The sequence below is a fragment of the Aegilops tauschii genome, chromosome 5, assembly GCF_002575655.3.
Source record: "Aegilops tauschii subsp. strangulata cultivar AL8/78 chromosome 5, Aet v6.0, whole genome shotgun sequence".
Taxonomy (NCBI): Eukaryota; Viridiplantae; Streptophyta; class Magnoliopsida; order Poales; family Poaceae; genus Aegilops; species Aegilops tauschii.
In genome coordinates, this window is record NC_053039.3 from 434,333,214 (window position 1) to 434,405,302 (window position 72,089).

General features: G+C 45.6%; 2 protein-coding genes across 2 annotated transcripts; one reads left to right on the forward strand and one right to left on the reverse strand.

Moving 5' to 3' along the window:
- Nucleotides 1–36,762: 36,762 nt before the first annotated feature.
- LOC141022950 (uncharacterized) lies at nt 36,763–37,525 on the reverse strand. The gene is made up of 2 exons (XM_073499242.1): nt 36,959–37,525; nt 36,763–36,864 (listed from the first exon to the last, which is right to left on the reverse strand). Exons 1-2 carry the CDS (start codon nt 37,523–37,525, stop codon nt 36,763–36,765), a joined length of 669 nt encoding a protein of 222 aa, XP_073355343.1.
- Nucleotides 37,526–45,054: 7,529 nt separating this feature from the next.
- Nucleotides 45,055–45,576, forward strand: LOC141022951 (uncharacterized). The gene has a single exon (XM_073499243.1). The coding sequence runs from the start codon at nt 45,055–45,057 to the stop codon at nt 45,574–45,576; it is 522 nt and encodes a 173-aa protein (XP_073355344.1).
- The last annotated feature ends 26,513 nt before the right edge of the window (nt 45,577–72,089 follow it).

Below are 72,089 nucleotides of genomic sequence, written 5' to 3' on the forward strand. Positions count from 1 at the left end.
ATGCAGTGTGCAGTATAGTTGTGAGATTCTGTGGTCCCTTGAGAACGAATGTTCTTCTGCTAACAGTTTTCATACAAGTGAGACATTAAGGCAAATGCAGAAATGTAGTTCAAATTGTGATGTGATATCATAGACAGTACCTTACGCTGCAGCCGAGACCAATGTGTAACAAGATTATTCCAGTCACCGTCGGATAAATGTAGCACCGGAGACTTTACAGAAATTTCGTTCAGAGGCTTGCCATCGAAGTGCGCTTGCCTCAGGTAGGAACGATACTTCATCAACGAGTGCTTGAAAAGCGCAACCAACTCTTGCCCGTCATCACAATCCAGTTTGCTCCTCACCTATTTAAAAGAATGAAATCTTGTGTCTTCTGTCAGCAGAAACATATGCAGTAATGACCATGAATAAAATTAGTACATTACTTACGCGTAAGTTGCGGAGGAAGACTGGAAATTGTTCTGTGTCTGCGGTATAATCTTTCCATGAAGGAAAGATGCGCACAAAGTTCCTGACAACAACATAAGCTTCATCTTCTAAACTGGGAAGAAATGGAACAGGGGTCCTATTTGCTGCAATTGGGGCTCTCTCTGGTTCGAAAAGGGATTTCGCAACTGGATTTGGTGTACTCTTTGCTGGAATGGGGGTTTTGCGTCGTACAGCTGGTGCTATGTCAACTGGCATAATCATACTGTTTGCTGCAGTTGGGGTCTGCTGAGTTGGGGCATCAGAAATGACCAGTGTAGTAGGGCTAGAGTCTGCTAGAGTTGGGGTATTTTGTGGGTCAGGTGATATTGCAACTACACCTAATGGGCTATTTGATTTATCAGGTGCCACTACCTTTTCCAAATACTTTGCTTGTGCTCCTCCATGATCAGCAATCGCCCTCTTCCTTTTGAACGTCTGATACACAAGAACAACATTTGAATGGATAAATATGGTATGATGACGGATGGAATATGTACTGAAAATGGATAGGCAGGGCGTATTCACATACACTATGTGTAAACTAAGCTAATGGCAGTTCAACAAAGTAGAAGCAATGCAAAGCATCAGTTGCACGATATGTGCGAGCAATGTAACCTTGGAAAGTTAGAGCAAGTACCTTGATGGGTGAATAAGATAGGGCATCTTCCTCTGACTCCTCCACTAGGGAGCTACATTGACTTAGGTCTCCCTCTAGCTCAGAATCACTGTTAGGATCATATTCTGAGCATGAATCTGTAGGTGGAGAGCGTTTGCATTGCATTGCATCCAGACTTGATTTCAGTCCCTTAATGCCCAGTTTGACAGCCATGGCATTGTTCTGCTTTATTCTTTTCATGCGCGCAAGCTCATAATCATTATGATGCTGTTCAGAATCTGAGATTCATGAAAACATAAAAAGTAGTCAGATTATCTATGGAATGCATTGCGGATTCAACTCGGAGAGTGTCTGCCCATAAACCCCTGCATATGCAAAGTTCACCTCCCCAACCGTGCTGACCAGACCACACATAGAAATACAAACCCCTTATGTCTCTATAACAGGCAGGCGCACATTTCAAAACTGAAGTAGGAACATTAGAATCATATGAAATTCGTGTTTGAACAAATAAACTAAGCAATTATGAGTGGCATAATGTTTAGCTTCAAGGGTGGAGTGTTGGTAGTGCCTAATACATCTGAACCATTAAGTGTAGGTAGCACTGAGCACACAACAAACCCTAATGACAGTCCTGCCTAATGAGTAATGAATCAATTAGAAAATGGGTGATGAGGAGTGGCTGCTGAGTGTTGAGGACGTATCTCAGGATAAATCGGGTTGGCTTGGTGGGTGCTGCATGCCTGAGCCCTGAACGGACTGGGAAGGTAGGCACGGCGGCGCGCCCGGGCAGCGGTGACGCTGTTGGGCGAGCGGCTCCTGGCCTCCTGTTAGTCCGGCGTCTCCTCCTATAGTCATGCCGTCCGGGGACGGCAAGTCGCCGGCGAGGTAGGCGGCTGGGGGCGAGTAGAGATCGGAAGCGCGCAGCAGAACAGAGGGGAATCGGGGCTGGGACGACCCAAAATCCCAGGGTGGGCCGGCCCACCGTGGGCACCCTGTCGAGATACACACCCGAGCGGCGAACATGCATTTTTGAAACTAATTTAGGAACATTTAGCTGACCAATTAAACAACTCTATTTTAATAATATCAGATTCGTATTTGAACATCTAGGCTTGTTTAGCTTGATGCGTGGAGCAGTGTTATTATGACACGAAGCACGTATTCTGATCGTATAGTGATCATAAAAGGGGGAAACTCTAAGCATATTTTTTTAGCAAAAGAGGGTTTCCCCTCCCCTCCGATTTCTATTAAAGAAACCACCACGGAACCAACATGATCAATTAAACCCTAAGCATGATCAATTAAACCGTATTATGGCTCTGCCATGGCAGATTTGAAGCTGCAAACCGGAGAAATGATATTTAGCATCCATTGTTTGCTTCGAACTAAGAACTAAATTCTAAGAGCTGAAAAGAAAGTAGAGTAACCAAGTTAAGATCTATTTTCTAGTTGAGATCAAAACGTTGAGGAGATATGAAGTACCACCTCTCTTGCGGCGCCGTGTAGGCATCGGGGGTGCGATGGCTGTCGGTGGCGTTGAAGCAGATCTGCGACAGTATACGGGTGCATCGGGGGATAAGTCCCGTTGCGGTGGAAGAGAAGGTCGTGTGAGCGGCCCCGGCAAAGAGGACGACGGCGCCGATGAAGCGAGAGGACGCGATGCAAGGCTATCGGTCCATCGCCGTGGATGAGAAACGTCCATCTCTAGCAGTGGACGACGCGGTCTTGGTAGGCGCTCCGGCATGGTGGAGGACGGTGGCGATGGATGTGGTGGAGGACGGCGGCGATGGATGGGTGGCGGACGGAGGCTGGTGTGGGGATGGGGTGTTCTAGCGCGGACGGTGTATGAATGGGAAAATGGAAGGAGAGGTACGGGGAACCATGTTTTTTGGACGCGCCTGTCTGAAATATGGGAAAGTTACGAACTTAGCCCCCGTTTAAAATTTGGACGTCTCGTCGGTTGGGGATAGGACGGTAATCTCGCATCTCGCCAATATTTGCCCAGAGCGATTTCGGGCGAGGAGAGGGTGTTTGGCGCCCATGGTTGGCGCCCACGGTGTATGAACGGGGCTGACAGGTAGGGCGGTTGTGTCACGTCTGAGTGAAGTTACAAACCTGCCCCTATTGAAAATATTTGCCTACATCGATTTCGGCCGAGTCGAGTTTGTTTTGCCGCCCATCGTGTATGAATGGGGAATGGAGGGAGAAACAGAGGTCTTTCGGACGAGCTTGAATCAAATGTGTTTTGCCGCCCATGTTTGACGCCCACCGTGTCGGAATGGGCTCAGAGGCGGTCGTGTCACGTCTAATTGAAGTTACTAACCTACCCCTATTTAGAGCAGTGGAAATCGGGCCGATGGATTGTCCGTGTAATGGGTAGACAGTAATTTCCATCTCCCAAATACTTGGCTTCGGGCAGCCGACGTGGGAGTGGACATTTTGCTGCTTCTTTCGAATTTTGGGACAATAAGCATCCACATTTACCCTGGCAACTAAATTCGAATCCATTTTGTATTCCTATATGAATCTTTATAAATCATTCTATGTGTTTTTATATATCTTCAAAAGGACGACAAAGATGTATTCCACTGTCATATATGAATATGGGTTACAAATGCCGATACTCAAATTCAGAAACTAGTATCCAGTTTAAGGTGAATTCGAATATTTGGAACACTTCATGTCCAACTCAAATGTCACACGCAGCATAATGTGTACTCCCATTTAGATATGTACACAAGCGATGTATCAAGATTCAAATACCGAGTCAATCAACCAAGAATGTACAGAACTAACAGACATATAAACACTTATAGAGTATATGGATCAATAATATCAACTAACATACATAAGCCAGGCCGCTGTACTTTTTTTGGGCTACAACAGCATCCTTTTTTAGCCAGCATCTTGGCCCTTTCCGATGCGTGCCACTTATGGTCCATCTATACTACTACTATTGCTGAATGCACATTCAGCCCGATTGTGTAGGTCTGGCACAACAATCCAAATGAAATGTCTCCGAGTCTTATCAATTAATACAGACTTGTGCTCAAATAAAATTACAAAGCAAAAAACAAAAAAAACAATTATTACATGAGCTCTAAAACAAATGGTTTGATTGATTACATGAACAGACAACACAAAGGTTATTCAACCATGGAAAGAACATTTCACCTATGATTTACCAAGTAGGAATTTAATTTCCTTTTTTCCTTCAGGACCTTAACAATCTGATCAGTCTCAGCTTGCTTCGTTTTGAAATCCACCAAATATTTAATGGTTGTCTTGAGTACTGCTTGTGATTGTGCTGTTTGCTTCCTCGACATGTCAACTTCATCTCTAAGTGCAGAAGCAGAATCTCTTTCTACCACTAGTTTAGCCTCTAGAGCATCAGCAGTTGGCAATTCATAATGCACGATTGGGCTGGTGCCACTGCTGTGGGATGATGCAACGTCCATGGGGACCTCGCTCTTTGATCTTGGGCTAACCTGTTTTGCCATTAAAGTTCCGATTGGATTCAGAAAAGTTGAAGTTACCAAAACATCTCAACTCGGAGTTATAACAGCAAACCAGCTAAACAAACAAGGAATTAAAGAGTTTCAATTGGATGCTGAAAAGTACTAGTTATTAACATCATTGTAACCCGTTGTTGCAGCAGCAAAGCAGTTAAACAAACAAGTAGATATTTAAGTTAAGGCAAACAGGTAATTCTTAACAGTAAGTATCAAACACATAGATAGGCGCTGTCTACAATATGATTAACAGGCTGTGCCATTATGCAATCAGTAGCAAACTAAATTAAGCCAAGCAACGTAATTGAACAATTTTGCAATAAGTGGCTAACTAAAATTCTGAGAAGCAAGTAACTGAACTTACGCTAGTTCTTTGTACAGGCACACTACAACTTCTTTTTCGCTTACAAGGTTGTACAAAGGAGGCCATGGCATCAACTGCTTGGATACGCAGTCCCAATACTTCTTTCTTCCCACACTGCATGGGTAAGTCGAATGGTTAATCTGGTAAGATGGTGCGTCCTTGATATGTTATATGAGGACGTGTAGTCAGACTAGTTGTAGCCAAACACATCACACTGGCTTTTACTGTATATTTCATGCGATTACTTTTGGCATATCGAGATCTAAGCAATCTACAATAGGATGAAAAGACTGGCATCCTTCACATTATTGGCGAACTCAGTTCATAGAAACAAGCAATTCAACCATTCTGTGGGTAAATCAAAAGCGCCCCTGGAATATTTTTCACTATCCAATCATACACGCAAAAAGGGGCGACGCCACCATAGGGGCTGGTATGGGCGGCCGCCTCAGGTGGCTGGAAAGTGTGCACCTAGTTTGAGTCATCCAGGTTGGCCCACGCTAGTTTTGTTCGTCCCAACGCACGAGCAGGCAATGTAAAAAATGAAGAAAAATGTTTCAATTTGGATGGGCCAATAACATAAGTGCAAGGCAGGCCCTATAGTAGGCTCGCGGCCCAAAAGAGCGCCTCCCATATCGATCGACGGCAGGAAAAATCCCAATTCATTCGCTCCAGCCTCCAGTCTGGTTCGCTCTTAACCTAGCCGCCGCTGGACAGACCGACACAGCACTTCCTCGCGCCCTCGTTGGAGAGCGGTCGCCGGGCTTCAAGCGAACGGAAGGACAAGAAGATGAAGATCCAACCCTGGGTGTAGCCTGCGTGGGAGGCAGCGGTGGCAGCACGGGCATGGCATCGAGCTTGCGCAAACGGACAGTCGCAGCTTGCAAGAGTAGCATGCGCAACGAGAAGGTACATCACATCCCTGATTATATCTAATTCAACTCTTCAATTTCTGGCCAATAGTTAAACCTGACGGTGTTGTAAAACTGCTTGTATGTAGGGACTCTATGAGAAAATGAAACCAATTTCTACTTATTTTATAACTCCCCCAATCAATACTGAACTGACTGAATCTGATGTATCTAATCAAGTTTCCGGTGCAAACATACAAGCTCATGTTGTTCTTGAGCCTGAAGTGTCTAATGAACAGACTGCTAATGAAGGATTTGATGCAAACATTTTACATGCTCCTGGTGATGAACATATAGTGTCTAATGAGGGATCTAATGCAAGCATTTTGCAAGCTCATTGAAGGATTTAGTGTCTAATGATGATCTACTATGTTGAGAGAGAGAGAGAGAGATTTGCAGGCATTGATGACAAGCAAATTATAGTGCATTTTCATAGCTTGAGGAAACGTCGAGGCCATCTACCAGAAAGTCCCGATATCATGACAACATAGAATAAATACTTTTCTAATCTGTTGTTTGAAACTATTGGCATACTTGTGCAGGATAGATATATTGATATGCAGTTTGCGCACTGGTTATACGTGCAATTACACTTCGATATTTTCAGCCAGAGAACGAATAATTCAAGCAGGTACAGACCATGTTTGTAGTCCTTGTACACCATGTTGCATTTTGTGTTTTTTGGTGCTTGCATCATTTAGTGTTTATAATCTGAACTACTTTGGATCATTAGCTGGTTTTCAAAGTGCATGTAGCTTCACATTTCTCAAGTTATGTTGATTTCCGGAGTGCAAGTCCCTTCGTATTTTTTAAGTTAAATGTTCGCCCCTGGTAACTTGAATTCGTGGATCAGCCACTGCACACAAATCATACACGAATGCCAGTGCGAATTAAATGAAATGCAGGGACTTACGCTAGCTCGTTGTACAGGCTCACTGCAGCTCTGCTTGCGCTTGGGATGTTCCATGTACAAGTCCATGTTACCACTTGCTTGGATGTGCAGGCCTTGTGCTCCTTGCATCCCCCTCTGCATTTTTGACACGGCGAATGGTTGATCAAATAAGAGGAATCGACCTTGATGTTGTACCGGAGGACATATACTTACAAGGTTATACGGGTATGCAGGATGTGTACCAGATCCCATAGCCCCATCATGCTTCGCTAAAAAATGGATTTGCTTGTTTCAGATGATATCTCCAGAAGAAATAAGAGTTAAAGTCAGAGTTGCATAGGCGTGTAAGCTAAGAGAGCAGTGAAAGGATATCCAAACATCGTCGGAACAGTGCACAAGGGAGTGATGTGTGGATACCTAGTTCGGGCCGGCGTTTGGGCATGCTCGCCTAGCTAGAGTGTGGGTCACTTCAGAGCCGTTGAGGGTGATGCGCTGGCGTTGGCTGGCCGCGCACGGATGCAGATCTTGAGTGGCAGCGGAGCGCTACGATGCGGTGGACAAGACCATTGGTGAAGCCCCAACGGCCTCGGGGGGCGGAGGTGCGACGATGTGCTCGGTGAAGAAGCCCCGGTGAGCTGGGAGACGACGTCGGTGAAGCGCACCTGATGCGGTGGAACTCAGTGTCTGTGAGGCACGTCGGTTGCGGCGGCCGACGTTGTCGGTGGACCACCCGGTGCGGTGGACGAGGGCGTAGATGAGGTAGCTCCGGTGTGGTGGTGAAGCGCGACCGTCGTCTTCGTCATCGTCGTCCGGCACAGAGGTGGGGAACGGTGGGGAAAGAGACGAGACGAGGGGCGATTCGAGGGATGGCGGCGAATTAGGGATTTGAGCAATCTGGGCGCGGAAGGGGACGGTGGAGAAGAGAGATTTTGCAGGGCTGGAATTGGGGCCGCCAGATATTTCAATTCGAAACGTGGAAGTGCAAACTTATATTGTCGTCGTCCTTTTTTGGGGGGAGGGGGGGTGGGTGGCTGGGTGCTACGCGTCCGTCCGACACACGCGACCACCCCGACAGGACTATGCTTCGGTGCCTTAAGGCACCTGCCTTTGTGTCCATGACATGTGGGCCCAACAGGTGGCTGGCCCACATGTTAGTCACCCAGGGGCAGTTGCCTTTAAGGCACCGAAGCAGCGTCCACCCCGACACGACCCTGGTCTGCCTGGTGCGCCTACATTTGAGAATGCAAACGAATCTTCTTTCATTTGTAAACCGATCTGTATGTGTTACCATGCCCGTGTTTTCCTTGCAATAATTAGTCATTCGAAACGAGATAATCCATCCGTTCACTTTTGTAAGTCGTTTTAGACAACTTAAAATGAACTGTTTTGCACATTGTCTGAAATGTCTTCAAGGTCTTATAAAAGTGAACAGAGGGAGTACTATAAATTAATTAATGAGGAGTTATTTGAAAAAAAATCGAAACGGTACCCACGCTAACGTGGATTAGAGTGTGTCACATAATTAGTTATTTGAATTAGAGTGTGTGTCACGTAGTTAGTTATTTGAATTAGAGTGTGTGTCACGTAGCGATCTCCAATTCTAACGTGGATTTTGCATTTCACTGTATCCACGCTACTTTTTTAATACAAATTCATATGTATATGATGAACACCATGGTAGTGAGAAAACTTTTTGATGGATTCAAACATATGACCTACAAAATAGCACAACAAATTGAGCCAATGTCAACTTTTCGAAACTTAGTATGGCACGAATTCGAAATAATTACCCGTATGCCTGGTCCTCGGTTCAAATCTTACAATGTACACCGAATTGAAACATCGATATTAAGTCTCGTACTATGTACATTCAAATGTTGTTTTTAGCCCCCCCCCCCCCCCCCGCGCACAAACGCTACATACTTCCTGTATCGGTCAATCTTCCTCTCCTAACCACCTTAGCAGGCTATCGGTTTCCAACACACATTCATTCTTTCTCTTCATGTTTTGATCTCTAAGTCTCTCAACTACACAACCCCTTTTTCCACTCCTATTACCAAATGTATTTACCTCACACACCCGCCACTGCACCCCATGCCGAGCTCTCTCTCTCTCCCCCCTCTCCCTCTCACCCTCTCACGCTAAATACATGCATTGCCTATCTAGCCCCCCCAACCTCTCGTGCGCACGAACGCACGTTGTATATCTAGGTGTTGGGGAACGTTGCAGAAAATAAAAAAATTCTACACTTCACCAAGATCAATCTATGGAGTCATCTAGCAACGAGAGAGAGGAGTGCATCTACATACCCTTGTAGATCGCGAGCGGAAGCGTTCAAGAGAACGGGGTTGAGGGAGTCGTACTCGTCGTGATCCAAATCACCGAAGATCCTAGCGCCGAACGGAGGGCACCTCCGCGTTCAACACACGTATGGTTGGGGAAGACGTCTCCTCCTTCTTGATCCAGCAAGGGGGAGGGAGAGATTGATGGAGATCCAGCAGCACAACGGCGTGGTGGTGGAAGTAGCGGTGATCTCGACAGGGCTTCGCCAAGCTCAGCGAGAGGGAGAGGTGGTACGGAGGGAGAGGGAGGCGCCAGGAGCAGGGGTGCGCAGCCCTCCCTCCCCCCCCTCTTTATATAGGGGCCCTGGGGGGCGCCGGCCCCCTAGAATCCCATCTCAAGGGGGGCGGCGGCCAAGGGGGGGGGACTTGCCCCCCAAGTCAAGTGGGGCGCCCCCCACCCCTAGGGTTTCCAACCCTAGGCGCAGGGGAGGCCCAAGGGGGGCGCACCAGCCCACCAGGGGCTGGTTTCGTTCCCCACTTCAGCCCATGGGGCCCTCCGGGATAGGTGGCCCCACCCGGTGGACCCCTGGGACCCTTCCGGTGGTCCCGGTACAATACCGGTGACCCCCGAAACTTTCTCGGTGGCCGAAACTGGACTTCCTATATACAATTCTTTACCTCCGGACCATTCTGGAACTCCTCATGACGTCCGGGATCTCATTCGGGACTCCGAACAACTTTTGGGTAACCGCATACTAATATCTCTATAACCCTAGCGTCACCGAACCTTAAGTGTGTAGACCCTACGGGTTCGGGAGACACGCAGACATGACCGAGACGACTCTCCGGTCAATAACCAAAAGCGGGATCTGGATACCTATGTTGGCTCCCACATGCTCCTCGATGATCTCATCGGATGAAGCACGATGTCGAGGATTCAAGTAATCCCGTATACAATTCCCTTTGTCAAATCGGTACATTACTTGCCCGAGATTCGATCATCGGTATCCCAATACCTCGTTCAACCTCGTTACCGGCAAGTCACTTTACTCGTACCGTAATGCATGATCCCGAGACCAAACACTTGGTCACATTGAGCTCATTATGATGATGCATTACCGAGTGGGCCCAGAGATACCTCTCCGTCATACGGAGTGACAAATCCCAGTCTCGATCCGTGTCAACCCAACAGACACTTTCGGAGATACCTGTAGTATACCTTTATAGACACCCAGTTACGTTGTGATGTTTGGTACACCCAAAGCACTCCTACGGCATCCGGAAGTTACACGATCTCATGGTCTAAGGAAATGATACTTGACATTGGAAAAGCTCTAGCAAACGAACTACACGATCTTGTGCTATGCTTAGGATTGGGTCTTGTCCATCACATCATTCTCCCAATGATGTGATCCCGTTATCAATGATACCCAATGTCCATGGCCAGGAAACCGTAACCATCTATTGATAAACAAGCTAGTCAACTAGAGCCTCACTAGGGACATGTTGTGGTCTATGTATTCACACATGCATTACGATTTCCGGACAACACAATTATAGCATGAATAATAGACAATTATCATGAACGAGGAAATATAATAAGAACTATTTTATTATTGCCTCTAGGGCATACTTCCAACAGTCTCCCACTTGCACTAGAGTCAATAATCTAGTTACATTGTGATGAATCGAACACCCATAGAGTTCTGGTGTTGATCATGTTTTGCTCGCGGAAGAGGTTTAGTCAACGGATCTGCGACATTCAGATCTGTGTGCACTTTACAAATATCTATGTCTCCATCTTGAACATTTTCACGAATGGAGTTGAAGCGACGCTTGATGTGCCTGGTCTTCTTGTGAAACCTGGGCTCCTTGGCAAGGCCAATGGCTCCAGTGTTGTCACAGAAGAGAGTCATCAGCCCTGGCGCATTGGGAATAACTCCTAGGTCGGTAATGAACTCCTTCACCCAGATTGCTTCATGTGCTGCCTTCGAGGCTGCCATGTACTCCGCTTCACATGTAGATCCCGCCACGACGCTTTGCTTGCAACTGCACCAGCTTACTGCCCCACCATTCAAAATATACACGTATCCGGTTTGTGACTTAGAGTCATCCAGATCTGTGTCGAAGCTAGCGTGGACGTAACCTTTTACGACGAGCTCTTTGTCACCTCCATATATGAGAAACATATCCTTAGTCCTTTTCAGGTACTTCAGGATATTCTTGCCCGCTGTCCAGTGTTCCATGCCGGGATTACTTTGGTACCTTCCTACCAAACTTACGGCAAGGTTTACATCAGGTCTGGTACATAGCATGGCATACATGATAGACCCTATGGCCGAGGCATAGGGGACGACACTCATCTTTTCTCTATCTTCTGCCGTGGTCGGACATTGAGCCGAGCTCAATTTCACACCTTGGAACACAGGCAAGAACCCCTTCTTGGACTGATCCATATTGAACTTCTTCAATATCTTATCAAGGTATGTGCTTTGTGAAAGACCTATGAGGCGTCTCGATCTATCTCTATAGATCTTGATGCCTAATATGTAAGCAGCTTCTCCAAGGTCCTTCATTGAAAAACACTTATTCAAGTAGGCCTTAATGCTATCCAAAAGTTCTATATCATTTCCCATCAAAAGTATGTCATCCACATATAATATGAGAAATGCTACAGAGCTCCTACTCACTTTCTTGTAAACGCAGGCTTCTCTATAAGTCTGCATAAACCCAAACGCTTTGATCATTTCATTAAAGCGAATGTTCCAACTCCGAGATGCTTGCACCAGCCCATAGATGGAGCGCTGGAGCTTGCATACCTTGTTAGCATTTTTAGGATCGACAAAACCTTCCGGCTGCATCATATACAATTCTTCCTTAAGAAAGCCGTTAAGGAATGCCGTTTTGACGTCCATTTGACATATCTCATAATCATAGTATGCGGCAATTGCTAACATGATTCGGACGGACTTCAGCTTCGCTACGGGAGAGAAAGTCTCATCGTAGTCAACCCCTTGAACTTGTCGATAACCCTTAGCAACAAGTCTAGCTTTATAGATGGTAACATTACCATCCGCGTCCATCTTCTTCTTAAAGATCCATTTGTTTTCTATCGCTCGCCGATCATCGGGCAAGTCTGTCAAAGTCCATACTTTGTTTTCATACATGGATCCTATCTCGGATTGCATGGCTTCAAGCCATTTGTTGGAATCTGGGCCCGCCATTGCTTCTTCATAGTTCGAAGGTTCACCGTTGTCTAACAACATGATTTCCAGGACAGGGTTGTCATACCACTCTGGTGTGGAACGTGTCCTCGTGGACCTACGAAGTTCAGTAGTAACTTGATCCGAAGTACCTTGATCATCATCATTAATTTCCTCTCTAGTCGGTGCAGGCACCACAGGAACATCTTCCTGAGCTGCGCTACTTTCCGGTTCAAGAGGTAGTACTTCATCAAGTTCCACTTTCCTCCCACTTACTTCTTTTGAGAGAAACTCTTTCTCCAGAAAGCACCCGTTCCTGGCAACAAAGATCTTGCCTTCGGATCTGATGTAGAAGGTATACCCAATGGTTTCCTTAGGGTATCCTATGAAGACGCATTTTTCCGACTTGGGTTCGAGCTTTTCAGGTTGAAGTTTCTTGACATAAGCATCGCATCCCCAAACTTTTAGAAACGACAGCTTAGGTTTCTTCCCAAACCATAATTCATACGGTGTCGTCTCAATGGATTTATACGGTGCCCTATTTAAAGTGAATGTAGCTGTCTCTAGAGCGTATCCCCAAAATGATAGCGGTAAATCGGTGAGTGACATCATAGATCGCACCATATCCAATAGAGTGCGATTACGACGTTCGGACACACCGTTACGCTGAGGTGTTCCAGGCGGCGTGAGTTGTGAAACGATTCCACATTTCCTTAAGTGCGTACCAAAGTCGTGACTTAAATATTCTCCCCCACGATCTGATCGTAAGAACTTTATCTTTCGGTCACGTTGATTCTCTACCTCATTCTGAAATTCCTTGAACTTTTCAAAGGTGTCAGATTTGTGTTTCATCAAGTAGACATACCCATATCTACTCAAGTCATCAGTGAGAGTGAGAACCTAACGATAGCCTCCGCGAGCCTCAACGCTCATTGGACCGCACACATCAGTATGTATGATTTCCAATAAGTTGGTTGCTCGCTCCATTGTTCCGGAGAAAGGAGTCTTGGTCATTTTGCCCATGAGGCATGGTTCGCATGTGTCAAATGATTCATAATCGAGAGACTCTAAAAGTCCATCAGCATGGAGCTTCTTCATGCGCTTGACACCAATGTGACCAAGGCGGCAGTGCCACAAGTATGTGGGACTATCGTTATCAACCTTACATCTTTTGGTATTCACACTATGAATATGTGTAACATCACATTCGAGATTCATTAAGAATAAACCATTGACCAGCGGGGCATGACCATAAAACATATCTCTCATATAAATAGAACAACCATTATTCTCGGATTTAAATGAGTAGCCATCTCGTATTAAACGAGATCCAGATACAATGTTCATGCTCAAAGCTGGCACTAAATAACAATTATTGAGGTTTAAAACTAATCCCATAGTTAAATGTAGAGGTAGCGTGCCGACGACGATCACATCGACCTTGGAACCATTCCCGACGCGCATCGTCACCTCGTCCTTCGCCAGTCTCCGCTTATTCCGCAGCTCCTGTTTTGAGTTACAAATATGAGCAACCGCACCGGTATCAAATACCCAGGAGCTACTACGAGTACTGGTAAGGTACACATCAATTACATGTATATCACATATACCTTTAGTGTTGCCGGCCTTCTTGTCCGCTAAGTATTTGGGGCAGTTCCGCTTCCAGTGTCCCTTTCCCTTGCAATAAAAGCACTCAGTCTCAGGTTTGGGTCCATTCTTTGGCTTCTTCCCGGCAACTGGCTTACCGGGCGCGGCAACTCCCTTGCCGTCCTTCTTGAAGTTCTTCTTACCCTTGCCTTTCTTGAAACTAGTGGTTTTGTTGACCATCAACACTTGATGTTCCTTTTTGATTTCCACCTCCACTGATTTCAGCATTGAAAATACTTCAGGAATAGTTTTCACCATCCCCTGCATATTGTAGTTCATCACAAAGCTCTTGTAGCTAGGTGGGAGCGACTGAAGGATTCTGTCAATGACCGCCTCGTCCGGGAGGTTAATGTCCAGCTGGGACAAGCGGTTGTGCAACCCAGACATCTTGAGTATGTGCTCACTGACAAAACTATTTTCCTCCATCTTACAACTGTAGAACTTGTCGGAGACTTCATATCTCTCGACCCGGGCATGAGCTTGGAAAACCATTTTCAGCTCTTCGAACATCTCATATGCTCTGTGTTGCTCAAAACGCTTTTGGAGCCCCAGTTCTAAGCTGTAAAGCATGCCGCACTGAACGAGGGAGTAATCATCAGCACGCGATTGCCAAGCGTTCATAACGTCTTGGTTCTCTGGGATGGGTGCATCACCTAGCGGTCCTTCTAGGACATATGCTTTCTTGGCAGCTATGAGGATGATCCTCAGGTTCCGGACCCAGTCCGAATAGTTGCTGCCATCATCTTTCAGCTTGGTTTTCTCTAGGAACGCGTTGAAGTTGAGGTTGACATGAGCGTTGGCCATTTGATCTACAAGACATTTTGCAAAGGTTTTTAGACTAAGTTCATGACAATTAAGTTCATCTAATCAAATTATTTAATGAACTCCCACTCAGATTAGACATCCCTCTAGTCATCTAAGTGATACATGATCTGACTCAACTAGACCGTGTCCGATCATCACGTGAGACGGACTAGTCATCATCGGTGAACATCTCCATGTTGATCGTATCTTCTATACGACTCATGTTCAACCTTTCGGTCTCTTGTGTTCCGAGGCCATGTCTGTACATGCTAGGCTCGTCAAGTCAACCTAAGTGTTTTGCATGTGTAAATCTGTCTTACACCCGTTGTATGTGAACGTTAGAATCTATCACACCCGATCATCACGTGGTGCTTCGAAACAACGAACTTTCGCAACGGCGCACAGTTAGGGGGAACACTTTCTTGAAATTATTATAAGGGATCATCTTATTTACTACTGTCGTACTAAGCAAATAAGAAGCAAAACATGATAAACATCACATGCAATCAAATAGTGACATGATATGGCCAATATCATATTGCTCCTTTGATCTCCATCTTCGGGGCGCCATGATCATCTTCGTCACCGGCATGACACCATGATCTCCATCATCATGATCTCCATCATCATGATCTCCATGATCATGTCTTCATGAAGTTGTCACGCCAACGATTACTTCTACTTCTATGGCTAACGTGTTTAGCAATAAAGTAAAGTAATTTACATGGCGTTATTCAATGACACGCAGGTCATACAAAAAATAAAGACAACTCCTATGGCTCCTGCCGGTTGTCATACTCATCGACATGCAAGTCGAGATTCCTATTACAACAACATGATCAATCTCATACATCACATATATTTCATTCATCACATCCTTTTGGCCATATCACATCACAAGGCATATGCTGCAAAAACAAGTTACACGTCCTCTAATTGTTGTTGCATGTTTTTACGTGGCTTCTATAGGTTTCTAGCAAGAACGTTTCTTACCTACGTAAAACCACAACGTGATATGCCAATTTCTATTTACCCTTCATGAGGACCCTTTTTATCGAATCTGATCCGACTAAAGTGGGAGAGACAGACACCCGCTAGCCACCTTATGCAACTAGTGCATGTCAGTCGGTGGAACCTGTCTCACGTAAGCGTATGTGTAAGGTCGGTCCGGGCCGCTTCATCTCACGATGCCGCCGAAACAAGAAAATTGACAACATCTACGCCCACAACAAGTTTGTGTTCTACTCGTGCATAGAAACTACGCATAGACCTAGCTCATGATGCCACTGTTGGGGAACATTGCAGAAAATAAAAAATTTCTACGCTTCACCAAGATCAATCTATGGAGTCATCTAGCAACAAGAGAGAGGAGTGCATCTACATACCCTTGTAGATCACGAGCGGAAGCGTTCAAGAGAACGGGGTTGAGGGAGTCGTACTCGTCGTGATCCAAATCACCGGAGATCCTAGCGCCGAACGGACGGCACCTCCGCGTTCAACACACGTATGGTTGGGGAAGACGTCTCCTCCTTCTTGATCCAGCAAGGGCAAGGGAGAGGTTGATGGAGATCCAGCAGCACAACGGCGTGGTGGTGGAAGTAGCGGTGATCTCGACAGGGCTTCGCCAAGCTCAGCGAGAGGGAGAGGTGGTACGGAGGGAGAGGGAGGCGCCAGACGCAGGGGTGCGCAGCCCTCCCTCCCCCCTCTTTATATAGGGGCCCTGGGGGGGCGCCGGCCCCCTAGAGATCCCATCTCAAGGGGGGCGGCGGCCAAGGGGGGGACTTGCCCCCCCAAGTCAAGTGGGGCGCCCCCCACCCCTAGGGTTTCCAACCCTAGGCGCAGGGGATGCCCAAGGGGGGCGCACCAGCCCACCAGGGGCTGGTTCCCTTCCCACTTCAGCCCATGGGGCCCTCCGGGATAGGTGGCCCCACCCGGTGGACCCCCGGGACCCTTCCGGTGGTCCCGGTACAATACCGGTGACCCCCGAAACTTTCCCGGTGGCCGAAACTGGACTTCCGATATACAATTCTTTACCTCCGGACCATTCCGGAACTCCTCGTGACATCCGGGATCTCATCCTGGACTCCGAACAACTTTCGGGTTACCACATACTAATATCTCTACAACCCTAGCGTCACCGAACCTTAAGTGTGTAGACCCTACGGGTTCGGGAGACACGCAGACATGACCGAGACGACTCTCCGGTCAATAACCAACAGCGGGATCTGGATACCCATGTTGGCTCCCACATGCTCCTCGATGATCTCATCGGATGAACCACGATGTCGAGGATTCAAGTAATCCCGTATACAATTCCCTTTGTCAAATCGGTACGTTACTTGCCCGAGATTCGATCGTCGGTATCCCAATACCTCGTTCAATCTCGTTACCGGCAAGTCACTTTACTCATACCGTAATGCATGATCCCGTGACCAAACACTTGGTCACATTGAGCTCATTATGATGATGCATTACCGAGTGGGCCCAGAGATACCTCTCCGTCATAGTGACAAATCCCAGTCTCGATCCGTGTCAACCCGACAGACACTTTCGGAGATACCTGTAGTATACCTTTATAGCCACCCAGTTACGTTGTGACGTTTGGTACACTCAAAGCACTCCTACGGCATCCGGGAGTTACGCGATCTCATGGTCTAAGGAAATGATACTTGACATTGGAAAAGCTCTAGCAAACGAACTACACGATCTTGTGCTATGCTTAGGATTGGGTCTTGTCCATCACATCATTCTCCCAATGATGTGATCCCGTTATCAATGATATCCAATGTCCACGGCCAGGAAACCGTAACCATCTATTGATAAACGAGCTAGTCAACTAGAGGCTCACTAGGGACATGTTGTGGTCTATGTATTCACACATGCATTACGATTTCCGGACAACACAATTATAGCATGAATAATAGACAATTATCATGAACGAGGAAATATAATAATAACCATTTTATTATTGCCTCTAGGGCATATTTCCAACACTAGGTCACTCCATCGAGACCGTCTCACTCTTTCTTCCGCACGGCGGGCCACACTCGCTCAATCTAGCTCTCTTTATCTGAGTCTCGTTTAACCTCGTTTTCTTTCACACACAAATGATATATCTCCCTGTTCGAGCCTCGATCGACACACTCTATACTCTCTCACACAGATTGTCTATCTAGGTCAGTCCATCCAAGCCACCGCCACTCTTTCGACCTCATGGTGGGCCACGCTCACTCAATCTCTCTCTCTCTCTCTATCTCTATCTCTCTCTCTCCGTATGTCTCGATTTACCTCGCTCTTTCTTGGACAAGAACGATATATCACCATGTTTGAGCCCAATTAGACCTATTCACATTGTATACTCTCTCACGCACATCGTCTATCTAGGTCACTCTCTCCAACCCGTCTCACTCTTTCGATCGCATGGCGACCCTATGTGATCAGTTGACCTTGCTTCCTCCCACGCACAAAATATATCTACACGTCTGTGACTGGATCATCTCTCAAGCTCTATCTTACAGCCCTCACCCTTACCAAAAGCTTAATCGGACAATATCTCTCCGGAGCATATATATTTGTTCAATGAATGTTGGACCACACTCACTTTGTCTCTCTATCTATATGTCTCTCGATTGACCTCACTTTCTCATACCGTATCTTCCACGCGTTGAAGCTACTACCTCTCCATCCCTCGCAAAGCCGGGGCTATTTACATTGCGAGGGGCACTCCAACCTTGGATTAATTTGTGTAGGCATTTATTCCGGTCGGTTTAGATTATATTTTCGTAGCATTCCGCCCACAACTACTCCAAACGCCGTTGCAACCCACGCAACTCCCCTAGTTGATTTCCCTCTGGCTCGGTCATCGCTCTCTCGCACGTCCTTTCTCGCATTCAACGTCGCACCATGGTATTATTGAAAAAACTATGTTGTTCTCTTTAATTATTATAAATAAGCTACAAAACTACACACCGATAGTCCACTTGGAATGGAACAAATTTCGACCCACAAATTAAAGTGCTACAAACTACACACCGAGGGGCCCACATGTCATGAAACAAATTTGGACCCATATACAAATTAAAAAATAAAGGACGAGGATCGAACATGCGACCGGGCCTTCAAGCCGCACGTCAATAGGCAACATACGTAGAATAGCAATGTTTGTTGTACCCCCTTTGTTCACATAATGTTTTTATATTACCACGGCCTAATTAATGGATAACATGTAATATTATTTTTAGTACTATTCGCCTTCACTTACTGGTGGGTTCCATGTGTGCTCTCTCTCTCTCCTCCCCTTCTGCGTTTAGACGCACGGGCAAACAGGAAGAACTCGCGGGCGATGTTGCCGTTGACCATATCTGGACGCGTTCACAAGTCACGACACCAGTTTCACATACTAGCAGCACTAGTTAGTGTGTACGTGCAATGCACGTTAATTTGGAAGTATATTAAGTGCATGCGGATATTAACTACTAGGATATTATTTGTGTGTTGTCATGTGATTAGCACTATTTTTGGCATGAAATGAACTGCACACTAAACGTGTTGAGCGCTCGACATTGAAGCAGTCTAGGTCGTTGGATGACAAGGAATACATGTGGCTTGATGACGTTTTATATTTAATTTGATACGGCTCTAGCAGAACATTCAATCGATCAAACCATACATTTCGTTCAGTCTGACTCCGACTTTAAATTATATGACGATCGATATAAAATAAACGGAAATGATAAACGTTTGGATTTTAATCATGGCAATCCGAACGTTTTTCATGGCAAATTTAGATTACGCGGCGGCGGCGGCGGCGTCTCGCGGTGGGAAGCGGCTCCTCTGCCGTGCTCTGTGTGTCGTCGGGCCACTGACCGACGGCGACGGCGGCCGTGTCCTGCGCCGTTGTTGGCGTACTCCTGGACGTTGGCCTAGCTTCAAGCAAGGCCAAAATGTTCTGGACTTGGGAGCGAGTCAACTGGCGGGAGGAGGCGACTGGCGTTGGTGCAAGGAAGCGGTCGACGGCGGCCATCCATGCCGCTGAGGGGGGCACTGGCACCCGCGCGGGGACAGGCGCTGTCAACGGCACGGCGGAGACATTCGTGTGCACGGGCACCAGCACGGGCACGCACCTCAGTGCATGCGCAGGCGCATGCGCTGGCAGGTGCACGGGCACCAGCACGGGCGTGCGCGTCAGTGCATGCGCAGGCGCAGGCGCTGGCAGGTGCACGGGCGCATGAAAGTCGACGGGGACCTCGTGGAACCCCGTGGCATCAAGCTCGGCGACAATGTGCGGCTCCCAGCCCATCAATGCCATGTGGATGGGCGCTGGCGCAGTCGGGGTGACGGGAGCCGGAACGGGAGCGGGGACAGGCGCGGCGTCTTCCTGCAAGGCCAGTTCAAGCTCGTCCCAAAGCGCCTTATGTTCTTCAGAGTCCGGCTGGGTGTCTTCCTCATGAAACTGGAACACTAAGGGCAGACCATCGTGATGCGGCATGGCGTACGTTTAGGTCAGGCTAGTTGGAGGTAGACGACAGGAGAATCGGAGAGGAAGAGAGAGGATTGTAGCGATACCGGGTAGTGCGGGGTTGATTTTAAACTGCGGCGCCAGCGACATTAAAAGTGGGAGCAGTTGGGACGACGGTGGGCGGCGGAGCCTGGTCAAAGGGCTCGCCTCCCGGTGAGTCTGCACAGCGGTCTGCTCGCACGCCTCCCTGACAGCCGGCGCAGCGGTCTACTCGCACGCCTCCCGTCGACTCACACGCTTGCTGGGACGGCACCTGCCGATGAGAAGCGGGGACTCATGGCGGCACGTAAACGCAAACGGTTTCGATAGTGAAAGCGTTCGCCTTAACGTGACAGGTCTTTGTTCCAAAATACCTTGGCTCTTCATTTGTGCAACTTGTCATAAGCAGCTTGTCTCGAATTGAAGAAAAAACTTACGAAGTAATATTTGTGTCATATCACGTGACCATGCTCAATTTCAAGAATTTATGCTCACTTTTGGATTTTCTGAAATTTAAGATCCAGGATTCGAAACAATATCATAACCTGCATCATGCAATAAATTTTCAAGCCGTACATCTATCCTGTTGTATTTCTTAAGAAAGGATTTGGTCAAACATTTTGCTTAGTTAAATCTCCTTTCCGGTTTATAGGGCTCAATTCAAAAATCTCACCAACCAAGGTAGATGGTGAGTGGTGGAACAATTGTTGTAGTTTGCAAAACCACTCAATTAATGCGCTTGTTTTCCTCAAAAATTGTGTTTACGAATGCATTAATTGCAATGCATGCATGCATAAAGTACATGGATTGGTCAATTTTCTCTTAATACTTGCATGTAATGATTTATGGCACCTTGAAATATGAACATGTGATGGGGAACAACCAAATTGAGACTTATAAAATGGGAAAACTAAAATTTTGAGATAAGCCCTATAAACCGGAAAGGAGGGAGTAAAAGGATAATCCCTCCGTACCAGTGCATTGCCTGATATATTAACTCAAGTACTAGGCACGAACAAACGGGCTCAATTCTGTGCTCATCCTGGTGTAGTAGTAGTAGTGCTAGGCAATGCAGTTGACGGGTGACCTTGACGAGCGGCGACCGAGGGAATTGAACCGTGCTCGGCACGGTAGGTAACGTTGTCTAGTTACTAAAGCATCCCTCTGTTGTTCATCGGTAGTCATTATGGACTGGGAAAATGAGGGGAATTTCCTAGGGCTGGAATTCTGGCCGCCAGATATTTCGACTTGAAACGCTGAGGCTCAACTGGTTGGGGTTGCCTAATGTGCGTACCACGCACGCCACCGAAGGACACGAGCCCGTTTTTTTTTAGGATCAACACGAGCCAAGGTCTGGCTGGTGCGCCGTTGGGTCCTACCATTTGAGAATACGAAAGGAACCTTTCAAATTGTCGAACGAATCTATGTGTATTACAATACCCGTATTTTCCTTGCAAATACTAATCTCAACGTGGTAATTGATTTATGATGAGTTGTTGAATTAGAGTGAATTTGTGATATAGTGATCTCAACGTGGATTTCACATTTCATGGTATCCCTAGTAAGTTTTCCAATGCAAATTCAAATTTAAAAGATGAACAATATGGAGGTGAGAAAACTTTGTATGTATCAAGCATATGACCACACACACACACACACACAGACACACACGCACGAACACAACAACAATCCAATAAGTATAGTGCATCTATTTTTCCAGCCCATGCATGTATGACACGAGTTCAAAAATACTCCTTCTATTCCTAAATATTAGTCTTTTAGAGAGTTCAACAAGTGACTACATACGGAGCAAAATGAGTGAATCTAGACTCTAAAATATGTCTATATACATCCGTATGTGCCAGTCCATTTGAAGCCTCTAAAAAGACTAATATTTAGGAACGAAGGGAGTAAAATGTAAGACATCCATGGTCCTCAGTTCAATATTTAAAATGAACATGAAACTGAAACATGAATATTAAGTCTAGTACTACTGTACATGCAAATGTTGTGTTTAGGCGGAGCTATGATTGTCGGGGGTCAACCCCTCGACCTTAGATAAAATTGTGGAGCTCTGTTTAGGGTTTTTTAAATTATATTTGTCCCCACCCTCCCAACCACCGATTGGTTGTGCACCCCCCACCCCTCCTCCCCGGGAGAATATCATGTGCCCCCATACCTTAGATGCTATATGCCGATACGAGTTGCTTGGAGCTTGTAGATCTGAGATATAGCAGCTCACATGATGTGTCTTAATCTTTTTGCAGGAAACCTTGATGAGTTTGAGAATTGCACACAATTTGTACAAAAACTACTTAGATGCCCTTTGATCCCATATCCAATGACCTCGAAGCTCGTATCACCGTAGCATCTAAGATGAAGGAGGACATCATATTCTCGTGTATGTAAGAATATCATGTGCTACCACACCTTAGATGCTTTGGTGATACAAGCTCTTCGGAGGCGTTGGATTTGTGACCCAACACCTCCTCAGTGGTTCGAATGGTTTTTTGCAGAAAAGCCCCAAAAGAGTTCGGCCACTGCTTACAAGCACAAAGACTGCTCAGATGCCATTGGATCTCAGATCAAACGACCTCCAAGCTCGTATCACCGTAGCATCCAAGCTGCGATAGCACCTTATGTTTTCTCACACGGGAGAGTATGAGGTGCTCCCGCACCGTAGATTCTATGGTGATACGAGTTCACTGAGATCTAACGGCCCACAATAGGAGGTTTGAATGTTTTTGCAATATACGGCTGATAGAGTTTGGGAAATGCGCAGAAAGTACAAGTACTATGCATGTGCCATCTGATCACTGATCATACGACCTAGATGCTCATATCACCGTAGCGGGTAATTAAGCTATGGGGAGCACCTAATATGAGCACCGCGGAGCCGTTGGATCGAAGATGCAGCGGCACACATGAGGCCTGAATGTTTTATTTGCAAAAAAACTTTGGAGAGTTTGGAAATTGCGCATAATTACAAAGACTACTCCCAAGCCATTGGATCTCACTTCCAACGGTGTAAAAACTTATATCACCATAGTAGCTAAGCTGCGGGGTGGATCTGGTATTCTATGCCGCTGTCATTTTTGTTCGTAAACTTGCAAAATACGTCTAACTCGTGCCGTTACTTGTCTAACCGCGCAAAGTGTTTGTTCAAAAAAACCATCCTACACTGAAATATCGGAACAACACACGAGGGTCCCACTTGTCATTAATCAAATTTGGACCTAAAACTAACAAATCTGAAAGACGAGATTCGAACTGGCAACCTAGACTACAAAGCGTAAGTCGATAGCCTAAAAAAATGAACGGTTGTTGGCTTTGTCCCATAACTTGATTTTATACAGTACTTGCGTTGAGTAGAGTAGAGGGAGTGCCTCGTCAAGACGTGCATGACCGTTGTCTCACTTACGGGTGGGTCCCAGGTCTGCGATCTCAATCTCTCTTCTCTCCATTGTCTAACCTTTGCACGGGCACACACGAAGAGCGGCGCTAGCTTGCCGTGGTGTTATTACAACTAAAAAAAAGCTTCGAAAATAGAAGAATCGCCTAGAACAAGAGAAGTTGTGGCTTGTCGAGACGGAGCTAACCGTGCCACGTTTGCATGATGAAGGTGTGTGGCTAGTGGGGTGTTTTCGACCGACTGGCTGGGTCCCGAGGTCGAACCATAGGTACTACGTCTGATATAGTATATTTTTACACGCACATTTTTCCTCCGTGCCGAGACGTGGCACACCCTACCGCGCGGTTTCGGGGTCCTCCCGGGTGGTGCACGCATATATTCTTCCTGACGTGGGACGCCCTACCGCTGAAGCAAGTAAATGAGTCGTCAAATCACGAAAGACCACCTTTCCCGCCGAGTACATCAGTGAAGCACGGTGGCTAGCTAGTTGGGCTAGTTCGACCAATTAGCTAGGCCGCCGCCACATTTGTTTTTTCACCCCTTTTTTATCTACTTGTCGGCAGGTAAATTTAAATATCCACCGCGGCGTTGCTCTGGTGTTTGGGTGCGGCAGGATTTTTAATTTTTTGATTGACGGGAGCAGGCGCGGCAGGATTTTTAATTTTTTGATTGACGGGAGCAGGGGCGGTAGCAATTAGTCACGATGACTCTGCCTGTAAAAACCCACTGCTCCCTGATGTGAGAAGTCGTCGACTAGTGTTTTACCATGGTGAAACCAAAAGATTCCCCGCTCCTCGGCTGGCTCCCTCCGCCTTCCCGTAGATTGCATTGCCTTTCAGCCGTTTCGCCCCCTTTGCTTCCTCTCCCCATTGCTTCTACCTGGTGCCATGGCGGCGCAGCAGATCACGGAGTCCGAGGTGAGGCGCCTGACACAGGAGCTCCATGCCAAGGATGCGGAGCTCAGGGCCAAGGACGTGGAGCTCCGTGAGCTCAAGGAGGAGAGGAGTGCCATGCTCCTCCGTTATGTGCGGGAGTTCACGGAGCTTCAAAAGCGGCAGGCGTCCACCACAAAGATGCTCGAGGCGTCGGCAGCGTTGCTGTAGAAAGCGGGAGATACGATAGGCCGTCAGGGGAGCCGGCTGGAGCGCGAGCGGGCCGATCGTGACGAGGTCCAGGATCGCCTCAGGCACTTGGTGAACGAAGTTGCCACGCACGTGTTGCGGCGGCGCGATGCCTACCATCGTGCTAGCGCGACGATGCCGGCCGTCGGGCTAAACCCGTTCAACGAGCTGCGGCTTCCTGACCTGGTCTCCTTCTTCACCTATATCTCCGAGGAGCTGAGTCGTCTCCGCGCGATGGTGGGGGCTGAGCTGGACAAGGAGGGGTTGCGCGCTGCCGTCGCCGTTGCCGGGCGAATCCTTTCAGGGCTCCGTCACCGGAATCCATTCGTGCCATTGGACGCCGTCTTTGACGAGCTGGCTCCCGTCAACCGGGAGCGGGCTCTGCGGGCGGTTGCACCCTGCATCACCAACGTCGTGCGCCTCGAGAAGCAGAGGGACTTCGGTGGTGTTTAGGCGCCCTCTGCATGGGCATGTCCATGTCTCGGCGCAACATGACCGTTGGATCAAACTCAGACGTGCAGATCAGTCACTATAGCACAAAGCGTGTGGGTGTGTTTGGTTGCATTCTCATCTCAATATAGTTGTTTCCTCTTCGTGTATTTTTGTCAACCTACTAGTGTGGACTCATGCACCCTTCATGCACTCTGCCAAACACCCAAAAGTGGGTCGAGAAGGGAACTTTTGCTCCCATCCCGTGCACCCTTCATACACCCTGTCTAACACTATAGGATGTGCTTCATATGGTTCATGTTTCCTGGAGTACTGTAGCACCGTACTCTCCGTGCGTTGTGGACCTAGTTCTGTTAACATTGATCTCACCGTTCATTCTCGACCGGACAGTCGAAAAAGCGGTACTATGTTACATATAGGAGTAGTTGACATGCGCACAACATCATTTGTTATCGTCATATCTTACTACACTAGCAACAAGATTGTGTAGTACTACTGACGTATGAACCACTGCACATGCCTAGTAGTAGGAGCACTGTGTATGTTCAAGTGGCTGCCGTGTTTCGCACTCCTCCGTCGTAAGAGTGGAAACGCTTGCTGTAATCATTTTTTTCTTCAGAATGAAAAACAGTGGACACGCTCTACCGTGCGGATCCTCCTCCAGCCATGCACTAAATTACTCACTTTCGCCGACGTGTGGGCCAGCCAGCACCTGGGTCCACCAGCCATGCACTAAATTACTCCGTAGTAGAGTGACGGTAGACTACCCCGATGGAACTGTCGCAGTAATGCCCAATGAGCCATCAAATCACAAAACCCCCTCCTTTCCAGCAGTAAGTTGGACGGACGAAGCAACCATCATTTCACTCTTCTCTCTCAGCTTCCTCTCATGAAGAAAACCCCAACTCGCTTCGCTTCTCCCTCATCTCGTTCCTCCTTTCACTCTTCTCTCTCAGCTTCCTCTCTTGGATGGATGCCGGAGCACCGGCCGACGTGATGTCTATGGCTCTGGCCAAAACCGTCGAGGCTCATGGTACGAAGAAGCGCAAGCACCCCGCCGAGACTACCGCGGACAAGCTCAAAGCCATCGCCCTGTCCAAGCCCCCCTCTCCGGGATCCCTCATTAAGCAAGTCCAGGTAATGTCTCTTGTTGACGATCTTTTTCTCGATCTTGATTGTGTTTTTTCATCTAACACGCAGTACTAGTATTGGTAGTACAACTTTCTGGGTGATCTTGCATGTGATTTTTGTGTGCCAAATGACGGTTCTAAATTCCTCTTTTGACCAAAACATGCGAGAGGTTGACACTGATTTCTTATAGATTACTTTCAACTACTCCCTCTGTCCCAAATTTCTTGTCTTAGATTTGTCTAGATACGGATGTATCTAATACTAAAATGTGACTTGATACATCCGTATCTAGACAAATCTAAGACAAGAATTTTGGGGCGGAGGGAGTACTTTATGAACATCAATGCTACCTTTTAAGAGGGTATATTTGCCTCAGTAACTTGTGTTATGGATATTGCATGTAATCCCTCTGCTCTCATGCCTTTGAAGACATGTTCTATAGTGTCTTTGTTCACTCATTTCTGTGCGTATATGTAGTCATATATGGAGTATAATATCAAAAATCATCTTATATTTCTGAACGGAGGTAGTAATGAAATATGGTTCCTGTTTGAATTAGAACCAGGTCCGCGGTGGAGATGAAGTTCTCAAAGTCATGCCGTGTGAACTGGAAGACCTGATGATGAGTTCTACTGCTGAACTATCCAGCTGCTGTGTCCTTGTCGCCACGTGTCCTGAACTAGTGTTTTCCTGTAGCATTGTTGTCAGGCGTGTTCTCGAGGCTGTACTTGACCACAACAATTTCCTGGCTGTGCCTTCGATTACGAAGGGTGTGGTTCTTGTAAAGCTTCCCAACAAATCTGATGCGGCCTGTCTTCATCATCATGTTTGTGAGTGGAAAGACAACTCTGTTAGGTTCTCCAAGGTTGACAAGATGGTGATGGTGCATGTAGACATCTCACACGAAGTCCATGGCCTAGCTAGTCAGTTATGCGGGGTTCATCCCATAGGTCGGTGGCAAGAAATAGTCTGCAGAGTTTAGTTAGTGCAATGTTGCTTGTCTGTAGTAAGTACTATTGTTCAGTACTTGATTTGTGTTTGTGAACCCTGTATTGTTTATTAGTACTGCCGCTTTTGGTGTGTGGTCAGTCCTGAGAACGCTCTATGTTAATGTCTGTCCACTCAATTCAGTCTGTACATTTTGAAGTATCCAGATCATATTTTTTGTGAGGACGGTTTATCAATTATGGTTACACTCCAATATCTGTATGCATTGCAGGGTTTATCGCACCCACCAGGATTTCCAGTCCCATGGATGTTCGGTCCATACGATTTGTCACGACCTTTGGACTGTCCTGCTTGTGGGAGTAGCCAGGGCCCCTGCATGCCACGCGTAGTTGGACGATCAATCTTCTGTTTAGTACTTCAACATAGTGATTTCCTGGTAAGGATTCACTCGTGTCACATCAAGTAAATCTTATTGATTTACTGTCTAAATCTTATTGATTTACTGTCTAAATCTTATTGATTTAATGTCATGTTTTCTTTCTTTTCCTGCAATTTTACGATGCAGGTTTTGCCATGTGACATTCATCACAGAATAAACCGTTTGGTTTGCTCTACGATGGTATTTTTGCAGGTTTCACTTCTTATGTCGTGCCAGTAACGAAGGCACTGTCCATCACTTATATTACTGGAAAAAATTGGATCAGTCTATTGTCTGAGTACAAGTTGAATCCCTATGATGAACTGCAGTTTGGTTTAACAAAAATGCCACAATTAGTCCTTCTCGCGTTTAAAAGAAATGAAGAAAAAAACTGGATCACGGTCACGGATCCTAGTCAAGTTAGAAAGCTGATCATAGCAGACCAGACACGATCGCCGCTGTCTCGCACAGATCGAGCACCGGCAGTTGCTCTAGCACTGACAACGGCAGCAGCTCAGTCTGATCCAGCTGAGGATTGGGCACCGACCGCGTCAGCAGATCAGTCTGATCTACCAGAGGATCGGGCATCGACACCGACACCAGCTCTACAAGGAGCACCATCTCCGGCAGCAGCAGCGGCTTCGGCACCTGCACCGACACTTGCACTTGCATTTGGTCCGGCCCGTGCAGTTGCACCGGCAACAGACTGGGCTGCAGTTCGCACTTCATATACCAAAATCCTTACACAAACCGACATGTCCACCTTCTTGGTAAGCATTGGCCGCCCAAGTGCTTCGTTATTTTTTCTTTCCATGTTGTTTCACATGATTCACTGTGTTGATCTAACTGTTTGGGTATGTCTTCTTGTTTGCAAACAGAGAATTCCTAGAGCAACGAGGGAGTCGTTCAACTATTCGGGCGACCGCAGCCAAGTTTCTCTTACCATGCGCAGCCTTGGTGTGAATGAACCTGCTCAATATACCGTAAGTACAAAGGATGGTCGCATGATGATTGATGCTAAAGGATGGTCAAGGTTCAAATCTAAATCATATCTTGCGGTAGGGGATGATGTCAAAATCGAACTTTCTCGGCAAGGAGAGCTGGTCCAAATCAACTTTTAAATTCTTCAGTAGCAGCACGCAACTGCCGAACTGATCTATCCTCCGAGATATTTTGATGTAATAATCTGGCATGGTGAAACAAGTGTCCTGTGTGTATAAGTAGTACGACAGTATTATTTATCACATGGTATATCGTTGATAGAATTGCAACTCTGATTGCTAGTTAGGAACTGTCGTTTGATTTCATTCTAGCAGCTGCCGTGCTTTATTCAATTTTGTGTATTCGCCTTGCGACAGCATCTAAAACCAGCGCAGTACCGATCGCTTGCAATATGAAAAGCGCTGAGGTAGAACACATGGGCCCCCAAACATGCAAGGTCGGCCTGCGGCCCAAAGTCCAGAACCGTGAGCCTATCTGAGTAAAAAAATAAAAAATCTGAGTATTATATTCTCAGCTGAACCCCCATAAAAAAAAGCTGAACCCCCATAATGCCCGTGCGTTGCAGAGGGAGTATATTTCTCGGCAAGGTGAGCCTGTGATATAAAAGATTTGTATATTTCTTTACAAAGAGAGTATCTCTCTGTCAAAAAATATATTTATGTGTAACTAGTTACTCCTGTCTTTCTACTTCCTTTCGCTGATATGTGGGGCAACCGGCAACGGGGTCCACGTGCCATATGCACAAATTAGAGTGCACAACTTCACGGTAGACACACCCCAGTCGTAGCGCCGCAGTAATGCCCAATGAGCCGTCAAATCACAACCCCCCCTTTCCAGCTTTAGCAGTAAGCTGGACGGACGAAGCGGCAATATTTCACTAGGCCTGAATCCCCTTCTCCCTCGTCTGCTTGTTCAGAGAAAACCCCCGCTCGGCGATTGCATAGGGTTTTCTCATGGAGAACCAGGTACGAATTCTTCATCCATCCCCGATAAATCCAAGTCCCTTGGTCGCAGGTAATCCTAGGGTGGCAGCCGCCACCGTTGATGCATTTTTCTTCGTACTGAATCTAGTGTGTTTCAGTTGCAGTGCCCAAAGTGCGAGTACCCTATAGATTTTTGCGCCCTCGGCGAGACGCCACACTTGTTCCTTCTCATCCTACCACAGCATTTTGAAACACGCACAGTATGTTCCTAGAATCCTCTTCTCTATCCGGGAGGGTGGGGGTTTTTGAACATGCTGTGTTGTCATATTATTTTTCCTGCAGTGTATTATTTGCTCTGCCAGAACACATGTACTCAAGATGCTCGGCCTTGCCATAACTGAATACACTAGTTTAATGGTCACAGTGAAGATAAGCCATGGATATTACTTCCGAGTTGGGTTCATGAACCAAGAAGATCGCAGCTTTTTTATGGCCGAACTTGGATAAACTTTCTCAAGTCTGGCGGACTGAAAGTTGGCGCACGAATGTTGATGGAAATAGCAGAACCTACTCTCATCTTCACTGCGATCTTCCACCCCGACGTCGTTCCAATTGTTCATCCATGTTAGTTTTGTATCTGGTTCTTGCTTGTTGCCTTGATTACTTCTTAATCCATCTATTCTGTCTAACTAATCACAATTTAACTTTAGAAGTAGCAACGAATCTCTCACGAAGATGCTACTTCTAACTAATATTTTCTTATAATTGGTGGCACGTGTAGGTTTTTTCAGAGTTAAGCAGTCTGCTCGTTTGTTACTCTGTAATAACTCGGCTGTTACTAATGGCACTGAAGTAGACTGGATCGACATCCACAAGTTCCTACACTTTATTGATCGTCTTGAGGTCCTTGTGGGGCGTTTCAATGGTGGAAGGCCACGTGGGATATGTGTGCCACTGCTGCACTTGTTGAACAGGTCCAACTGTGTCGAGAAACTTATGGTACGAGCTGTTTTCTGTTATATATGTTGTTCATAAACTATTGCTTATACACAGTTTTACAGCTGTGATCTTCTTGAAATAGGAACTGCCGAGTTCTATTGTTCCTATACAGATGCCTGACCATGGTCGGGTCAGACTTGCGCTTGGTCACAACATGATGTTTATGTCGACCTACTCAATTCCCCTTGGAGGTGAAAAGATACTTATTTGTGGGTGGTCTCAGATAATGAAGGCCCGTCCATCTTGGAGAATAGGACAGAAGATTATGTTCATGCTTTTCCATGGCTCTAAAGTGAATATCCTGTTTATTGACCACGTTGCGAGATGAAGCCGCTTTCAGAAGGTTGTGGATGCGCGGGGTGGCGCCTGGGCCTTGGCAGCCTCACCCTTGGTTAACTGTAGGCAAAGTAGCACTGTTCGAGGCGTGCTTTGTACGGTTGAACCTGTATAAGTACTCATACTGCTTTCAGCTTTGGTTGTTAAGTGCCCCTGCTGGTTTCAGTTAAGGTTGTTAAGTACTCCTGCTGCTTTTACAGTCTGTCGTGTTTCTTCAGTCCTGTCTTCCTCCAGCCGCCAAAAGCAAACCAGCGCCGGCGGGGCCGCCTGCTTCCGTCTCCCACGGCTGGCTGCGCCTCAGCGCACGCATCGCCGCCCCACCGTCTCCTAAATCATTAACGCCGACGTCCTCCGCGCGCTTTGGTGCGCTCGCCGCGGCGCCGCCCTCTCGCGTTGTCAACATGGTCAACAAACAACAGGAATCGACAGAAGTACGTGGAGAGGATGACAGTAGGGGCCACCATGTCAGCGTATGGAAAAATAAAATGCTTCCTCCTAGTGTTTTCCTGACATCTGGGACCCACGACATTGTGAGCGTATATAGTCAATAGACAAGAGAACAGCACAAGATCGGCTGACACCTGGGACGTAGCTACTCGAGCAGTATTCTTTTTGTTTGGTATTGTTGAGACGGAGCAGGGTTTGAACTGGGCTGTGGCCCGTCTAGCCCAGGCTTATATTTTATGTTCACCATGTGACCAGCCCAGCTATTTTTTCTTTGTGAAAATGAGCCCAGTTTATTTTTTCTAAAGAATACCCAATCCAGGCCTACTTATGTTTCTACGCCCTGATGGGCTGCAACTCTTTCAGGACGCCTGCAAATCTTGAAAGTAATATGAAATGGGTTGTAAATATAAAAACAGATGACAAATTGGCAATTACTTTATAATTTCTGATTTTTTTCACATTTTCAGATTCCTATTTCACAGGGCATTAACCTAATTCAAATATATCTTCAAAGTACTTTAAATCTGGCTCCACATTTCAGTATTAAAAATAGTTTGGAACCCACAGAAATATGCGAAATTGGCCCTGGCCAACCAAAAAACGACTGCAATAAATTGCATAAGAAGTTGCCATGAGCTATATATAAATTATTAAAAAAAGAGGGAGTGGTCTGACTTGTGGACCTGTTTAGTTGACGCGTATGCAAGATTTTTTAGTTATTATATACTACGTCAACAAACGATTCTAGCAGACGTAACCGTTGGATGTCAATCCAACGGCCGTCGTGTTTCTTCAATCTCTGATCTTCTTGCTCCAGCCGCCAAAGCAGCGCCGGTGGGACCGCCTGCTCCCGCCTCCCGTGGCCGGCTGTGCTGCCGCGCAGGCCTCAGCGCCCCTACTACTCCCACCGCTGGCCAGGGCATCCCTCTACTCACCCACACCCCCTGTTATTCTGCAGCGACGGCAGCCTCACACCGCAGCCGAACCGGTGAACCCTCGTACTCCTCTCCGCGCGGGCTTCCACTGTCGCGTCTTCCCCGGCTCCGCGTCGTCCCCTTCCTAGGCCTCGCCGTCGTCCACCGCCGTGGTGCTCTCGGCGCGGCGTGGTCAATGTGGTCAACGACCGACTTCCATCGGAAGAGTACTGTACGTGGAGAGGCTGACAGCTGGGTCCACGGCAGCCGCAAGGAAGTGCCTCCTTATTACGCGGAAAATAATTATTCCTCCACCTGACAGCTGGGACCCACTGGACGGGCCACCAGTATTTCACGAAAAAAACGTTTCCCCCTGACTGCTGGGACCCACAGGTCGGGCCACCGTATTTCGCGAAAAAAATGTTCCCCCCGCTGTCAGCTCGGACCCACCGGAAGTGCCTCTTTATTACGCACAAAAAAAATGAATACCCCCCTGCTAGCTGGGACCAACCTTGGTGGGAGGCTGACTTGTGGGCCTACTAAGTTGACTGGGACGGAGGCCTTTGTCAACTTTAGTCAATATATGAACGATTCTAGCTCCAGTGACCGTACGATGTCCATCCAACGGCCGTAGTGCTTCTTCAACCTCTGGTCTTCTTGCTCCAGCCGCCCAAAGCAGCGTCGGTCGTGCCGCCTGCTCCTGCCGCCCGTGGCCGGCTGTGATGCCGCGGAGGCCTCACCGCCCCCTACTACTCCCACCACTGGCCAGGCCATCCCTCTACGCACCCACACCCCCTGTTATTCTGCGGCGACGGCAGCGTCACACCGCAGCCGAACGAGTGAACCCTCATACTCCTCTACGCATGGGCATCCACTGCCGCGTCTTCCCCGGCTCCGCGTCGTCCCCTTCCTAGGCCTCGCCGTCGTCCACCGCCGTGGTGCTCTCGGCGCGGCGTGGTCAAGGTGGTCAAGGAATGGCTTCCATCGGACGTGGACTGTACGTGGAGAGGCTGACAGCTGCGTCCACGGCCGCAGCAAGGAAGTGCCTCCTTATTACGCGCAAAATAATTATTCCTCCACCTGACAGCGGGGACCCACCGGACGGGCCACCGTATTTCACGAAAAAAACATTTCCCCCTGTCTGCTGGGACCCACCAGCTACATCTTTGCACGCAAGGAAGTGCGTCCGAAAAAATGATTCGCCCCCCTGACTGCTGGGACCCACCAGCTACATCTTCGCACGCAAGGAAGTGCGTCCGGGCAAAAAAAACCCAAAACGATTCGCCCCCCTGACTGCTGGGACCAACCAGCTACATCTTCGCAGGCAAGGAAGTGCCTGACAGTCGGGACCCACCTGGTCGAAGCGTACGTAGCGTTGTCATTCTGGTCGCGAACGTGTACGTACATACTGGTCGTTGTAGAGGCGCGCACATGTCGTAGTATAGGCGCGCACGTAGCATGTACACGTACATACAGCGGCCAGGGTGCAAGAAAGAAAATACGGCCACATATGTGTACATACGGGCGGGGTCTCGAACGCCTACTCGCGCATACGTACGGCGAGGGCTCGTGTACATGGCTGGGTCGGAACGGAGAAACAACGTCGTCGTCGTGTTCATGGGGAGCCAAACCGGCTGGGTCGGAACGGAATGCGTGGTCGTGTTCATCGGGAGGGCTTGGACGGAACAGGCGATGGAAACGAGGCCTGGCGTACCGCACAACGGAGGAAACGGCCTTGTGTTCGACCGGCCACGTTCGAAACGGGATCCTGTTCATCGGGAGGGGCCTGGCGTACCGCAAAACGGAGGAAACGGACCTCCTACGGTCGAAACGGGGGTCCTGTTGATCGGGAGGGGTGTGGTGTACCGCAAAACGGAGGAAACGGACCTCCTACGGTCGAAACGGGGGTCCTGTTGATCGGGAGGGGTGTGGCGTACCGCAAAACGGACGAAACGGACTTGTGTTGGAGCGCTACAGTCGAAACGGGGGTCCTGTTCATCGGGAGGGGTGTGGCGTACCGCAAAACGGGACTCCACGGGATACTGTTCATCTCCACCGTCGACCTCCTCCAGCCTCCACGGGCTACCGTCGACCTCCTCCAGCCTCCACGGGCTCCTATTCATCCAGCCTCCACCGCGCGCTACTCCACCGGCTACTGTTCAACCACCCCTCCACGGGCACCCCTCCACCATCTACTGTTCATCCAGCCCTCCACACCACGGGGTCCTGTTCAACCACCCCTCCACCGTCTACTGTTCATCCAGCCCTCCACACCACGGGGTCTTGTTCATCCAGAGGCAACGCCACCGCTCACTGTTCATCCAACCCCCCCTGCAACGCTCACTGTTCATCCAATCGATCGGCTTCAGTTAGCAGTAGTAGCGAAGGAATCGCTCCATCGGGTTCAGTTAACAGCCATCGATCGATCGCTCGGGTTCAGTAACGCGTAGCCTGCAGTGCAATCGCTCGGGTTCAGTTAGAGCCCAACGCCTCGCTCGGGTTCAGTTAGAGCCAACGCCTCGCACACACACGCGTACGTACGAGAGAAACGCGCATCGCTCGGCCCCCGACCTCCCACCGTAACCGGCAACTCCCCGAAATTTTCCTCCCCCTCGCTTCTACCACGGTTTTTTCCGTCATGGACGGCCCAAAGAATGTCATGCAGCTGCGTCTCCGGCCCGCCCAAGACGAAAAGCCCATTCTCTATCATGATTTTTTGTCATGGAAGTAGGAGCCCACCACATCTATGATGATACCGGGTTTTGTCACAATTATCGTCATAGAAGTGTCATATGTATGACAGAAAAAAAATTCGTTCGGCCCAAAATGTCACGGATGTGTATTTTTTTTGTAGTGAATGTTTCAGCTATTTTTGTGTCGGTCCAAGATATCTGCTATGGATCCCATTAAACACAGATGTGCGTTCAAATGGTCAAGTCTTAAATTCCTGAACAGCAAACATTTACAAATAAGAATCGTATTTTTCCCAAAAGTTCTAAACATGATATTCAAGACATCACTTCCTTGCACTAGAACACCACTCACTTCGAGTAGACATAATAAAAGAAACAATTGGAACACAGAGGAAAAACACTATCGATTCGTAAGCATCTGACGAAGGAGCTAAATGACTCACCTCCAGCAATTCAGGTCACAGAGGCACTGTCGTGCCTCTTATCCACGTAGAACGTGCCTCTCTTACCACGGACAACTAAGCTGACACACACAAGTGCGCCACCAGTTAACACAGGACCGTCCCCTCGATAGCTTAACATCGGTCCCTCTCCAAGCCAACGAGTCATGGAAGCACGACCATGACTCATGTTAACGAAAGAAGATTCATCCTCTGTGATAGACGACTAAACTGAACAAAATACCAAAACAGAAGAACGACCGTGACTTCAACTGTAAAAGGTTCGTGACCTCACAAGTTTCACCAACGAGTCTCTCTCAGCAAATAAGTGAAAGCAAACGTTTCGAAAGAAAGACACGACCGTGCCTTTGAATAACATCGTAGACGTGCCTCTCCGAGCAAACGTGTCAGAGGAAGCATTTGCAAACGACAGACACAACTCTGATTCAACATAACATAGGACATGCCTCCACTAACTAGACAGACGTGACTTCACTAGCCAGACTAACTAGAAATATTACAGAACATACAACCATGACAGTGACTCATACTAACATAACGCAGTGCCTCTCCGAATTTAGTACCCAAAGGAAGGATAACGCCTCTGCCAAACATACGACAATGCATCCAATACCTTCACGGCCATGCCTTTCAAAATCAAAGTACCACCACAATAATTGGACCACAGAAACGCAACCGTCGCTAACACAATACTCCCACAGCAACTCTCACACTGGATTACCGTCCCCAAAACAGACAACATATATTGAAACAGACAACACAGTGAGAAAATCTGAAGAATCTTAAACACACCCAAACTCTGCATAAAAACATTTCAAAACACAACCACAACCGTATATTCGATATAAAAACAACCGTGCCAAACACAGTACGAACACAAAGTGAAAGTAACGCCCCTACCTGTCAATGTGACCATATTGAGAGAAGAACTGAAGCAGCTAGCAAACTAATAACACCAGAGCGTGCCTTGCCTAAAACAAAAAACAATGCATCCCTAAGCAGACGACTGTGCGCTGCCTAGATTCATGAAAGTGCACATCTGAGTGGTCCTCTTAATACATCTCATCTTATACCAACGCGTAGCAAAAAATCATAGAGGAAAATATTCTTGAAGGCACCCAATCAAGAAAAACATAATGGAACGAAAACAAACTTAAATTTCCAAACCAGTCAACTCCATCTGGTTCAAAATAAAACCACCACAATTACAAATTCATCAGTCGATGTAATATTACCCCATACAATAACTATCAAATAACCAATTCATCACACAATCCATCTTGCCAGCACTTCCACCTGGACTACTCCTCAGAAACGTCCTCGCCATCTGAGATCAGGAAGACAGCGACGATGCAGGATGTCCCTCATCGACAGAAACTGGCGGTATAGCTCATAGCTCACATACCCTTCCTAAAGGAAAAGCAAATGAAAACATGAATACATAAAAAAATGTACTATTCTTGCAACAAAGGTAGAAACTAACGAAAATGAAATCTTCACTTACAGTAGCTCCATATTTCAGGTGATCAAAGGTAAGTGGCTTCCAATCCCAGTTGTGACGAAGAAGTTCTGGAAAAGAGGACTCCATCCTGGAGTAAGATTCGTCAATGATGGCTCCTGCTAAGTCCTCCATGGAGTCCCTTTCTTCACCGCCTTTTATCATGAACTTCTCTTGGATGTCGACATGGTACCCTTCTGGAATTCTGATGAAATCTTGAAAAAGAGCATCTCTAATATTCCTGACGCCCACACTAGAGAAAGTTATACCTCTATTCCCAAGGAAATCCTTCAGGGCAGGGCACTCCATCCTGGCCTTGCAGAAGTGATAGACCAAAACATGATTTCGCATAGCCAGTTGCATGATGGCGACTTTTCTATGCCCATAACAATCCTTTCGTGTGAACTCCATGTCGAGACCAACAAACTTGTACTTCTCCTCGCGCAACCAGTCCTCGTACAAGGCAATGATCTCCTCCACCTTGCCAGGCTCGTTGGTGTACCACACGTCGAGCTTCATGTTACCATCGGCAACTATCGGATGGTACTTGGTGGTGTTCAAAAATTCGTCCATGGCAGCAAGCAGCAAGGTGCCAATGGAGACTCCTGAGACCCTGCGACAAGGTTGGGGAGTGGTGAGGACAGTGGGAACTGCCTGATGTTCTGCGGCTACAATACGACGTGGAGACCTCACAAACACGGCCAGTATTTAACCTTGGCGAGGGACGTTTGAGTTACCATACGCATTAACGTGTGAACTAGGAACAGCATATAGACGGTTGTGCTTCCGAAGCTCATGGAACCATGCACTTCCTAAAGTCACGGCTGTGCACAAATATTTGATGCCGCGGAGAAATCGAGGAGCCTCTAACTTTATTTTACGGTAACTGACACACTGAATAGTCACATCGAACAGCCACCACATCGGTCATCGATTCCTCCTTTGAACAAAGACCACCGACGGAAGAATCCAATGAAGCAAACGAACAGCCTGCCGTACACCTCAGATCTGAAGGCCAGAACTCATCCGTCCCTCATCTAGCTAGATTCACACCATATGTCCCTCGATAGTCAAGGCTGGTTTCACGTGCGGCACGGGTATGCAGGCACAAGACGCACATACATGTCTATTCCACAGGCACGGCCGTACGACTTTTCGAGATCTCGGTCGGTATCACCACAGGCACGTACAGATGCAGGCAGAAACTCACCGGAAACACGTGAATGTAGGCAATGAAGGCACGGAAACATAGCCTCTACAGGCACGTGGATCGGCTTCGCGAGGCACGTGGTCTTTTCCGTCTTGTTTTTCAGTCTCGACCTAAATCCTCTGGATGCAAAAAAGAGAGCTGGCAGAGGCACCGGTGAGAACACTCTGTTCGAGAGTCATGGCATGTACCACGTGAGATACATCAATACAAGAAGCGAATCAACGGGAGAAGTCAGAGAGCCACAATTTTAAAGTCTCTGGAGGCACGAGCGTGTAGAAGCACAGGCACGACGAGTCACAGCCACCGCATCCCCTCATGGACGGGTGTCTGGCACCACAGGCACGTAGAGTCACAGCCAGCGTGTCCCCTGAGACAGGCGAATGCAGGTACAGGAGGCACAGAACTACAGCGTATACAGGCACGGAATTGCGGCTTCTCGGCGCACAAGCACGGCTTTGGAAATGGTGTTCTCGAGGCACGGGTACAAATTGCCGTGTGACACCAGCACATAGAGACATCGCGTGTGTCACGTGAGGTACATGAATAGCGGAAAAGAAGCCATGCAAGTGAAGCCTCCACAGACACGGATGCTGGGCTTCTCGAGGCACGGTCCCGAAGAACACAAGACAGGAAACTGAAATGTTGCCTCGTACATTAGCAGACGTGTCACTCTTGTGGGAATGTGTAAAACACAACAATACAAACACAAACAAACGGCGCTGAATATAAGCCAAACAAAAAACACGCTTCTCCCAAACAATACATATGCGTCCCCTCACGGACAGGCGTCTGCACCAGAGGCACGTAGAGTCACAGCCAACATGACGCCTGAGACACGCAAATGCACGTACAGGAGACACGGAATTGAAGCGTATACAGTCACAGAATTGCGGCTTCTCGGAGTTCTCGAGGCACGGGTACAAACCAGCTGGATGCACAAAAGAGTGATGGCAGAGTCACGGTTGTGTAGTCTAAAGAGAAACTGCCGTGTGACACCAGCACATAGCGACATCACGTGTGTCACGTGAGGTACATGAATAGCGGAAAAGAAGCCATGGGAGTGAAGCCTCCACATACACGGATGCCGGGCTTCTAAAGGCATGGTCTCGAAGAACACAAAGACAGGGTACTGAAATGTTGCCTCATACGTTAGCAGACGTGCCTCTCTTGTTGGAACATGTAAAAGACAACAATACAAACACAAACAAATGGCACTGAATATAAGCCAAACACAAAGCGCGCTTCTCCCAAACAATACATATGCGCCACTTCAATAGGTTCCCTAAATGTACATGAACTCGCGCAAACGTCAACAATGAACTTGTAACATGAAGAAACATAAAAAAATATTCACATAACATGAGACAAGCCAAACACGATACTATGAAAATAAAAAACCAAAATCCCAAAACGGTACTCCATAGGATTGAACTAAAAGTACTCATTAATTATACAAAAAAAGAAATGAAAGTCTTCCAGGAGTCCATTCCGCTCAAAAACGTCCACACAAACGTCCACCGTGACCATTCTACTCAGCTGGAGTTCTGCTCGGAAACATCAACGGCGTCTGCGGTTAGGAAGACAACGAGGATGCATCATGTCCTTCATCGACAGAACTCGGCGATAGAGCTCGTAGCTGACATACCCATCCTAAAACAAAAAGCGGATGAGAATGAAGATATACGTAAAGAGGAAAAAGTACTATTATTGTTGCAGTAAAACAAAAATATAACGACAGAAAATCATAAAAAGCAAAATTTTCACTTACAATTGCCGCATTTTTCAGGTGTTCAAGGGAAAGCGGCTTCCATTCCCAGTAGTCATGCAGACCTTGTGGAAAAGACGACTTCATACTCAAGTAAGATTTGTTTATGACGGCTCCTGCCAAATCTGCCATGGAATCCCTTAGATTGCCTCCTTTGATCATGAGCTCCTCTTGAAGATCGATGTGACACTCTCTTGGGATTTTGAGGAAACTGTTTGCGAGAACATCCCTATCGTTCCTGACGTCGACACTAGCGAAAATTATACCTTTGTTCCGAAGGAAATCCTTTAGAGCAGCGCACTCCATCCTGGCCTTGCACAAGTGATAGACAAGAACATGCTTGCGCATCGCCATTTGCATGATGGCGACTTTTCTACTACGATCAAAATAATCCTCTCGTGTCTACTCCAGATCAAGACCAACAAACTTGTACCTGTCCTCACGCAGCCATTCCTCATAAAGAGAAAGAATCTCCTCCACCTTGTAGGGCTCGTTGGTGTACAACACCTCGAGCTTGGTATTACCATCGGCATCTATAAATAGACGCTCAGTAGTGTTCCTGAAGTCGTCCATGGAAAAGAGGGTGACACGACAATGGAGTTTGACTGTGCTTCTCATACGAGGCGAGGATGATGGGAGCTACCTGCACTTCTCTGGAGAGAATAAGGCGCGATAACCTCCTGGAATAGACCACTACTTAACCTTGGGGAGAGACGACTCAGTTACCATGCGCCCATTAAATTGCATCGGGAACGGTGTGAATGGACGGTTGTGCTTCTACAGCTTATGAAACCATGCACATCAAAAGTCACGGCTGCCACGTTGTAATCGAGGAGCCTCTAGATTAACTCTAGCACGGTATCTGGCACAATGAATACTAACAATAAATAGCCATCCCATCGGTCACCAGCACATCTTTTGACCGAGAGAACAATGAGCAGAGGCAAACAAGATGACCCTGTCGTACAAATACTACACGGGGAGTGAACCAAAGTAGAAGCACGGTTCGGCCAGCACAAAAGCCACACGCGTGCCTCCACTTTGCTTAAAGAAAAACCTCAGTGATATCAACGGACCTACATCTCTATGTCAGCGTACCACCGAAAATATTGCCAAAACAAAAGCACGTCCATGCTTCTGACATACAGATAACTGTGGGCTATCATACATATTCCCACCTGAACCCAACGTACATAAAAACAGTGGCTCCCTGGGTCAACGACTGCTTGAAAAAAAATTGCAATAACAGAGTCACGAACCGTGGCTCCATTCCAGATGCAAAAGTGCCTCTCATTAGGAACCATCATGCCTCCCGTCAATTTGCCTCCCCCGACGTATCGACCATGCCTCTCCTGCTACAACAACCGTGCATCTAATAACATCATCACCGTTCCTCTCCTAAAGACACACCCAACCATATCTGATTAAACATGTGATTGAAAAAATTAAAACACAGAAGCACGAGTATGCTTTTCAGCATGTATAATCGTGCCTCACAAAAAGTATGTGAGGTAGGATAGGCACGTAAAAGACTCCGCTGGGAGGCAGCACAGCTGGACAACTATAATGGGAGGCAGCTGGACGAGTCAAACATCTCGTGTCCCTATAACACCTCAGAATGCACGCACACCATCTACAACCAGCATTCATTCCATTTCGCAGAATAAAAAATAAAACAAGAAGCACTCATTACTACTCTTGCTCTCTCCCGTCTCCTTTATATTTCAATAAGCTCCGACTCCCTCAGCCACATCACAACTCATTTGCCTTCTCCGTCGCCTGCTTCGAGGGTTCGTGCTTCTTCTCTGTTGCCTGCTTCTAGGGTTCGTGCTTCTTCCCCGCACACAATCGATTAATTTCTAAGCCATGCTTCTCTCATAGATTGCTGGCCGTGGGTGCTTGCCCTAAGCTTCCCATCACAACCCATCTGCCTTATCCATCCGCCTACTTCTAGGGTTCGTGCTTCTTCCCGCACACAGTCTCATTTCAAACAAGTTATTGTAGAGTTTTTATTGGGTCTCTCGATTAACTTCTAAGCCGTGCTTCTCTCGTAGATTTGCTAGCCGTGTGTGCTTGCCCTAAGCTTCCCCTACCCCAATCTTCGTTCGTCAACCCTCGTTCTTCTTCTCTCCCGGGTACAAAGCATATGCGTAAGCAGCATGCTCATATCCGTATTTACGTTTTACGTTTAGGTTTTTCATTTGATAGTTATTGAAGCATCAGATCCGGTACAATGACTTCATTCTCTAAAGGAATATAAAAACCATTTGAAAATCTAAACAAGTGTTCTAAACTCTGTCATACTTCTTTTCTGGAAGGAGTAGATGGGAAGATTTCTGGTAAATTTGTAGTTGTTGTCTGCCTTTGTACGGATATTTTTAATATGGCTAACATAGTTGAAGCTAGTCGTTGTCTACCTTCAATGTTGAAGCTGTTTTTAAATTGTTATGATATTCTTGTTTTCTTAACATAGTTGTTCTGAATTATTTAGGTATGATTTGCCCTACCTGCCGCCAACCAGGAGGCCCTTGCGAACCACACCCTGAAGTTCTCCAGGAGTTTGAGGTTATTCTTGATGAAAATTGCTGGAGCCGCATGGTTAGTAAGCATCACTAACATATCAGTTGCTTACAACATAGTAGAAATCGTCAATGTTACTCATACCCCCTTGCACCTACACTAGGTTCCCATGCTATCACTTCTTCGCACCTGCCTTGTGTTTTCAGTTTCCATTAGTTTGCCTGCCTATGCCCTGATTAATATAGTCCATTAGTTTTGCCTGCCTATGCCTTGATTACTATAGTGCATCTTTTGTTCTAATTAAAATTAGTCAACATATGCCAAAAATCTGTATCCATTAATTTATAATACCATTATGTTGTTATCTGTAATTCTTATCAAAAATTCATATCCAATTTAAGAAAACTTTTAACATTAATAGTACGCGAGTTCAAATTTATACTTACAAGTTGTTATTTTTACTATTTTTTCCAGTATGTACCTTGTAATGTCAGAGCTTTTCTCGCTGAATACATTGACAAGAGGAAGAAAGAAGCAAGAAAATTGCGTAGAGAGCAGGTAGAGCCAGCCCTTCTTACACATGAAGGAAGGTCTTACAATGCTTTGTTTAAGCATAGGGCGAACTACACAAAGTTCTGCGGTGGTGAGTGGAACACCTTTGCGGATGATTATGAACTTCGTGCTGGAGACCGCATAGAATTTGAACTACCAGACGAGGGTCTCAATCTCGAAATACAAACATATCGGGATGACAAAAGGATGCTTCCATTACCCCATGTTGGTAGGTATTTAATATTACAAAATTATCTTCTTTCGTTGTATTTTTATATGCATGCATCAAACTAAATAATATTAACCTATGTTGCATAAAACTTTATCTAACTTTAAAATCTTGTTCTTTTTCTAGCTCTCGACGACCTTTCTTCTGACGATTTCGACCATGTTCACTGTTGTGTCTACTCTAAGGATATTGAGCTTACCTATGACCAGACACGATTCTTTCTACAACGCCTTTTCGGAGATACTTTCATCCATTGCCGTCCATTTGTCCATGTCTTGACTCCCACTAACACCAAAGACTGCGTCATGGTTGGTTACAACTGTCCTTGTTAAAATACCAAACATATTTTGCTCATATATAATATAAACAATATTGACGAAATCTTGCTTATATGTAAAATTATAAAGAACCTATTTATTCAAACCTAAAACAACAAAACTTTTGTTGTTCTCTTAATATGTTGTTTCATCTGTTTACACACAAACCTGAACATGCCAGGAATTATATTACTTTCAATTTGGAATTTCTTAATGTTTGCGCACTCACCGTATTCAGCCATTCTTTTATTTATTGTCCAAGTGGCAATTCAACGGTTTTAATTTCGATTTCTTCTAGAAAATTCCGAGGAGCATTGTCTCGACACTGAAGAGATGGGTGGACATGCCAACCAATGGCAGGGTGACCCTTGAAGCTCCTGATGAACCTACCCATGTCATCACTCCTTCGTCGTACTACATCTGCAAAAATGACGGCAGGATGGTAATAGAAAAGTCTTCTTTCAAAGACTTCATATCAGCTACATCCTTTGTTGAAAAGAACGTTGTTCTAATCACTTTCAAAGAGCGCCATGACCATTCTGTGTCCATCATCATTCAACGCATTCTGTAGATTCCATCGGAACCAACACCTAAAATGGAAGCAAACAGTATATCTCCTAGGATGTTCAGCGCTCATTTCAAAATGATGCCTCCCAGGAGCAAAACACTGGTTAAAATAAGTTTGCTAGTTAGGATGGTAGAGCAATGTAACTATTATGGACCATGTGCTTGCTTGAACTATCGGAATAATCTTTTGGAACTTATGTAGCTCTTACGGACCCTCTACTCGCTATTTCAACCATCGGAATGATCCTTTGCAACGAATGTTGTTTGAACTATCGGAATGATTCATTGGAAAAAAATGTAGTCCTAATCCTTTGAAAAGTTCACAATTCAAAAAACCAAAAAACAGAAAGAATCATTTTCAAAAATCAAACGAAACAAGAATCAGTTGTTGATCCAAAACCTGTAGCAATGCCATGTTATCAAACTTATTCAAACGATCTACTGAAACATATCTCAATTAAAAACCAAACAGGACTCCATTTTCAAGTGCAAACTATGTTTACTTCACCACCTTTTCATAAACACACGATTGTGCACCGAATAACATAACAACAGTGCCTCCCTGACCAAGGAAAGTTGTTAAACGAAAAAAACGTTTTCACAACAAAGGCACGACCATGCATCTGCTGAGTGTTCTACCATTCACACGACTACTTTCACAGCCAAGGATGCACTACGCACATATAGATCATGCAGCATCACGCAGCGAATTAAGAAAAATCAATGAACAAGATAAGTGAAAATCTTCAAAAAAACAGATAAAACAAACGTCTGTTTCCGAAAATCAACGACTGGAACCGCCGGATGACTACCAACTGCTCTTTGGCGGTTTCCTTTTGTGCACGACAAAGTAAAGATCCCTTTCACTTTTCCGACTCCGTTTGCATCCTCTTCCTCGAAAGTTTCTCGCCGGCCGCAGTTCACCACCGCACACCTCCAGCCATGGACGACGGGAAACTAACAACACTCACCGAGCACATCACTACCCACGGTACAACCGTGCTGGAGGTGGTGTACACCAACGGCCCAAGGACCGTGGAGTGGATCATCAAAAAGTACGAGGAATGGCTAAAGGAGGAGAAGAACAAGTTTGTCGGCCTCGACCTCAAGTACACACGTAAGAGCAGTTACATACGACAAGGGATCGCCGTCGTCCAACTTGCCATGCGCGAGCATGTCCTTGTATACCACTACTGCAGGTCCGAGCGCTCCCAGGCGTTAATTGACTTCCTGCAACGGAAAGCGGTAACTTTCACTAGCGTCGACACCAGGAACGACAAGACCATGCTTGCCCGTACATGGATCAAAATTCCAGACGAGCACCACGTCGACATCCAGAGGCTATTCCGCATCAAGGGTGGTGGAGAAAGGGACTCCATGGGCGACCTTGCAGCGGCCATCATTGACCCCTCATACAAGAACATGAAGAAATCATTCCCAAAGGAGAAGCACCAATTCTGGTAGTGGAAGCCTCTTTCCCCGATACACCTTGAGTACGCAGCAAAGGACGGGTATGTTAGCTATGAGTTGTACCGTAGAATACTAATCATCAAGAACGGGCTACATCACCTCCACCAACAACCAATGAAAGAAAGACTCCGCCCACGTAAGAACAAAGACGAGGAATTTTCCAGCGGCCGTAAGCGCCGGAAGGGAAACAGTGGTTGGTAAATTGCGAGAAAATGGATGTCTACATTAAACTAGTAGGATAGAGCTGTGATTGATTGATCTGCCGTGATCGAGGGATCGGGTGTGTGGCACTACTATTATGATAATTTGAATGAACCCATGTTGTAAATATGTTTGTTGTTGCTCAAAGATGTTGTCTGTATTGTATTACTATTTTACGTTTGAACTTTGAACACAGTGGTGTGCATGTCTAAATGCAATTAGTAAGTTATGTCCCAGTATTGAGCAAGCATATATTGTATCCATGATTATAGAACGAGAGATATGTGATACGTCTCCAACGTATCTATAATTTTTGATTGCTCCATGCTACTTTATCTACTGTTTTGGACTATATTGGGCTTTATTTTCCACTTTTATATTACTTTTGGGACTAACCTATTAACCGGACGCCCAGCCCAAAATTGTTGTTTTTTGCCTATTTCAGTGTTTCGAAGAAACGGAATATCAAACGGACTCCAAACGGAATGAAACCTTCGGGAACGTGATTTTCTCATCAGATAAGACCCAGGAGACTTGGACCCTCCGTCAAGAAAGCCACGAGGCGGTCACGAGGGTGGAGGGCGCCCCCCCCTAGGGTGTGCCCCCCTGCCTCGTGGGCCCCTCGGAGCTCCACCGACGTACTCCTTCCTCCTATATATACCTACGTACCCCCAAACGATCAGATACGGAGCCAAAAACCTAATTCCACCGCCGCAACTTTCTGTATCCACGAGATCCCATCTTGGGGCCTGTTTCGGAGCTCCGCCGGAAGGGGAATCCACCACGGAGGGCTTCTACATCAACACCATAGCCTCTCCGATGAAGTGTGAGTAGTTTACTTCAGACCTTCGGGTCCATAGCTAGTAGCTAGATGGCTTCTTCTCTCTTTTCGGATCTCAATACATGTTCTCCCCCTCTCTCGTGGAGATCTATTCGATGTAATCTTCTTTTTGCGGTGTGTTTGTTGAGACCGATGAATTGTGGGTTTATGATCAAGATTATCTATGAGCAATATTTGAATCTTCCCTGAATTCTTTTATGTATGATTGGTTATCTTTGCAAGTCTCTTCGAATTGTCAGTTTAGTTTGGCCAGCTAGATTGGTTTTTCTTGCAATGGGAGAAGTGCTTAGCTTTGGGTTCAATCTTGCGGTGTCCTTTCCCAGTGACAGAAGGGGCAGCAAGGCACATATTGTATTGTTGCCATCGAGGATAACAAGATGGGGTTTTTATCATATTGCATGAATCTATCCCTCTACATCATGTCATCTTGCTTAAGGCGTTACTCTGTTTTCTTGAACTTAGTACTCTAGATGCATGCTGTATAGCGGTCGATAAGTGGAGTAATAGTAGTAGATGCAGGCAGGAGTCGGTCTACTTGTCTCGGACGTGATGCCTATATACATGATCATACCTAGATATTCTCATAACTATGCTCAATTCTGTCGATTGCTCAACAGTAATTTGTTCACCCACCGTAGAATACTTATGCTCTTGAGAGAAGCCACTAGTGAAACCTATGGCCCCCGGGTCTATTCTCATCATATCAATCTTCCATCACTTTATTATTGCTTTGCTTTTACTTTACCTTTTTATTTTTACTTTGCATCTTTATATCAAAAATACCAAAAATATTATCGATCAGATCTCACTCCCGTAAGTGACCGTGAAGGGATTGACAACCCCTAATCGCGTTGGTTGCATTGAGCTATTGTTTTTGTGTAGGTACGAGGGACTTGCGCATGGCCTCCTACTAGATTGATACCTTGGTTCTCAAAAACTGAGGGAAATACTTACGCTACTCTGCTGCATTATCCTCTCCTCTTCGGGGAAATCCAACGCAAGCTCAAGAGGTAGCAAGAAGAATTTCTGGCGCCGTTGCCAGGGAGTCTACACAAAAGTCAAGATACCAAGTACCCATCACAATTCCCTATCTCCCGCATTACATTATTTGCCATTTGCCTCTTGTTTTCCTCTCCCCCACTTCACCCTTGACATTTTATTTGCCCTCTCTTTCCCAATCTCCTCCTCTCTTTTCCATTTGACTTTTTCCCGCTTGCCTTTGTTTGCTCGTGTGTTGGATTGCTTGTTTGTCGCGATGGCTCAAGATAATACCAAATTGTGTGACTTTACCAATACCAACAATAATGATTTCCTTAGCACTCCGATTTCTCCTCACCAATACTGAATCTTGTGAAATCAATACTGCTTTGTTGAATCTTGTTATGAAAGATCAATTCGCCGGCCTTCCTAGTGAAGATGCCGCTACTCATCTAAATAGCTCGTTGATTTATGTGATATGCAAAAGAAGAAAGATTTTGATAATGATATTGTTAAATTGAAGCTATTTCCTTTTTCGCTTAGAGATCGTGCTAAAGCTTGGTTTTCGTCTTTGCCTAAAAATAGTATTGATTCTTGGAACAAGTGCAAAGATGCTTTTATCTCTAAGTATTTTCCTCCCGCTAAGATCATCTCTCTTAGGAACGATATTATGAATTTTAAGCAACTTGATCATGAACATGTTGCACACGCTTGGGAGAGAATGAAATTAATGATACGTAATTGCCCTACTCATGGTTTAAATTTGTGGATGATTATACAAAAAATTTATGCCGGATTGAATTTTGCTTCTAGAAATCTTTTAGATTCGGCCGCGGGAGGCACTTTTATGGAAATCACTTTAGGAGATGCTACTAAACTCCTAGATAATATTATGGTTAATTATTCTCAATGGCACACCGAAAGATCTACTAATAAAAAAGTGCATGCGATAGAAGAAATTAATGTTTTGAGTGGAAAGATGGATGAACTTATGAAATTATTTGCTACTAAGAGTGTTTCTTCTGATCCTAATGATATGCCTTTATCTACTTTGATTGAGAATAATAATGAATCTATGGATGTGAATTTTGTTGGTAGGAATAATTTTGGTAACAACGCGTATAGAGGGAATTTTAATCCTAGGCCTTATCCTAGTAATCCTTCTAATAATTATGGAAATTCCTACAACAATTCTTATGGAAATTTTAATAAGATGCCCTCTGAATTTGAGACTAGTGTTAAAGAATTTATGAATTCACAAAAGAATTTCAATGCTTTGCTTGAAGAAAAATTGCTTAAAGTTGATGAATTGGCTAGGAACGTTGATAGAATTTCTCTTGATGTTGATTCTTTAAAGCTTAGATCTATTCATCCTAAGCATGATATCAATGAGTCGCTCAAAGCCATGAGAATTTCCATTGATGAGTGCAAGGAAAGAACCGCTAGGATGCGTGCTATGAAAGATGCCTTTATTAAAGCGTGTTCTTCCAATTCCTATGAAAATCAAGACGAAGATCTAAAAGTTATTGATGTGTCCCCTATCAAATCTTTGTTTTGTAACATGAATCTTGATGAAACTGAATATGATCTACCTTTACCTAGAAGGCCTTCTAAGAATTTGGAGTTTTTAGATCTTGATGATGAAATTGATAAAAGTGGGATTGAAAAGAATGAAACCCTAGATGTTGCTAAACCCACTATTTTGGATCTCAAGGAATTTAATTATGAAAGTTGTTCTTTAATTGATTGTATTTCCTTGTTGCAATCCGTGCTAAATTCTCCTCATGCTTATAGTCAAAATAAAGCTTTCACTAAACATATCGTTGATGCCTTGATGCAATCTTATGAAGAAAAACTTGAGTTGGAGGTTTCTATCCCTAGAAAACTTTATGATGAGTGGGAACCAACTATTAAAATAAAGATTAAGGATCATGAATTTTATGCCTTATGTGATTTGGGTGCTAGTGTTTCCACTATTCCCAAAACTTTGTGTGATTTGCTAGGTTTCCGTGATTTTGATGATTGCTCTCTAAATTTGCACCTTGCGGATTCCACTATTAAGAAACCTATGGGAAGAATTAATGATGTTCTTATTGTTGCAAATAGGAATTATGTGCCCGTAGATTTTATCGTTCTTGATATAGATTGCAATCCTTCATGTCCTATTATTCTTGGTAGACCTTTCCTTAGAACGATTGGTGCAATTATTGATATGAAGGAAGGGAATATTAGATTCCAATTTCCATTAAAGAAGGGTATGGAACACTTCCCTAGGAAGAAAATAAAATTACCATATGAATCTATCATGAGAGCTACTTATGGATTGCCGACCAAAGATGGCAATACCTAGATCTATCCTTGCTTTTATGCCTAGCTAGGGGCGTTAAACAATAGCGCTTGTTGGGAGGCAACCCAATTTTATTTTTAGTTTTTGTTTTTGTTTCTATTTATGAATAAATAATCCACCTACTTTCTGTTTAGATGTGGTTTTATCTTTTAATTAGTGTTTGTGCCAAGTTAAACCTATAGGATCTTCTTGGATGATAGTTATTTGATCTTGCTGTAATTTCCAGAAACTTTCTGTTCATGAAAACAATTATTAAAAATCATCATAACGTGATAAAATACTGATTCCAATTGCTGCTGATCAATAAACAAATTGCCTAGGTCTTCCTATTTTTTCTGAATTTTTGGAGTTCCAGAAGTTTGCGTTAGTTACAGATTGCTACAGACTGTTCTGTTTTTGACAGATTCTGTTTATCGTGTGTAGTTTGCTTATTTTGATGAACCTATGGCTAGTAAAATAATTTATGAACCATAGAGAAGTTGGAATACATTAGGGTTAACACCAATATAATTAAAGAATGAGTTCATTACAGTACCTTAAAGTGGTCTTTTGTTTTCTTTCGCTAACGGAGCTCACGAGATTTCTGTTGAGTTTTGTGTTGTGAAGTTTTCAAGTTTTGGGTAAAATTTTTTGATGGATTATGGAACAAGGAGTGGCAAGAGCCTAAGCTTGGGGATGCCCATGGCACCCCCAAGATAATCCAAGGACACCAAAAAGTCAAAGCTTGGGGGTACCCCGGAAGGCATCCCCTCTTTCTTCTACTTCCATCGAAAACTTTACTTGGAGCTATATTTTTATTCACCACATGATATGTGTTTTGCTTGGAGCGTCTTGTATGATTAGAGTCTTTGCTTTTTAGTTTAACACAATCATCCTCGCTGTACACACCTTTTGAGAGAGCCATACATGAATTGGAATTTATTAGAATACTCATAGTGCTTCACTTATATCTTTTGAGCTTGATAGTTTTGCTCATAGTGCTTCACTTACATCTTTTGAGCTTTATAGCTTTGCTCTAGTACTTCACCTATATCTTTTAGAGCACGGTGGTGGATTTGTTTTATAGAAACTATTGATCTCTCATGCTTCACTTAGATTATTTTGAGAGTCATAAATAGCATGGTAATTTTCTTAATAATAAAAATATGATTGGTATTCAAGATTTGTAAAACTTTCTTTTGAGTGCGTTGAATACTAAGAAAAGTTTGATGATTGATAATTGTTTTGAGATACGAAGATGGTGATATTAGAGTTATGCTAGTTGAGTAGTTGTGAATTTGAGAAATACTTGTGTTAAAGTTTGTGATTCCCGTAGAATGCACGTATGGTGAACCGTTATGTGATGAAGTCGGAGCATGATTTATTTATTGATTGTCTTCCTTATGAGTGGCGGTCGGGGACGAGCGATGGTCTTTTCCTACCAATCTATCCCCCTAGGAGCATGCGCGTAATACTTTGCTTTGATAACTTCTAGATTTTTGCAATAAGTATATGAGTTCTTTATGACTAATGTTGAGTCCATGGATTATACGCACTTTCCCATCCTTCCACCATTGCTAGCCTCTCTAATACCGCGCACTTTTCCGGTATCATACACCCACCATATACCTTCCTCAAAACAGCCACCATACCTACCTATCATGGCATTTCCATAGCCATTCCGAGATATATTACCATGCAACTTTCCACCGTTCCGTTTATTATGACACGCTCCATCATTGTCATATTGCTAGCATGATCATGTAGTTGACATTGTATTTGTGGCAAAGCCACCATTCATAATTCTTTCATACATGTCACTCTTGATTCATTGCATATCCCGGTACACCGCCGGAGGCATTCATATAGAGTCATATTTGTTCTAAGTATCGAGTTGTAATTGTTGAGTTGTAAGTAAATAAAAGTGTGATGATCATCATTTTTTGAGCATTGTCCCAAGTGAGGAAAGGATGATGGAGACTATGATTCCCCCACAAGTCGGGATGACACTCCGGACGAAAAATAAAAAAATAAAAAAAAAAGAGGCCATAAAAAAAGAGAAAAGGCCCAAATAAAAAAATGAGAGAAAAAGAGAGAAGGGACAATGTTACTATCCTTTTACCACACTTGTGCTTCAAAGTAGCACCAAGATCTTCATGATAGAGAGTCTCTCATTTTGTCACTTTCATATGCTAGTGGGAATTTTTCATTATAGAACTTGGCTTGTATATTCCAATGATGGACTTCCTCAAAATGCCCTAGGTCTTCGTGAGCAAGCGAGTTGGATGCACACCCACTTAGTTCCTTTTGCTGAGCTTTCATATACTTATAGCTCTAGTGCATCCATTGCATGGCAATCCCTACTCACTCACATTGATATCTATTGATGGGCATCTCCATAGCCCATTGATACGCCTAGTTGATGTGAGACTATCTTCCCTCTTTTTGTCTTCTCCACAACCACCATTCTATTCCACATATAGTGCTATATCCATGGCTCACGCTCATGTATTGCGTGAAGATTGAAAAGGTTTTGAGAATGTCATAAGTATGAAACAATTGCTTGGCTTGTCATCGGGGTTGTGCATGATTTAAATATTTTGTGTGGGGAAGATGGAGCATAGCCAGACTATATGATTTTGTAGGGATAACTTTCTTTGGCCATGTTATTTTGAGAAGACATGATTGCTTTATTAGTATGCTTGAAGTATTATTATTTTTATGTCAATATGAACTTTTGTCTTGAATCTTTCGGATCTAAATATTCATACCACAATTAAGAAGAATTACATTGAAATTATGCCAAGTAGCACTCCGCATCAAAAATTCTCTTTTTATCATTTACCTACTCGAGGACGAGCAGGAATTAAGCTTGGGGATGCCTGATGTCTCCAACGTATCTATAATTTTTGATTGCTCCATGCTACTTTATCTACTGTTTTGGACTATATTGGGCTTTATTTTCCACTTTTATATTACTTTTGGGACTAACCTATTAACCGGAGGCCCAACCCAGAATTGCTGTTTTTTGCCTATTTCAGTGTTTCGAAGAAACGGAATATCAAACAGACACCAAACGGAATGAAACCTTCAGGAACGTGATTTTCTCATCAGATAAGACCCAGGAGACTTGGACCCTCCGTCAAGAAAGCCACGAGGCGGTCACGAGGGTGGAGTGTTGGAAATCGTAGCATAATTTTAAAATTTTCCTACGCTCACCAAGATGCATCTATGGAGTATACTAGCAACGAGGGGAAAGGAGTCCATCTACATACCCTTGTAGATCGCGAGCGGAAGCGTTCCAATGAACGTGGATGACGGAGTCGTACTCGTCGTGATCCAAATCACCGATGACCGAGTGCCGAACGGACGGCACCTCCGCGTTCAACACACGTACAGTACAGCGACGTCTCCTCCTTCTTGATCCAGCAAGGGGGAAGGAGAGGTTGATGGAGATCCAGCAGCACGACGGCGTGGTGGTGGATGTAGCGGGTCTCGGCAGGGCTTCGCTGAGCTTCTGCGAGAGGGAGAGGTGTTGCAGGGGAGGAGGGAGGCGCCCAAGGCTGTGTTTTTCCTGCCCTCCCTCCCCACCCTTTATATAGGCCCCCTGGGAGGGGGGGCGCCGGCCACAACCCATCTAAGGCAAGGGGCGGCGGCCAAGGGGGGGAACTTGCCCCCCAAGGCAAGTGGGGCGCCCCCCCACCCTAGGGTTTCCAACCCTAGGCGCAGGGGGGAGGCCCATGGGGGGCGCCCCAGCCCACTAGGGGCTGATTACCCTCCCACTTCAGCCCATGGGGCCCTCCGGGATAGGTGGCCCCACCCGATGGACCCCCGGGACCCTTCCGGTGGTCCCGGTACAATACCGGTAACCCCCGAAACTTTCCCGGTGGCCGAAACTTGACTTCCTATATATAATTCTTCACCTCCGGACCATTCCGGAACTCCTCGTGACATCCGGGATCTCATCCGGGACTCCGAACAACTTTCCGGTTTCCGCATACACATATCTCTACAACCCTAGCGTCACCGAACCTTAAGTGTGTAGACCCTACGGGTTCGGTAGACATGCAGACATGACCGAGACGCCTCTCCGGTCAATAACCAACAGCGGGATCTGGATACCCATGTTGGCTCCCACATGTTCCACGATGATCTCATCGGATGAACCACGATGTCGAGGATTCAATCAATCCCGTATACAATTCCCTTTGTCAATCGGTATGTTACTTGCCCGAGATTCGATCGTCGGTATCCCAATACCTTGTTCAATCTCGTTACCGGCAAGTCTCTTTACTCGTACCGCAATGCATGATCCCGTGACTAACGCCTTAGTCACAGAGAGCTCATTATGATGATGCATCACCGAGTGGGCCCAGAGATACCTCTCCGTCACACGGAGTGACAAATCCCAGTCTCGATCCGTGCCAACCCAACAGACACTTTCGGAGATACCCGTAGTGCACCTTTATAGTCACCCAGTTACGTTGTGACGTTTGGCACACCCAAAGCACTCCTACGGTATCCGGGAGTTGCACGATCTCATGGTCTAAGGAAAAGATACTTTGACATTGGAAAAGCTCTAGCAAACGAAACTACACGATCTTTTATGCTATGCTTAGGATTGGGTCTTTGTCCATCACATCATTCTCCTAATGATGTGATCCCGTTATCAACGACATCCAATGTCCATAGTCAGGAAACCATGACTATCTGTTGATCAACGAGCTAGTCAACTAGAGGCTTACTAGGGACACGTTGTGGTCTATGTATTCACACATGTATTACGATTTCCGGACAATACAATTATAGCATGAACAATAGACAATTATCATGAACAAAGAAATATAATAATAACCATTTATTATTGCCTCTAGGGCATATTTCCAACAGTCTCCCACTTGCACTAGAGTCAATAATCTAGTTACATTGTCATGAATCGAACACCCATTGCGTCCTGGTGTCATGTTTTGCCCTAGGGAGAGGTTTAGTCAACGGATCTGCTACATTCAGGTCCGTATGTACTTTACAAATATCTATGTCTCCATTTTGAACACTTTCACGAATGGAGTTGAAGCGACGCTTGATATGCCTGGTCTTCCTGTGAAACCTGGGCTCCTTCGCAAGGGCAATAGCTCCAGTGTTGTCACAGAAGAGAGTCATTGGGCCTGACGCATTGGGAATCACCCCTAGGTCGGTAATGAACTCCTTCATCCAGAGTGCTTCCTGTGCTGCCTCCGAGGCTGCCATGTACTCCGCTTCACATGTAGATCCCGCCACGACGCTTTGCTTGCAACTGCACCAGCTTACTGCTCCTCCATTCAAAATATACACGTATCCGGTTTGTGACTTCGAGTCATCCAGATCTGTGTCGAAGCTAGCGTCGACGTAACCCTTTACGACGAGCTCTTCGTCACCTCCATAAACGAGAAACATATCCTTAGTCCTCTTCAGGTACTTCAGGATATTCTTGACCGCTGTCCAGTGTTCCATGCCGGGATTACTTTGGTACCTTCCTACCAAACTTACGGCAAGGTTTACATCAGGTCTGGTACACAGCATGGCATACATAATAGACCCTATGGCCGAGGCATAGGGGATGACACTCATCTTTTCTATATCTTCTGCCGTGGTCGGGCATTGAGCCGTGCTCAATTGCACACCTTGCAATACAGGCAAGAACCCCTTCTTGGACTGATCCATATTGAACTTCTTCAATATCTTGTCAAGGTACGTACTCTGTGAAAGACCAATGAGGCGTCTTGATCTATCTCTATAGATCTTGATGCCTAATATATAAGCAGCTTCTCCAAGGTCCTTCATTGAAAAACACTTATTCAAATAGGCCTTTATACTTTCCAAGAATTCTATATCATTTCCCATCAATAATATGTCATCCACATATAATATGAGAAATGCTACAGAGCTCCCACTCACTTTCTTGTAAACACAGGCTTCTCCATAAGTCTGTGTAAACCCAAACACTTTGATCATCTCATCAAAGCGAATGTTCCAACTCCGAGATGCTTGCACCAGCCCATAGATTGAGCGCTGGAGCTTGCATACTTTGTTAGCATTCTTAGGATTGACAAAACCTTCCGGCTGCATCATATACAACTCTTCCTTAAGGAAGCCGTTAAGGAATGCCGTTTTGACGTCCATCTGCCATATCTCATAATCATAGTATGCGGCAATTGCTAACATGATTCGGACGGATTTTAGCTTCGCTACGGGTGAGAAAGTCTCATCGTAGTCAACCCCTTGAACTTGTCGATAACCCTTAGCGACAAGTCGAGCTTTGTAGATGGTCACATTACCATCTGCGTCCGTCTTCTTCTTAAAGATCCATTTGTTTTCTATGGCTCGCCGATCATCGGGCAAGTCAGTCAAAGTCCATACTTCGTTTTCATACATGGATCCTATCTCGGATTTCATGGCTTCTAGCCATTTGTCGGAATCCGGGCCCGCCATCGCTTCTTCATAGTTCGAAGGTTCACCGTTGTCTAACAACATGATTTCCAGGACAAGGTTGCCGTACCACTCTGGTGCGGAACATGTCCTTGTGGACCTATGAAGTTCAGTAGTAACTTGATATGAAGCTTCATGATCATCATCATTAACTTCCTCCCCAGTAGGTGTAGGCACCACAGGAACATCTTCCCGCGCTGCGCTACTTTCCGGTTCGGAAGGGGTGACTATCACCTCATCAAGTTCCACTTTCCTCCCACTCAATTCTTTCGAGAGAAACTCCTTCTCCAGAAAGGACCCGTTCTTGGCAACGAAGATCTTGCCTTCGGATCTGAGGTAGAAGGTATACCCAATAGTTTCCTTAGGGTATCCTATGAAGACGCATTTTTCCGACTTCGGTTCGAGCTTTTCAGGTTGAAGTTTCTTGACATAAGCATCGCATCCCCAAACTTTTAGAAACGACAGCTTAGGTTTCTTCCCAAACCATAATTCATACGGTGTCGTCTCAACGGATTTCGACGGAGCCCTATTTAAAGTGAATGCGGCACTCTCTAAAGCATAACCCCAAAATGAGAGCGGTAAATCGGTAAGAGACATCATAGATCGCACCATATCCAATAGAGTGCGATTACGACGTTCGGACACACCGTTTCTTTGAGGTGTTCCAGGCGGCGTGAGTTGTGAAACTATTCCACATTTCCTTAAGTGTGCACCAAATTCGTGACTTAAATATTCTCCACCACGATCTGATCATAAGAATTTTATTCTCCTGTCACGTTGATTCTCAACCTCACTCTGAAATTCCTTGAACTTTTCAAAGGTTTCAGACTTGTGTTTCATTAGGTAGACATACCCATATCTACTTAAGTCATCAGTGAGAGTGAGAACATAACGATATCCTCCGCGAGCCTCAACACTCATTGGACCGCACACATCGGTATGTATGATTTCCAATAATTTGGTTGCTCGCTCCATTGTTCCGGAGAACGGAGTCTTGGTCATCTTACCCATGAGGCATGGTTCGCACGTGTCAAATGATTCGTAATCAAGAGACTCCAAAAGTCCATCTGCATGGAGCTTCTTCATGCGCTTGACACCAATGTGACCAAGGCGGCAGTGCCACAAGTATGTGGAACTATCGTTATCAACTTTACATCTTTTGGTATTCACACTATGAACATGTGTAACATCACGTTCGAGATTCATCAAAAATAAACCATTGACCAGCGGGGCATGACCATAAAACATATCTCTCAAATAAATAGAACAACCATTATTCTCGGATTTAAATGAGTAGCCATCTCGAATTAAACGAGATCTAGATACAATGTTCATGCTCAAAGCTGGCACTAAATAACAATTATTGAGGTTTAAAACTAATCCCGTAGGTAGATGCAGAGGTAGCGTGCCGACGGCGATCACATCGACCTTGGAACCATTCCCGACGCGCATCGTCACCTCGTCCTTCGCCAGTCTCCGTTTATTCCGTAGTTCCTGTTTTGAGTTACAAATATGAGCAACCGCACCGGTATCAAATACCCAGGAGCTACTACGAGTACTGGTAAGGTACACATCAATTACATGTATATCACATATACCTTTGGTGTTGCCGGCCTTCTTGTCCGCTAAGTATTTGGGGCAATTCCGCTTCCAGTGACCACTTCCCTTGCAATAAAAGCACTCAGTCTCGGGCTTGGGTCCATTCTTCGACTTCTTCCCAGTAACTGGCTTACCGGGCGCGGCAACTCCCTTGCCGTCCTTCTTGAAGTTCTTCTTACCCTTGCCCTTCTTGAACTTAGTGGTTTTATTCACCATCAACACTTGATGTTCTTTTCTGATTTCCACCTCCGCTGATTTCAGCATTGAATATATCTCAGGAATGGTCTTTTCCATCCCCTGCATATTGAAGTTCATCACAAAGCTCTTGTAGCTTGGTGGAAGCGACTGGAGGATTCTGTCAATGACCGCGTCATCCGAGAGATTAACTCCCAGCTGAGTCAAGCGGTTGTGCAACCCAGACATTCTGAGTATGTGCTCACTAACAGAACTATTCTCCTCCATTTTACAGCTGAAGAACTTGTCGGAGACTTCATATCTCTCGACCCGGGCATGAGCTTGAAAAACTAGTTTCAGCTCCTCGAACATCTCATATGCTCCATGTTTCTCAAAACGCTTTTGGAGACCCGGTTCTACGCTGTAAAGCATGCCGCACTGAACGAGGGAGTAATCATCAGCACGCTGCTGCCAAGCGTTCATAACGTCTTGGTTTTCTGGGATTGGTGCTTCACCTAGCGGTGCTTCTAAGACATAATCTTTCTTGGCTACTATGAGGATGATCCTCAGGTTTCGGACCCAGTCCGTATAGTTGCTGCCATCATCTTTCAGCTTGGTTTTCTCTAGGAACGCGTTGAAATTGAGGACAACGTTGGCCATTTGATCTACAACACATAGTGTAAAGATTTTAGACTAAGTTCATGATAATTAAGTTCATATAATCAAATTATTTAATGAACTCCCACTCAGATAGACATCCCTCTAGTCATCTAAGTGAAACATGATCCGAGTTAACTAGGCTGTGTCCGATCATCACGTGAGACGGACTAGTCAAGATCGGTGAACATCTCCATGTTGATCGTATCTTCTATACGACTCATGCTCGACCTTTCGGTCCTCCGTGTTCTGAGGCCATGTCTGTACATGCTAGGCTCGTCAAGTCAACCTAAGTGTATTGCGTGTGTTCCGAGGCCATGTCTGTACATGCTAGGCTCGTCAACACCCGTTGTATTCGAACGTTAGAATCTATCACACCCGATCATCACGTGGTGCTTCAAAACAACGAACCTTCGCAACGGTGCACAGTTAGGGTGAACACTTTCTTGAAATTATCATAAGGGATCATCTTACTTACTACCGTCGTTCTAAGCAAATAAGATGCAAAAACATGATAAACATCACATGCAATCAAATAGTGACATGATATGGCCAATATCATTTTGCTCCTTTGATCTCCATCTTCAGGGCACCATGATCATCTTCGTCACCGGCATGACACCATGATCTCCATCATCATGATCTCCATCATTGTGTCTTCATGAAGTCGTCACGCCAACGATTACTTCTACTTCTATGGCTAACGCGTTTAGCAACAAAGTAAAGTAAATTACATGGCGTTTATTCAATGACACGCAGGTCATACAAAATAAAAAAGACAACTCCTATGGCTCCTGCCGGTTGTCATACTCATCGACATGCAAGTCGTGATTCCTATTACAAGAATATGATCAATCTCATACATCACATATATCATTCATCACATCTTCTGGCCATATCACATCACATAGCACTTGCTGCAAAAACAAGTTAGACGTCCTCTAATTGTTGTTGCAAGTTTTTACGTGGTTTGTAGGTTTCTAGCAAGAACGTTTTCTTACCTACGTATGACCACAACGTGATTTGCCAATTTCTATTTACCCTTCATAAGGACCCTTTTCATCGAATCCGTTCCGACTAAAGTAGGAGAGACAGACACCCGCTAGCCACCTTATGCAACTAGTGCATGTCAGTCGGTGGAACCTGTCTCACGTAAGCGTACGTGTAAGGTCGGTCCGGGCCGCTTCATCCTACAATGCCGGCGAAACAAGAAACGACTAGTAGCAGCAAGAAGAATTGGCAACATCAACGCCCACAACTGCTTTGTGTTCTACTCGTGCATAGTAACTACGCATAGGCCTGGCTCATGATGCCACTGTTGGAAATCGTAGCATAATTTTAAAATTTTCCTACACTAGCAACGAGGGGAAAGGAGTGCATCTACATACCCTTGTAGATCGCGAGCGGAAGCGTTCCAATGAACGTGGATGACGGAGTCGTACTCGCCGTGATCCAAATCACCGATGACCGAGTGCCGAACGGACGGCACCTCCGCGTTCAACACACGTACGATACAGCGATGTCTCCTCCTTCTTGATCCAGCAAGGGGGAAGGAGAGGTTGATGGAGATCCAGCAGCACGACGGCGTGGTGGTGGATGTAGCGGGTCTCGGCAGGGCTTCGCTGAGCTTCTGCGAGAGGGAGAGGTGTTGCAGGGGAGGAGGGAGGCGCCCAAGGCTGTGTTTTTCCTGCCCTCCCTCCCCCCCCCCCTTTATATAGCCCCCTGGGAGGGAGGGCGCCGGCCACAACCCATCTAGGGCAAGGGGCGGCGGCCAAGGGGGGGAACTTGCCCCCCAAGGCAAGTGGGGCGCCCCCCCACCCTAGGGTTTCCAACCCTAGGCGCAGGGGGGGCCCATGGGGGGCGCCCCAGCCCACTAGGGGCTGGTTACCCTCCCACTTCAGCCCATGGGGCCCTCCGGGATAGGTGGCCCCACCCGGTGGACCGCCGGGACCCTTCCGGTGGTCCCGGTACAATACCGGTAACCCCCGAAACTTTCCCGGTGGCCGAAACTTGACTTCCTATATATAATTCTTCACCTCCGGACCGTTCCGGAACTCCTCGTGACATCCGGGATCTCATCCGGGACTCCGAAAAACTTTCGGGTTTCCGCATACACATATCTCTACAACCCTAGCGTCACCGAACCTTAAGTGTGCAGACCCTACGGGTTCGGGAGACATGCAGACATGACCGAGACGCCTCTCCGGTCAATAACCAACAGCGGGATATGGATACCCATGCTAGCTCCCACATGTTCCACGATGATCTCATCGGATGAACCACGATGTCGAGGATTCAATCAATCCCGTATACAATTCCCTTTGTCAATCGGTATGTTACTTGCCCGAGATTCGATCGTCGGTATCCCAATACCTTGTTCAATCTCGTTACCGGCAAGTCTCTTTACTCGTACCGCAATGCATGATCCCGTGACTAACGCCTTAGTCACATAGAGCTCATTATGATGATGCATCACTGAGTGGGCCCAGAGATACCTCTCCGTCACACGGAGTGACAAATCCCAGTCTCGATCCGTGCCAACCCAACAGACACTTTCGGAGATACCCGTAGTGCACCTTTATAGTCACCCAGTTACGTTGTGACGTTTGGCACACCCAAAGCACTCCTACGGTATCCGGGAGTTGCACGATCTCATGGTCTAAGGAAAAGATACTTTGACATTGGAAAAGCTCTAGCAAACAAAACTACACGAACTTTTATGCTATGCTTAGGATTGGGTCTTTTTCCATCACATCATTCTCCTAATGATGTGATCCCGTTATCAACGACATCCAATGTCCATAGTTAGGAAACCATGACTATCTGTTAATCAACGAGCTAGTCAACTAGAGGCTTACTAGGGACACGTTGTGGTCTATGTATTCACACATGTATTACGATTTCCGGACAATACAATTATAGCATGAACAATAGACAATTATCATGAACAAAGAAATATAATAATAACCATTTATTATTGCCTCTAGGGCATATTTCCAACATGGAGGGCGCCCCCCCCAGGGCGCGCCCCCTGCCTCGTGGGCCCCTAGGAGCTCCACCGACGTACTCCTTCGTCCTATATATACCTACGTACCCCCAAACGATCTGATACTGAGCCAAAAACCTAATTCCACCGCCGCAACTTTCTGTATCCACGAGATCCCATCTTGGGGCCTGTTCTGGAGCTCCACCGGAAGGGGAATCTGAAGGAAATATGCCCTAGAGGCAATAATAAAGTTATTATTTATTTCCTTATATCATGATAAATGTTTATTATTCATGCTAGAATTGTATTAACCGGAAACTTGATACATGTGTGAATACATAGACAAACAGAGTGTCACTAGTATGCCTCTACTTGACTAGCTCGTTGATCAAAGATGGTTATGTTTCCTAGCCATAGACATGAGTTGTCATTTGATTAACGGGATCACATCATTAGGAGAAAGATGTGATTGACTTGACCCATTCCGTTAGCTTAGCACTCGATCGTTTAGTATATTGCTATTGCTTTCTTCATGACTTATACATGTTCCTATGACTATGAGATTATGGAACTCCCGTTTACCGGAGGAACACTTTGTGTGCTACCAAACGTCACAACGTAACTGGGTGATTATAAAGGTGCTCTACAGGTGTCTCCGAAGGTACTTGTTGGGTTGGCGTATTTCGAGATTGGGATTTGTCACTCCGATTGTCGGAGAGGTATCTCTGGGCCCACTCGGTAATGCACATCACTATAAGCCTTGCAAGCATTGCAACTAATGAGCTAGTTGCGGGATGATGTATTACGGAACGAGTAAAGAGACTTGCCGGTAACAAGATTGAACTAGGTATTGAGATACCGACGATCGAATCTCGGGCAAGTAACATACCGATGACAAAGGGAACAACGTATGTTGTTATGCGGTTTAACCGATAAAGATCTTCATAGAATATGTGGGAACCAATATGAGCATCCAGGTTCCGCTATTGGTTATTGACAGGAGAGGTGTCTCGGTCATGTCTACATAGTTCTCGAACCCGTAGGGTCCGCACGCTTAATGTTACAATGACAGTTATATTATGAGTTTATATGTTTTGATGTACCGAAGGTTGTTCGGAGTCCCGGATGTGATCACGGACATGACGAGGAGTCTCGAAATGGTCAAGACATAAAGATTGATATATTGGAAGCCTATGTTTGGACATCGGAAGTGTTCCGGGTGAAATCGGGATTTTTCCGGAGTACCGGGAGGTTACCGAAACCCCCCGGTAACTTAATGGGCCTTAGTGGGCCTAGGTGGAAGAGAGGAGAGGAGGCCAGGGCAGGGCCGCGCGCCCCTCCCCCCCAGTCCGAATAGGACAAGGAGAGGGGGCGGCGCCCCCCCCCCCTTCCTTCCTCCCCTCCACCTCTTCCCCCTCTCTCCTAGTCCAACATGGAAAAGGGGGGAGTCCTACTCCCGGTAGGAGTAGGACTCCTCCTAGGCGCGCCTCTCCTCCTTGGCCGGCGGCCTCCCCCTTGCTCCTTTATATACGGGGGCAGGGGGCACCCCATAGAGACAACAATTGATCATTGATCTCTTAGCCGTGTGCGGTGCCCCCCTCCACCATATTACACCTCAATAATATCGTAGCGGTGCTTAGGCGAAGCCCTGCGTCGGTAGAACATCATCATTGTCACCACGCCGTCGTGCTGACGAAACTCTCCCTCAACACTCGGCTGGATCGGAGTTCGAGGGACGTCATCGAGCTGAACGTGTGCTGAACTCGGAGGTGCCGTACGTTCGGTACTTGATCGGTCGGATCGTAAAGACGTATGACTACATCAACCGCGTTGTGCTAACGCTTCCGCTTTCGGTCTACGAGGGTACGTGGACACACTCTCCCCTCTCATTGCTATGCATCGCCATGATCTTGCGTGTGCGTAGAATTTTTTTTGAAATTACTACGTTCCCCAACAGTGGCATCCGAGCCTGGTTTTATGCGTTGATGTTATATGCATGAGTAGAACACAAGTGAGTTGTGGGCGATATAAGTCATACTGCTTACCAGCATGTCATACTTTGGTTCAGCGGTATTGTGAGATGAAGCGGCCCGGACCGACATTACGCGTACGCTTATGCGAGACTGGTTTCACCGTTGCGAGCACTCGTTGCTTAAAGGTGATTGGCGGGTGTCTGTGTCTCTCACTTTAGTTGAACCGAGTGTGGCTACGCCCGGTCCTTGCGAAGGTTAAAACAGCACCAACTTGACAAACTATCGTTGTGGTTTTGATGCGTAGGTAAGAACGGTTCTTGCTAAGCCCGTAGCAGCCACGTAAAACTTGCAACAACAAAGTAGAGGACATCTAACTTGTTTTTGCAGGGCATGTTGTGATGTGATATGGTCAAGCCGTGATGCTATATTTTATTGTATGAGATGATCTTGTATTGTAACCGAGTTATCGGCAACTGGCAGGAGCCATATGGTTGTCGCTTTATTGTATGCAATGCAATCGCCATGTAATTGTTTTACTTTATCACTAAGCGGTAGCGATAGTCGTAAAAGCAATAGTTGGTGAGACGACAACGATGCTACGATGGAGATCAAGGTGTCGCGCCGGTGACGGTGGTGATCATGACGGTGCTTCGGAGATGGAGATCACAAGCACAAGATGATGATGGCCATATCATATCACTTATATTGATTGCATGTGATGTTTATCTTTTATGCATCTTATCTTGCTTTGATTGACGGTAGCATTATAAGATGATCTCTCACTAAAATTTCAAGATAAAAGTGTTCTCCCTGAGTATGCACCGTTGCGAAAGTTCTTCGTGCTGAGACACCACGTGATGATCGGGTGTGATAGGCTCTACGTTCAAATACAACGGGTGCAAAACAGTTGCACACGCGGAACACTCAGGTTAAACTTGACGAGCCTAGCATATGCAGATATGGCCTCGGAACACGGAGACCGAAAGGTCGAGCGTGAATCATATAGTAGATATGATCAACATAGTGATGTTCACCATTGAAACTACTCCATCTCACGTGATGATCGGACATGGTTTAGTTTATTTGGATCATGTAATCACTTAGATGATTAGAGGGATGTCTATCTAAGTGGGAGTTCTTAAGTAATATGATTAATTGAACTTAAATTTATCATGAACTTAGTCCCGATAGTATTTTTCAGATTATGTTGTAGATCAATAGCTCGCGTTGTTGCTTCCCTGTGTTTATTTTTGATATGTTCCTAGAGAAAAATTATGTTGAAAGATGTTAGTAGCAAAGATGCGGATTGGATCCGTGATCTGAGGATTATCCTCATTGCTGCACAGAAGAATTATGTCCTTGATGCAACGCTAGGTGACAGACCTATTGCAGGAGCAGATGCAGACGTTATGAACGTTTGGCTAGCTCAATATGATGACTACTTGATAGTTTAGTGCACCATGCTTAACGGCTTAGAATCGGGACTTCAAAGACATTTTGAACGTCATGGACCATATGAGATGTTCCAGGAGTTGAAGTTAATATTTCATGCAAATACCCGAGTTGAGAGATATGAAGTCTCCAACAAGTTCTATAGCTAAAAGATGGAGGAGAATAGCTCAAGCAGTGAGCATGTGCTCAGATTGTCTGGGTACTACAATCGCTTGAATCAAGTGGGAGTTAATCTTCCAGATAAAATAGTGATTGACAGAATTCTCTAGTTACCATCACCAAGTTAGTAGAACTTCGTGATGAACTATAGTATGTAAGGGATGACGAAAGTAATTCCCGAGCTCTTCGTGATGCTGAAATCGACGAAGGTAGAAATCAAGAAAAACATCAAGTGTTGATGGCTGACGAGACCACTAGTTTCAAGAAAAGGGCAAAGGGAAGAAGGGGAACTTCAAGAAGAACGGCAAGCAAGTTGCTGCTCAAGTGAAGAAACCTAAGTCTGGTCCTAAGCCTGAGACTAAGTGTTTCTACTGCAAAGGGACTGGTCACTGGAAGCGGAACTACCCCAAGTATTTGGTGGATAAGAAGGATGGCAAAGTGAACAAAGGTATATTGGATATACACGTTATTGATGTGTACTTTACTAGTGTTTATAGCAACCCCTCGGCATTTGATACTGGTTCAGTTGCTAAGAGTAGTAACTCGAAACATGAGTTGCAGAATAAACAGAGACTAGTAAAAGGCGAGGTGACGATGTGTGTTGGAAGTAGTTCCAAGATTGATATGATCATCATCGCACACTCCCTATACTTTCGGGATTAGTGTTGAAACTAAATAAGTGTTATTTGGTGTTTGCGTTGAGCATGAATATGATTTGATCATGTTTGTTGCAATACGGTTATTCATTTAAATTAGAGAATAATTGTTGTTCTGTTTACATGAATAAAACCTTCTATGGTCATACACCCAATAAAATGGTTTGTTGGATCTCGATCGTAGTGATACACATATTCATAATAATGAAGCCAAAAGATGCAAAGTTAATAATGATAGTGCAACTTATTTGTGGCACTGCCGTTTAGGTCATATTGGTGTAAAGCGCATGCAGAAACTCCATACTGATGGGATTTTGGAATCACTTGATTATGAATCACTTGATGCTTGCGAACCGTGCCTCATGGGCAAGATGACTAAAACGCCGTTCTCCGGAACTATGGAGAGAGCAACAGATTTGTTGGAAATCATACATACAGATGTATGTGGTCCGATGAATATTGAGGCTCGTAGCAGGTATCATTATTTTCTGACCTTCACAGATGATTTGAGCAGATATGGGTATATCTACTTAATGAAACAGAAGTCTGAAACATTTGAAAAGTTCATATAATTTCAGAGTGAAGTGGAAAATCATCGTAACAAGAAAATAAAGTTTCTACGATCTGATCGTGGAGAAGAGTATTTGAGTTACGAGTTTGGCCTTCAGTTAAAACAATGTGAAATAGTTTCACTACTCACGCCACCTGGAACACCACAGTGTAATGGTGTGTCCGAACATCGTAACCGTACTTTATTAAATATGGTGCGATATATGATGTCTCTTACCGATCTACCACTATCGTTTTGGGGTTATGCATTAGAGACAACTGCATTCACGTTAAATAGGGTACCATCTAAATCCGTTGAGATGACATCTTATGAACTGTGGTTTGGCAAGAAACCAAAGTTGTCGTTTCTTAAAGTTTGGGGTTGCGATGCTTATGTGAAAAAGTTTCATCCTGATAAGCTCAAACCCAAATCGAAGAAATGTGTCTTCATAGGATACCCAAAGGAGACAGTTGGGTACACCTTCTATCACAGATCCGAAGGCAAGACATTCGTTGCTAAGAATGGATCCTTTCTAGAGAAGGAGTTTCTCTCGAAAGAAGTGAGTGGGAGGAAAGTAGAACTTGATGAGGTAATTGTACCTGCTCCCTTATTGGAAAGTAGTTCATCCCAGAAACCAGTTTCTATGACGCCTATACCAATTAGTGAGGAAGTTAATGATGATGATCATGAAACTTCAGATCAAGTTATTACTGAACCTCGTAGGTCAACCAGAGTAAGATCCGCACCAGAGTGGTACGGTAATCCTGTTCTGGAGGTTATGTTACTAGACCATGACGAACCTACGAACTATGAAGAAGCGATGGTGAGCCCAGATTCCGCAAAATGGCTTGAGGCCATGAAATCCGAGATGGGATCCATGTATGAGAACAAAGTATGGACTTTGGTTGACTTGCCCGATGATCGGCAAGCCATTGAAAATAAATGGATCTTCAAGAAGAAGACTGACGCTGACGGTAATATTACTGTCTATAAAGCTCGACTTGTTGCGAAAGGTTTTTGACAAGTTCAAGGGATTGACTACGATGAGACCTTCTCACCCGTAGCGATGCTTAAGTCTGTCCGAATCATGTTACAATTGCCGCGTTTTATGATTATGAAATTTGGCAAATGGATGTCAAAACTGCATTCCTGAATGGATTTCTGGAAGAAGAGTTGTATATGATGCAACCGGAAGGTTTTGTCGATCCAAAGGGAGCTAACAAAGTGTGCAAGCTCCAGCGATCCATTTATGGACTGGTGCAAGCCTCTCGGAGTTGGAATAAACGCTTTGATAGTGTGATCAAAGCATTTGGTTTTATACAGACTTTTGGAGAAGCCTGTATTTACAAGAAAGTGAGTGGGAGCACTACAACATTTCTGATAAGTATATGTGAATGACATATTGTTGATCGGAAATAATGTAGAATTATTCTGCAAAGCATAAAGGAGTGTTTGAAAGACCTCGGTGAAGCTGCTTACATATTGAGCATCAAGATCTATAGAGATAGATCAAGACGCTTGATAAAGTTTTTTCAATGAGTACATACCTTAACAAGATTTTGAAGTAGTTCAAAATGGATCAAGCAAAGAAAGGGTTCTTGCCTGTACTACAAGGTGTGAGATTGAGTAAGACTCAATGCCCGACCACTGCAGAAGATAGAGAGAAGATGAAAGATGTTCCTATGCTTCAGCCATAGGCTCTATCATGTATGCAATGCTGTGTACCAGACCTGATGTGTGCCTTGCTATAAGTTTAGCAGGGAGGTACCAAAGTAATCCAGGAGTGGATCACTGGACAGCGGTCAAGAACATCCTGAAATACTTGAAAAGGACTAAGGATATGTTTCTCGATTATGGAAGTGATAAAAGGTTCGTCATAAAGGGTTACGTCGATGCAAGTTTTGACACTAATCTAGATGACTCTAAGTCTCGGTCTAGATACATATTGAAAGTGGGAGCAATTAGCTAGAGTAGCTCCGTGCAGAGCATTGTAGACATAGAAATTTGCAAAATACTTACGGATCTGAATGTGACAGACCCGTTGACTAAAATTATCTCACAAGCAAAACATGATCACACCGTAGTACTCTTTGGGTGTTAATCACAAAGCGATGTGAACTAGATTACTGACTCTAGTAAACCCTTTGGGTGTTGGTCACATGACGATGTGAACTATGGGTGTTAATCACATGGTGATGTGAACTATTGATGTTAAATCACATGGCGATGTGAACTAGATTATTGACTCTAGTGCAAGTGGGAGACTGAAGGAAATATGCCCTAGAGGCAATAATAAAGTTATTATTTATTTCCTTATATCATGATAAATGTTTATTATTCATGCTAGAATTGTATTAACCGGAAACTTGATACATGTGTGAATACATAGACAAACAGAGTGTCACTAGTATGCCTCTACTTTACTAGCTCGTTGATCAAAGATGGTTATGTTTCCTAGCCATAGACATGAGTTGTCATTTGATTAACGGGATCACATCATTAGGAGAATGATGTGATTGACTTGACCCATTCCGTTAGCTTAGCACTCGCTCGTTTAGTATGTTGCTATTGCTTTGTTCATGACTTATACATGTTCCTATGACTATGAGATCATGCAACTCCCGTTTACCGGGGGAACACTTTGTGTGCTACCAAAAATCACAACGTAACTGGGTGATTATAAAGGTGCTCTATAGGTGTCTCCGAAGGTACTTGTTGGGTTGGCGTATTTCGAGATTGGGATTTGTCACTCCGATTGTCGGAGAGGTATCTCTGGGCCCACTCGGTAATGCACATCACTATAAGCCTTGCAAGCATTGCAACTAATGAGCTAGTTGCGGGATGATGTATTACGGAACGAGTAAAGAGACTTGCCGGTAACAAGATTGAACTAGGTATTGAGATACCGACGATCGAATCTCGGGCAAGTAACATACCGATGACAAAGGGAACAATGTATGTTGTTATGCGGTTTGACCGATAAAGATCTTCGTAGAATATGTGGGAACCAATATGAGCATCCAGGTTCCGCTATTGGTTATTGACCGGAGTGGTGTCTCGGTCATGTCTACATAGTTCTCGAACCCGTAGGGTCCGCACGCTTAACGTTACGATGACAGTTATATTATGAGTTTATATGTTTTGATGTACCGAAGGTTGTTCGGAGTCCCGGATGTGATCACGGACATGACGAGGAGTCTCGAAATGGTCGAGACATAAAGATTGATATGTTGGAAGCCTATGTTTGGACATCGGAAGTGTTCCGGGTGAAATCGGGATTTTTCCGGAGTACCGGGAGGTTACCGGAACCCCCCGGTAACTTAATGGGCCTTAGTGGGCCTAGGTGGAAGAGAGGAGAGGAGGCCAGGGCAGGGCCGCACGCCCCTTCCCCCCCCCCCCAGTCCGAATAGGACAAGGAGAGGGGGGCGGCGCCCCCCCTTCCTTCCTCCCCTCCACCTCTTCCCCCTCTCTCCTAGTCCAACATGGAAAAGGGGGGGAGTCCTACTCCCGGTACGAGTAGGACTCCTCCTAGGCGCGCCTCTCCTCCTTGGCCGGCGGCCTCCCCCTTGCTCCTTTATATACGGCGGCAGGGGGCACCCCATAGAGACAACAATTGATCATTGATCTCTTAGCCGTGTGCGGTGCCCCCTCCACCATATTACACCTCGGTAATATCGTAGCAGTGCTTAGGCGAAGCCCTGCGTCGGTAGAACATCATCATTGTCACCACGCCGTCGTGCTGACAAAACTCTCCCTCAACACTCGGCTGGATCGGAGTTCGAGGGACGTCATCGAGCTGAATGTGTGCTGAACTCGGAGGTGCCGTACGTTCGGTACTTGATCGGTCGGATCGTAAAGACGTACGACTACATCAACCGCGTTGTGCTAACGCTTCCGCTTTCGGTCTACGAGGGTACATGGACACACTCTCCCCTCTCGTTGCTATGCATCACCATGATCTTGCGTGCGTAGAATTTTTTTTGAAATTACTACGTTCCCCAACAGAATCCACCACGGAGGGCTTCTACATCAACACCATAGCCTCTCCGATGAAGTGTGAGTAGTTTACTTCAGACCTTCGAGTCCATAGCTAGTAGCTAGATGGCTTCTTCTCTCTTTTCGGATCTCAATACAATGTTCTCCCCCTCTCTCGTGGAGATCTATTCGATGTAATCTTCTTTTTGCGGTGTGTTTGTTGAGACCGATGAATTGTGGGTTTATGATCAAGATTATCTATGAGCAATATTTGAATCTTCTCTGAATTCTTTTATGTATGATTGGTTATCTTTGCAAGTCTCTTCGAATTGTCAGTTTAGTTTGGCCAGCTAGATTGGTTTTTCTTGCAATGGGAGAAGTGCTTAACTTTGGGTTCAATCTTGCGGTGTCCTTTCCCAGACAGAAGGGGCAGCAAGGCACGTATTGTATTGTTGCCATCGAGGATAACAAGATGGGGTTTTTATCATATTGCATGAATCTATCCCTCTACATCATGTCATCTTGCTTAAGGCGTTACTCTGTTTTCTTGAACTTAATACTCTAGATGCATGTTGGATAGTGGTCGATGAGTGGAGTAATAGTAGTAGATGCAGGCAGGAGTCGGTCTACTTGTCTCGGACGTGATGCCTATATACATGATCATACCTAGATATTCTCATAACTATGCTCAATTCTGTCAATTGCTCAACAGTAATTTGTTCACCCACCGTAGAATACTTATGCTCTTGAGAGAAGCCACTAGTGAAACCTATGGCCCCCGGGTCTATTCTCATCATATCAATCTTCCATCACTTTATTATTGCTTTGCTTTTACTTTACCTTTTTATTTTTACTTTGCATCTTTATATCAAAAATACCAAAAATATTATCTATCAGATCTCACTCTCGTAAGTGACCGTGAAGGGATTGACAACCCCTAATCGCGTTGGTTGCGTTGAGCTATTGTTTTTGTGTAGGTACGAGGGACTTGCGCGTGGCCTCCTACTGGATTGATACCTTGGTTCTCAAAAACTGAGGGAAATACTTATGCTACTCTGCTGCATTATCCTCTCCTCTTCGGGGAAATCCAACGCAAGCTCAAGAGGTAGCAATATGTCACACGATATTGTATTATAATTTTCATACTCAACCTTTACAAGATGCATCGTGCATTTACAAGAATATGTGATGGTATTGTTGTAAACTTTCAGTAGAATGCTTATTCAACATTGGCATGAACAATTCATAAATATTGCAGAAGAACATTCGGTACACGGAGGAACAAGAACTTTGTTACTTTGACCACATTGAAAAAAAATTAAAATCACACAACACAACTATTTCACATCAAACACCGCTCTGTCCATTCACAACATCCTTGATATTACACACAGGTTCCTCTCCATACACAGTTCTCCACGATGCCACAAAACTACACTACCGTGTGCGACTGACCTATGTACAACCGTGGCTCTCTAAGTGTCAACTCAACCCATGCCTCTGGTGCCACGCACC

What these genes read in the sequence shown, in the direction of transcription:
- LOC141022951 (XM_073499243.1), top strand. Translation starts at nt 45,055, where the DNA reads ATGGACGACGGGAAACTAACAACACTCACCGAGCACATCACTACCCAC.
- LOC141022950 (XM_073499242.1), bottom strand. Translation starts at nt 37,525, where the DNA reads ATGGACGAATTTTTGAACACCACCAAGTACCATCCGATAGTTGCCGAT. An exon ending in ACCTGAAATATGGAGCTACT is followed by an intron (nt 36,865 to 36,958) that starts GTAAGTGAAGAT and finishes CTTTTCCTTTAG; the next exon opens with GAAGGGTATGTGAGCTATGA.